The sequence below is a fragment of the Mercenaria mercenaria genome, chromosome 17 (genome assembly GCF_021730395.1).
Source record: "Mercenaria mercenaria strain notata chromosome 17, MADL_Memer_1, whole genome shotgun sequence".
In the NCBI taxonomy this organism is placed as follows: domain Eukaryota; kingdom Metazoa; phylum Mollusca; class Bivalvia; order Venerida; family Veneridae; genus Mercenaria; species Mercenaria mercenaria.
In genome coordinates, this window is record NC_069377.1 from 22,316,286 (window position 1) to 22,381,135 (window position 64,850).

General features: G+C 33.4%; 5 protein-coding genes across 5 annotated transcripts; 4 read left to right on the forward strand and 1 right to left on the reverse strand.

Moving 5' to 3' along the window:
* The first annotated feature begins 489 nt into the window (after nt 1-489).
* Nucleotides 490-11,598, forward strand: LOC123537335 (cartilage intermediate layer protein 1-like). The gene is made up of 11 exons (XM_045321018.2): nt 490-636; nt 867-960; nt 1,285-1,827; nt 4,006-4,167; nt 4,543-4,719; nt 4,901-5,215; nt 5,836-5,944; nt 7,041-7,186; nt 7,537-9,278; nt 9,741-9,982; nt 11,061-11,598. Exons 2-11 carry the CDS (start codon nt 867-869, stop codon nt 11,281-11,283), a joined length of 3,753 nt encoding a protein of 1,250 aa, XP_045176953.2. The 5' UTR covers nt 490-636; the 3' UTR covers nt 11,284-11,598.
* A 997-nt stretch (nt 11,599-12,595) lies between these two features.
* Nucleotides 12,596-18,465, reverse strand: LOC123537547 (oncoprotein-induced transcript 3 protein-like). Its single transcript, XM_053529246.1, has 5 exons — nt 18,436-18,465; nt 16,558-16,779; nt 14,597-14,758; nt 13,992-14,151; nt 12,596-13,011 (listed from the first exon to the last, which is right to left on the reverse strand). Exons 2-5 carry the CDS (start codon nt 16,715-16,717, stop codon nt 12,888-12,890), a joined length of 606 nt encoding a protein of 201 aa, XP_053385221.1. The 5' UTR covers nt 16,718-16,779; nt 18,436-18,465; the 3' UTR covers nt 12,596-12,887.
* Nucleotides 18,466-26,230: 7,765 nt separating this feature from the next.
* Nucleotides 26,231-33,976, forward strand: LOC123535572 (uncharacterized). The gene is made up of 6 exons (XM_045318265.2): nt 26,231-26,359; nt 27,992-28,106; nt 28,502-28,587; nt 28,970-29,072; nt 32,865-32,992; nt 33,844-33,976. The coding sequence occupies exons 2-6, from the start codon at nt 27,992-27,994 to the stop codon at nt 33,871-33,873; spliced, it is 462 nt and encodes a 153-aa protein (XP_045174200.1). The 5' UTR covers nt 26,231-26,359; the 3' UTR covers nt 33,874-33,976.
* A 6,182-nt stretch (nt 33,977-40,158) lies between these two features.
* LOC128550128 (uncharacterized) lies at nt 40,159-45,650 on the forward strand. Its single transcript, XM_053528454.1, has 5 exons — nt 40,159-40,460; nt 40,807-40,892; nt 41,276-41,378; nt 44,769-44,896; nt 45,518-45,650. Exons 1-5 carry the CDS (start codon nt 40,346-40,348, stop codon nt 45,554-45,556), a joined length of 471 nt encoding a protein of 156 aa, XP_053384429.1. The 5' UTR covers nt 40,159-40,345; the 3' UTR covers nt 45,557-45,650.
* Nucleotides 45,651-55,239: 9,589 nt separating this feature from the next.
* Nucleotides 55,240-60,619, forward strand: LOC123536933 (uncharacterized). Its single transcript, XM_045320446.2, has 6 exons — nt 55,240-55,383; nt 57,420-57,534; nt 58,191-58,276; nt 58,768-58,867; nt 59,450-59,577; nt 60,131-60,619. Exons 2-6 carry the CDS (start codon nt 57,420-57,422, stop codon nt 60,143-60,145), a joined length of 444 nt encoding a protein of 147 aa, XP_045176381.2. The 5' UTR covers nt 55,240-55,383; the 3' UTR covers nt 60,146-60,619.
* Nucleotides 60,620-64,850: the final 4,231 nt, after the last annotated feature.

Genomic DNA, 64,850 nt, shown 5'->3' on the forward strand with positions numbered 1-64,850 from the left:
GTTTAAAAAAAAAAAAAAAAAAAAAAAAAAAAAAAAAAGACAACCCTTTGGATTGAATCCACTTTACAAATGTCTATCACAGGAGTGGTGAATCAAATAATAGACAATTGTCATATACCAGAAATATTGCACATTTAAATATTACGTACATGTCTAATAATAAAACTGCTTAAAACCGAGACTCGATCACACCCAATCTGATATCATTTTCCTTGGTGGAGTTCTATGCTTCAAAGAGATCTTGTCTCTAGGGCTGTTATATTTTCTTGGTTGGCCTTAGGGATCATGGAATGAATTCAATGAATATGAACTACGTTGTTGGTGTTAGAGGGTGGTAGGGGCTCGAGAGATATTGACCATAGCAGTTATTGTCGTCATGAATAGACTGAATCAAACACAGTCTCTTTTATTTTTTTTGTTTGACTGCATTTTACGCTTCTAAACGATCTTCCTATTGATTTTAATATAGCAACATGGATCAAATATTAAACTGTCACACTCACCGATAACATGCGGCGCATAAATCTATGTTTTATAAATCTTATCAGATAAAATACACGGTTGGTAGCTGAAATAAACGTTTACCTTTTCTTAAAAGGTAGCTAAAGGATTGGGCTTTATTTGGAAAATGTCAAAGTAAGTGTCTAAAGAATTTCTTTCCGTGTGTATTTATCATTTCAGCTATTTTATAAGATTGCGGAATCATAAATACTAATTTAATATGAACTCGTCAGAAATAAACGAAGTAATCATATGTTAAGAAAGAAAACTTAAACATATTTAATCCAAACCGATAACCATATATTTAAAATCTAAAATTTCACGATCTGGTTTTGTCTAAAGTTTAACTACATACATATCTGCAGATGAAAATGAAATACAACACTATGCAGTTGGTGTTAGGTATATTGCTGGTCCTTGTGTGTGTCGCTGCAGAGGAAGCGGATCATAGGACTGAAAGTAAGTTAAAAAACTACTTGTAGCCTAGGGTAACATATGAAACTGCTATAAGCCTTAATTATGGTGTTGATCAGAAACGGGATAATATAGGCTCTCTGGTAGCTTCCGTTAGTGTGTGTATATACCATATACTGTACACGTCATTAATTACAAAATCGTTCCCACTTTGATTGTTTAGTTCCCTATTAATAAAACGATATATAGCACGCATTCTTCTTAAAACCACGTGTTAATATCGATGTCATACATACATGTACAAAATACAGGTTTGAGTGAGTTACGTTTGCTAACAACAACTACTTACTAATTTTCTTTATATTCTAGGTTGCAAGAATTCGCCAGTTGATGTAGTTTTGGTTCTTGATACATCTGATGCCGTGGATACAACATCATTGCAAATGGAAAAGACGTTTCTGAAAGAGATTGTGTCCAAGATATTTGGCCAAAATAATAGATTAGGACTAGTGACATTTGGTGCACAGGCCTTTTTTCAATTTCATTTGAGTACATACACATCTTTAAATGACATAAACATGGCAATAGATTACATGTGGCGCACAACTGGGCAATGTCAATTAGAACAAGCGATACAATATGCGATGGAAAATGGCTTTTCTGAAAGGGAAGGTGGTAGACAAAATGCTTCTAATTACCTTATTGTGGTAGCATTGTCAGGGACACTGAATAGCACCCAAGTTAAGAGGATTAGTGACAGGTTGCAAGAAAATATGGTTGAACTTGTTCTCCTCGATAGTCACTACAATTCCATACAAAACGAAGGGAGTATAAACATTCATAGACTCCCGTCTCCAGCCTCAGACACAGTAGGGAATGTCACAGAGACTACTGTCAACGTATTATGCAAAGGTATTAAAACAATGGCTCAATTCTTCGATATTGGTTCTTTAAACGTCGAGTGAAATGAATATGTTATTAATCAATACTTATAGCGAAAGTTATAAAACGTTATTTAGAAAGTCAAATAGGTACGCATAAAGTATTTTATTTCCTTTGTGTAAGTATCCTAAATCAATTTAATGATATCTTAAATTCTATTTATGATATCCATAAATTAGTTTTGTATATCTCTAAATGATTATAAGATATCATTTTATAGAATTAAGGATATCATAAATTAAATCTGTTTTAGATATCACTAAAACTATTTCATGCTATCATAAGATAGTCGTGGATATCTTAAATTTTGATTTTAGAATATTATTAAAAACATTATTGATTCATAAATAGTCTTTATGTTTAGATATATAAAACGGTTTTATGATACCATTAAATAAGTTAAAATCGTACAATGATACTAACAGGTATGAATTATTGAAATATTATAAATTGAATTTAGGATATAATGAAATGAAACATTTTGAGATATCTTTAAATGGTTTATTGATATCAGTAAATAATACTAACAGGTATGAATTATTGAAATATTATAAATTGAATTTAGGATATCATGAAATGAAACATTGTGTGATATCTTAAATGATTATAGCACATCATAAAAATTGAGTTAAGAAAAACTTATTCTCGTCTGGAGATATCCAATATCCTTTTTGTGAAATCCTTACATCATTTTATGATCTCTTTAAGGATGTACGAGCGAATTTTTTCTAACGTTAAGAATTTTTTCATACCCTGTGAGCTTGAAGAACATTAGTTTCTAAGACAAACAAGAGCAGAAAAAACATAGGTCACCGAACTCGTTTTAATTTTATAGGGTATTTTCTTCACCCACTGTTTACGCATTTCTGAAATTTTGTAAAATTGGAAAAAAGTTGGTACTTTATAAAACATATAATATCCTACTTAATCTTATAGGGATTTCAGGTCTTACAGGTTAATATGAATATATGGTGATGTCAGTATTATATAAGCATAAATGTCAGTAACAAATCTCTTTAATTTTTACATGTTGACATAATTACCGCACAAATTTTATTTTCAATGGAAAAAAGGTATTTAGATCTACAAAATAAATTCTGACGTTAAGATTTTCAAAATATTTTGCAGCATTAATGACGCACAAAAAATGCTTCAAAATGGAAAGACAAAAAAATGGGGTCACCGTGCATCTAAGAGATTTATTAAGAAAAAACTGTTAAAAAGTGGTGAATTTTGATATTTTTTGTTCTTTTTGTTTTAATTTACATTTTCTAGATAATATAAAGTGCTATCTTAAAAAACTTTTATTTTATTTACAGCTTAACATTATATGTATCAGTCAGAAAAATATCAAAACCAAATCTGATCTACTTTTCAAATTAATAGATATTTGAAATTACCTATCCCTACCCCATTGTAAATATTACGTCAATTTTAGGCAAATGCCAGCCAAAAATAAGGGTGAAATTTTTTTTTCGCTAAAAGCACAATATATTAGGTTAAATGGTACGTTATTAGCCATATTTTAATTATTTAGCATTAATTTTTGGCAAAACTTTAAATTTGTTAGAAAGCAATATTCGAAGAAACATTTCTCAAAATGGCGGATATCCTAAAAAAAAAAGAAAAACGCTAGTACATCCTTAAATCATTTTAGAATTTTACAATATTCATTTTATGATGTCTTCAATTGTAATTAGTTATATCATTAAATATACTATATTCTAAGACATTACAAAAATATTTAATGATATCACAAACTGAATTTAAAATATCACAAAATAGTGAATAAATGGTGTAACGGCACCCATACATATTAAAGCAAATTCCTTTTCAAGCTTTTAATGGTTTGAGTGCCGTGAACTCACTCTATTCTTTAACTTATTGGTGTCCTTCGGGATCATGGAAGCCATTACTGTGCATAATTAAGCATGTGCGAGGTGTGATTGGGATACGACATATTTCATTACATCTTTAGAACAGATTTAATCAAGCCGAATCAGCTTTTGCTTTGCTCAGTTACGTTCTATGATTCCAAAGAATGTTTTTATAGATTAATTGATGATGATGATGATGATTTTTTCCATTCGATAATATCTAAATCTTTCGCTGAATGCATATTAGATGAATCTGCTTGTACTTATACAGAAATGGGTGTATTAAAGCCTTGGAGCCCGTGGAGTGCCTGTGGAGTAACATGTGGTAGAGGAATACGACGAAGATTTAAAGAATGTATTAAACGTCGTCCAAACGATATATGTTTAGGGAAGAAAATGGAAAGCGAAAACTGTTTGATTCAGCAGTGTACAGGTAGTGTGATATTCATGTAATTTGAAAGTGTTTGATTTTTAATTATCCAATCATGAAGTGAAAAAATATGACAGTATATCAGGAAAAATGTTTGAAACTTATGATAACATACAAGACCTGGCTTTCAGCGCATGTTTAATTTATTATATGACCTTTTTATGATGTTTAAACTAATCTCGGTATTGATATGTTGGCGGTATGCGACTGTGTGACGTTTTTTTCATGTTCACACCTAACATGCTACGGCTAACATCGATTATGTTCATGTTTGGGTTATGTTTTATAAAAAAAACATGTCATATACGCGAAATAAGCATAACAAACTTCCAATTTTGAATAATCAGATTAATTTATGATTTATATTTTGAAATTCAGACCCTGTCAATGGAGGATGGACATACTGGCAGGAGTGGTCAAAATGTACAAAAACATGTGGAACGGGTGTTCAAAGCAGGCAAAGAGAATGCAAGGCACCAGCACCATCACATGGCGGAGGACTGTGCAAAGGATCAGGAGTGCAGTTGAAAAATTGCTCGCAATGGAATTGTCCAAGTAATGTTGCTCTTCCATATGTTCATGTTTTCTTCTAGGAAGTAAACGATGTAACCAGACTGTTTATTTATCCACTAATTTCCCGTGTTCATGATTTAGCCTTATCAGATAATATCTTACGAAACTATTTGATATTATTTCGTTAACGGATATTTTATCGAATTACACTGTCACATTTCAGATTGCTCATATGTCTGTAAAAACGGAACAACCTTGTCGTCCAGATGTGATATATGCGAATGTCCTAACACAATACTGTTTGGAACCATTGTAAGTGAGTCGAATGTTCCAATAGAAAAGATTGGCGTATATATTGAAACAAAACCTTATGAAATGCTTGGAAGCACAGACATTGATGGGACTTTTATGATACAACATGTGTGTTTAAGAAACACAACAATAATGCTACGTAAGGAGGGGTATGTCGACGTGTTCACCATGGCCAAATATGAAAACGAAACACACTGGAACATAACAACAAAGATGGAAAGAATAGGTAAACTATTATTTGTAACCAGAAAGGCATTATGTAAAGACAGAAATATTCTTTCCGTGATCAGTAGTATTCTTAATTCGTGTAAGGTCAGCAGGATTTCTCAAATTAATGAGTAAAATTCATTCATAATTTAGAAGACTGCGTGAAAAGCTACTAGTGAATGACGAGAGACTGTGTGAAAATATGAACAACCCTTTTGGCATTTTGAAATTTAGTTTAGATAATGTTTTTTTTTTAGTTTAGTAAAAGTATGGGACTTTTCAAAAGAGAACTTTCTTCAAAAGAAATAACCTGTTTTAAAAGCTGTATAACATAAAAATCGACTGAGTATGGATGCCATTGTTAAATAAAATAAATCCGGATCAATAGTGATAAAACTAAAAGATAATCTTTTTAATTAAGTCTTATATATTCCAAAGGAACTTCTTACAGATTTTGTTATGTATCACTTAATGTTTTCGCATGTTTTGCATGCTTAAAACTTGTTACCGCATTTTCACGTCAGCGTAACAAAAATGAGACAGATATGATGTTGTTTAACTTGTAAAATTGCATCGTCTGTTTTTATGTAATGTTTTGTGCTATTATATCTGCTTACAGACGATTATGTTTGTTTTCAGTCCCTCCAGTTATTATGAAGCAACCAGAAAACAAAGTCAGACTGTTGAGACAGGATGCTACTTTATGTTGTGTTGCAGCTGGTCGCCCGAAGCCTGATACAGTACAGTGGTAGGCATCAGTATGAGACTTTTCTAAAATAGGCCAATCTGCAGTTATTAAACTTAGTCTTCACTTTTATTTAGCATACTCAAAATTATTTTGGCTAAAGGACTGTTACTTTTCCATGTATAACCAATTACTCATCAGTCCAAGATTTTAATTTATGAAACTGCATGAAGCATCTTTGATTAAACATTCATCAAATGACAGATAGCATTAAAATACTTTTACAACCACAATTTTCGTCTTTGATGTTAAATTATGATGCATACTGCAGTGCGGATTAGAACGTAATCTCTTTTTGTTTTTTTTTGAAGAAACACGACCTTTTGTTATGTGTCTTATCATTTATACTTCGATTTAATGTTCCCGTTCTTTCCATTTATTTCGAGAAGCCTTGAAACATACCTCGAAAATCTAATATTAATACTGCCGTTTTATCGGCGAGTGGACAAATGTTGCATCGTCATAAACGTAGCATAATCGGCGTGGAGGCCATACACAGGCTTCCCGTATTTGTTATGTTTTTACTAAAGTTATGTGTTATAGACTTCCACTTAAGCCTATGCCACGGCGTAATAGGTGTCGCATATTTCGTTACCCGCCACGAATACACCCAAACAAATCATGTCTTCTTTTACTTTGTATGGTAGCATTGTGTTGTATGCTTTGACAGGATCTTCGTATATCTTTTAATGACTTAATTAACCACGATCCAGCTATTGTAGATTTAATCAACTATCCTAACAGTAATTGTGAAGTGCTGTATTGCGGCCGTAAACGGTTTCACCGTGTTTGGACTCAGTGTTGTTATATTTTCTGGACTTTTTGGATCATGGAGTCCATTTAATGTAAATGTTTAATAGAACACAATCTTATCCGGCGCTAGTGGGGGTAGGGGGGTATAGGGAGAGGGAGGAAGCATGAGGGATATTGAAAATTTCAGTAATTCTCATTCTCCGTCAAATCGAAACTTCTGTTATTTTGCATGGTTGTGTTCTATGCTTTCTTAAGTTCTTCTTCTAGATTACATTTACTTCTAATTTGTATAAATAGCGTGTAATATATGTACTTATTTATTTAAAATCTCTATACTCACTGACAGGTATAAAGATGGAGATGAACTCAACGAAACCAGCGAACGATTAAGACTTGTTAACATTAGTCATTCCGATGCAGGGATCTATAGCTGTAGTGTCGAAACTGAAGCAGGAATCATTAAATCGCACGAGGCCGCTGTCGATGTGTTTGGTAAGTTAGTAAGGTGTTGTGATTTTGAACTGCATTTCTTTTAGATAAAACGTGTATTCTCCTTACTACACAAAAAATTAGTTTTTTATGACAATATTGCACGATCATGCATCAATGTATATCTGATACATATCAAATTTATTGTTTTCTAACTGAAACAGTTAGTAATATAATCATTTTGTTAATATTTATTTTTCAATTTCATTAGCATATTTGATTTGATATTAAAATTCTGAGAGCAAGGATATCTGTGAATATAATTTAATCGGAAATATTTTCTGCGTCTTAAGGGTGTGGTATAGGTTTGTAGACATAGCTCTTGTAATGGTAGAATATCATTTGTCTTTAAGCATCTGCAGAAGAAAGTTGTTCTAGGCCATTATTCAATACACGAAAATTACCGAAGAACTGTTATGCAATTCAGCATGGTACCAATTCAACAATCATTGATGTTGGAAAATGTAGCAGGGACGGGTGTATTACCAAATCTTTCAAAGACAATGGTACATGTATCGATACAGAAAATGATTATTGTTGTAATGAAGGCCAAAGTGAAGAAGTTCAGATATACTGTCCCGGATTTTCCTATTCGTTAAAACGTATAACATCGTGTACATGTAAAAGGTGCTTATTGTCAACTATTGTCGAAGGCAGTGCATATGGTAAACATGAAAACGGATCGAAAACCCCTTTTGCATATGGATATTTATTTATAAATGGAAAGAAAGCTGCCGTGTCGAATGAAATGGGGTACTTTCAGTTTGAAGTATTTCGAAATGTTAAACACGCAGTTGTATATTTTGTTGACGAGGTATTCCAAAAATTTGTTCCAACAACGAAAGTGATAAATACACAACGTGATAGTCTTTCGTTCATCACCGTCGTTCTTCCGTTAAAACCACGACCAGTAGAATTCCAAGGCCACCTCGGAATAAGCGTAAATCTCGGCGGCTCAAACAACTTCCCACCAGCTGGTGGACTTACTATCCCAGAACACGCTCTTGTAACTGCAGATGGCCACGCTTTTACCGGTAAAGCGAAAGCAACCGTTCACTTTATGGATCCAAGGAAACTCACTGACCTTGAAGCATCAAACGGCAATTTTATCTATACTACAGACGACGGAACGACAGCACCGCTTGATACATTCGGTATGTTTCATACTAGTGTAGAGGACGACATTGGACGCTCACTGAAAATAAAAAAGAAACTGACCTTCACATTAGATGCATCAATATTCAACGTTTCATTAAAAGATGACGGCAGTCCAGATTTAGCATTGTGGAACTACGATATAAATAACGGCATATGGGTTGAAACATCAAAAATGAAGTTTTCCGATTCCAGTTTGGCAGCGGGTAGAAGAAAGCTTTTAGATCACGTTTTGGTAGGAGAATTTGAGGTTCAAGAAATAAAACAGATTGATTTGACTGAAGAAAAACCCGTCTGGGAAAGAGTAATTATAGGGTACACAAATTGTGACCACAGCGTTCCAATTTACGCTGAAAGAATTGTAACTCGTGAAAGTAAAACTAAACATAATGCGTGTTATCTAAGTGTTTCGGTGTATTCAGATCTTACGTACGGAGAGAAGTCTGATGCTGGGACAAATGTTGTAGCAATAACTCAAGAAATGCATGGCCCGAAGTTCAAAGGCATGGACAGTAAAACCACAGACAGAAACGGACATGTTTGTTTGAGTGTTTTCTGTGATTCGAAAGTGTATGTTTACGCGGAAAGTAAATTTGACGGAAGTAGATTATTTGCCAGCACCTCGCATGACCTTCCAGTTTGGTACGATAATTTCAACAATACCAAAAATGGTACAGAAGTAGAAATATTTTCGTATAATATTGAAGACGTTGTTGAGAATGGCAAATCTCGATACAGCCCATTTGTACTTTATGAAGATTTTTCGAAATGTAGTGCAGATTTCGATAAGAATTACAAATTTGAATTTGCTTATTATGCGATGCCGCATACACTAACAACATCAATCGCAAAGGACACTTTCGATGAAAAACTGTCCTGGTATCCTGTATCGCCCGAGAAGCCATATGCAAAGGCCTGTTTTATCAAGGTTGCAATAACAGTAAGTATTTGTTTACACTGGTATGCCTTCAGGAGAAAATCTAATTTCACTTTCACGTAAATACAACGTCATATATTATATATGCAAAAGGATAATTTAATTTCAGGGGCTAAAAAGCTCATAGTATCGAATTGAAACATCAAATACAATAATAACGGATTGCATATGTAGTAAATTTAGTTTTTCATCATACAGCGCGTTAATGTTTTTTATTTACAATCTAGTTAGTACTTAATATCCATATAAAAAATAAACACTTTAACTGATTGCTTAATCCAGCGGACACCTGGAGTATTACTCATTTTATTACCTGTCATGAGCAGGCTCAGTCAACCCGAGACTGCTATAGTTTTTTTAGTCGCATTCTATACTTTCAAAAGATCTTCTTTGTACACTAAAGCCATTGAATCTGTATTTGTCATCTTTGCAAGAGTGAAATCATACAAATGTTTGTCCTTTCAGACAGATGATAACAACGCCAGATTTATTGCAGAAAGCTATCAAGATGTATCACAGAAAAACAGTCTATATGGATCATACGATGTTGGACCTAGTTTTGACATTAACTCAGCTAACAGAAAACAAAGAGCTGCTTGCATAGAATTTCGTTGCGCCGGACGTTTTTCAGACAATGGCAAAATCAAATACAATTCAAAAACCATCGTGGAGGTGTATTTGATTTCATCTGAAAAATGCACTTTAAGGTATGATCACAAATATAACTAGCCTGAAAATTTATATAATCAAAGAATGACAATAATTTATAAGAAAATCCTTTTGAATCATATATAGCAGTCAATCAGACTCGTTTTACAGAGGCTGTTCAATGAATGCACATGTTATTAATTTAAGGGCATCCGAAAAGGTAAAAAGGTACAACTCTAATATTTCTGCAAGTATACTTGCTTGATAATACATTTTGTCATATATAAATCTTGCAGATCTTTTAACACGAGCTATAATTTCTTACGTATGCAACTCTCACTAATGGGTACAAAACTGTTTAAAATCATAAGAATATATCCTACAGTATGTTACAAGTCTAACCACGTCTGATATCTTTCCTTGCGTGCAAAATGTAGATATTTCATGAACTTTGTGCAGACTGTTTCTTTTAGAGAAGAAACATTCTTTTAGAATAGAAAGCGTACTAATTGTCAATCTCCACAACTTTTCTTTTCTAACGCAGGTTGTCCTGGTGGGTGCATTTTGTTCAGTCTGAATTTGGTCGATGTCTCAACTTCAAATTAAAACTATGATATTCATTGAACATACTAAAAACGTTATTTTGCGATTGACAAAGTTTGTGTCGCATGAACCTAAACGCTATTGAGTTTAAAACATGATAGGCGTTCCAAATAATTGCACAGTTAGGTATATAGTTTAAAAAAAAATCATGTATTACATTTGTATGGATATGATTAGGATGAACGTCAGCGTCTTATAGAATTGTTCTTTTAAAGCAATGTGCCGCACACCAGCTGTTTATTCTCAGCCGTTTTAGGGAACACTCTTGCGATTTCTCGTTGACTGCTTTGTAATGTAGTTGAAATGAAAGAAAGATTATGGTTTATATTTGCACAAAGGAAAATGTCTTGGCACATATATCGCCGATGTATGTCAGCAATTTGGAGGTATTTTTTGAATTAATCTGAACAGACCTGAATAATTACGCATAATTATATACTATCATTTATATGACACATAGAGCTAATATTCTTATTTTAAGACGTTAATATAATTATTTCTTATATATTAAAGATTTATATGCTTTTTTTCCAGAACTGGAACGATAGCTTCGAACATAACACTTGTTTACGGTAGAACAGGATTTAGGTTTGTTGCTGAACCAACTGTCAATTATGGTCCTAAATTTGGAATCTACGTAGGAAATGGAAAAGCGGATAAAATACGCAATTTTTGTGCCAGTGGAACTGATACCGGTGCTGTAGAGAAATTCATGAAACCCAGCAAAAATGCAGCGATTGAATATTCTTGCACATAACAGTTTATTGTATATATTGATGTTGCTTTGTTGCTTATTACTTTTCAAAAACAGATGAAAGAGAAAATATTTACAAAGTCTACGATTAATTATATTCTGCCGAAAAGAAATACTGTTGAGGATATGCATTTCCATTTGGCTCATTCAGAACTGCACACTATAAATCGAGTGGAATTAATCATCTTGTAACCGTTTTTCTGTTGTGATGTGAACTGAAGTATTCATTTGCACTTTACTAATCTAAACGTACATGTATTGCTTGTTCTCTTAATAATCGCCGTATGTTTCAGTTTTATTACTACGGCCATATATTTACCATTCGTTAGTGTTTCTTAATGTTTGTTACTATGGCTTCTGCAACGTCATTGAGTACATATGTTTACGTTTTATTCATAACCATAAGTGCGCATTTCTTACCTAAACCGCGCAGATTAGCAAATGGGTACTGGGCAAATTGAAAAAGTGGTAATTTATTTTCCTTCGTGCTTAGCTCACATTTCCTCAATTTTTCTTATCGCAGAGACACTCCATGCGTGAACGGTAGCATCCATTTTCACTACCGTCCATTGAACAGGCTTACTCAAACCGAACCTGCAACATTTTCGTTTTTGTAGTGTTGACCAACCTGTGGAATGTCCACTTTTAATTTTATATTTTCATCAATATTACAGAAAAATCTTGAATAATTTCCGTCATAACAAAACCATTATGACTGGCTGATATGGAAATGTATGTTAATCCTCGTTGACACGCGTACGCTAGAATGTGCGTATGCAACATAAATGTGTAATGTGAATTAAATTTAACGATACAAATGTGTACCACTACGACTTCAACAAGAATTATTTTTAATGTAACTTTCATCATCAATTAGAGTTTAATTGTATAACTGGGAATATTTTACCTTTTTTTTACATTTTGCCTAACATGTGCATACAGTCTTTTCGTCAAGATCGGAAGTTTAATCCTAGCTATTTCTGTAACCTTGAAGAAAGCTTGTTCATGCGTATGCAGTCCCTTCCGAAATAACTGTCTTAAAACATGTCTTGAAAAGATTTCTGCAGGAACAAGGGAAGTAATTTAAATCCTGATATGGACCAAACAGCGGTTTACAGAAAATAATCGGTTCGTTCAACTGACCGGCTGCATAATAAGAATTTAGTAGGAAGAAAGATAACGCAATTTTCTGACACAGGTCACTCAAGCAAGAACTATTTGTAAGCTTTGGTAAAAAATTGATAATGCGAAAGAAAATTTATTTCCTCTATTGACCTTTATCGTTTCACTTAACAGATAATATAACTGAACTTGTTCTATCTGTTTTGAGGTATTAAAGATATTTCTAAAAATGTATAGGTGTGTGATATACTTGAAATGATAATGTGAAAAATACAAAGCTTTGAAGATTTAAGTGAAGCGTTATATAGCATCTTATAGTGGAATGTTTAGATGAAAAGTACAGTATACGGGAGTTACATGTACATTTTCAACAAACATTTGATAGACAAGAAAATGTTCACACTTTTTTTTTTGATGAAACGAAGTCTGAAATTGGAAAATGTTGGAACTTGGAAAATTATTAACTCCTAGCCCAATTCATGTCATTAAATTCTTGTATTGTTCAACATGTTTCTGTTAAATCTTGTGCGTTTTATTTGTGGATCACGATCATATAGTGGTGGAAGATTCTTAATTTCATTCCCTTCTTCTGTTTGCAGTCTGTTCTTCCTAAAATATAGATACAAACATGCAATTATTTATTGAATTTAACAATTTTTACATTTTTGATCTCTCTTATTCTAACAACAAACGTTTTAGATGATTTTCGTAAGGTAATCTCTAAATGTGTCCATTATTTTCCAGCAAGCTAATTCAATGCGCGAGGAAAATGACCAATATTGACTGAAAAAAACGTATAATGTTCAAATTAGTCGAAACAAAGCCATATTATTAGCGCTCTTTGAAACAAAATATGATGAAAAACTGAAATGAAGTTGCCATATGACCTATAATGTGTAGGTGTGATGTAAACCCCTCCACCTCCACCCACAAAAACCGAAAATGTTCAGCATATTTATGATTTTCACTTTAAACTGTCATAAAACTGTCGATTCTTATGAAGCTTGACAAAGGCAATTATTGCAAGATCGCTTAATGTACTGACGACAGCTTTGACACACCTCAGTTATAAAATGGTATAACAGTAATGTATTGTAGATTATTGTATTCAAATCAGCTAACATTTAAAACACCAGATTGCGGCACTTCAGAAACTTTAAGGAAGGCCTTTCAGAAGTGAAAAATAAGAGTTTCACAGTATTATACAAAGATATAAATAAGAACAAATATATATAGATGTGTAAATGATTAACCATAAGAATACAAAAACAAAGTAAAACAAGTAGACAATGATAAAGGAACATACTGGGACACCGCCTTAGTGCGGTCAATGTATAGTGCAAAATGCACCGATGAAGAGTTTCATCTATTTAATTATGCACCAAACCTCCCTCATATCCCACACTATGCTCAAACGTTATAGTATCACAATAAATTTTCAACAGGTTACATTCAACGGCCGATTAATGCACGATACGTATAATTAGAAAAGCACGTGTAAGTATTATAAAAAAGGAAAAGAATGGTATCAAGTGCTGATAATTAAAGAAGGTTGACATCTTATTGGATATATAAGTTTACAGTATTACCTTTTCAAGCGGCCTCTAACGAACACAAGGAGTCCCATTAATAAAAGTAATAAACCAAGTGAAATTATGATAATCCAAACCAAGGCAGGGAAACTTTCAACATCGCCATCACAAATAGGATCTTTGTTTGATGACAAAGCCGGATCTTCCTTTGGTGCCTCTAAAATGAACACAAAAATGAGAAGAATTATGCACTTAATAATCAATAAGTCAAAATGGTGTATTTGTCTTTAAAAAAAGAGTTAATTGACGATGCGCATGTTTTTTAACGTAGCAGCTTACTGGATTAGCAGCTGAATGAATTACTTTGAAATTCTCTTTCTTTATAAAATAAAAACTGTCGGGCAAAAACCTTATTCGTTATATTATTTATGTAACGTACTTTATAAACAGAAATCAAAATTCATACAATGTAAACTATACAAGATGTCAGATCAGTATGATTGAGTTTGACACACATGTCCTCATAATTATGTATGCATTACAAACATTTCAATTCTATTTCCAAAGAAGACAAGATAGGCAATTTTACTTAACAATCGCGATTTTGAAAACAAAAACAACAAAACAATTAATGTTGTCTAAGTATATTGGGTTAAAGGTACCATAGCAATAATTTGCGCAGTCTGGAACTGGAATAATAAAATATATAACAAAATCTGTACAGTTTTTTGCTCTTATGGTCGTTTTAGCAGCACAACACGAATTCTTTTTGCGAATACACACACTTTTTAATGTTTCACCTTCATTTACATCTGGTAGACTATCTGTAATTAAAAAAAATGCAGTTATACCGTGTTCAGACTACGTTTTTAATTCTATATTAACTTGGGTTTATTTTTTAAACTCGTTTGCGTCCACACTATATGTGGTGTAAACCGTGAATTATGTAAAGGTCAAGTGGTTTCTGTAATGTAGCATTAAAACTACCTCGGGAGGTGGTTTTAATACTATATTAAAAAGTTATACTACATTATTTTACAAGTGTGAACGCAAATTTGAGTTATAACTGGTTTTACAATCCCAAATCCACAGATCTTACCTTTTGGCGGAAGGATACCATGTGTTTCTCTTTTGAAACAAACAATTGATGCTATGGCTGGCAAAAGTAATTGGAGTGTTGATGAAGCAAAAACATTAAATTGCAATATGGGGTCATGCTGATGCTCAAAATGGACTATAGATGGAATGAACAGAAATTCTTAGATGAATACAGAAGTTTAAACATTGATGACTCCTTCTTGTTTCTGATAGCCTCCTTCTTTCTAACCTTTTTTTGCTTATTGCAAAATATTTGTTAACTTCCAACATTGCATGTATATATTTAAACCACATTTCTTTGCATAGTGTGGACATAAACTAGATTATATTTTTATGAGTTTTAAATGTCAGATACCAATTATAGCCAATTAGTGCCTGACAAAAATAAAACCTATCTGCTAGTGTGAACACGGTATTAGAAGCATTATTCAATAGGGGGAAATTATGTACTAACTTCGTTTCCTCAAGTGTCAGCATTATTCTTAAACACTGATATATATTCTGTCAAAACCTTGGTGTTTTGGTCAATCTGTAGTTTCTTTGCAAACTATTCAAAAATAAATTTTGAGAAGAAAATGTATAAAAGGGAAACTCCAGAACTTTCATTCTACATTCACTTTACGTTATAAATATCTCACACAAAGTGCACTCTTTATAATATACTTTTTATACTTCTGTAACACTCTATTTGTAGCAAAGCAAATGCCAAACTGTTAAAATACATGTTTAGAAACAAATACAAATGTGCCTCAAATCTAAGATGAACTCTGCGTGGCCACATGTGAAGTTATCTAAATGGTCAGCTAATAAAGATGTAACCATAGGCTGGAATACCTTATCATTTATAGATCTTATATAATCTAATGGTTAGTTTGGACACAGGTTAAATTAGGGTTGCTTGATTATTAATAATTCATCAGCAATGTTCTTGAATGGAACTATTTTGTGTAGGGCATGAACATCTTTTTCATGTTATTAGGAATAAAATACAGATTCTATGTTTGCTAAAACGTACACATAACTTTAGTAGCGGGTAAACCCGCCCCCTCAAAATCACTTGCTAACTACATATAATGCTAGTTTCAAGTTAAAAACAGTCTATTTTGTCACAACTTAGACCTATTGACTTCTCATTAACACGTAATCTCCATTGTGCGTTCTTTGCTTGTAAAGGATCTTCTTGTATATTTATTAACTAACACAAAAGTAAGAGACATTTGCCGGCCGTAAACATCCTCCCCAACATAGGCTCAATGTTGTTGTATTTTCTGATCGTTTATAACTGAATTCCGTTCAATATATCTGTATATCAGGGTTCCGCTTCAGCCATTTTAAGTAGCGTTAGCACAACAGTATAAATATTTTTATCCTTATCACTTCTCATGACGGAATACTCTCTAAAATGGCCAATTATTTCGAATTATTATGGAGGTATAATAATCAGATAATATAGTTGTATGAACGAAGTGAATGTGATTAAAATGTGAACTATTTACAAATAATGAACGGAAAAGCATTTATTTACCATTAAGCCAAATTTGTGAATAGCTTCCACACTGGAAGTCTTCTGGACAAGCGTTGGTCAGATATCCCTCGTCAGTCCCAGTATACCTGTACCATCTGAACGGTGCAAGGGTCTGGCAAGTTACATTATTACGATCACTTGCTGTGTAAGCCACTGTCATTGATGTATCATTTACAGATATGTAGTTGTTGCAAGGATCTATATTTAGAACTTCGTATATTTCTGAAGATAAAACAAATCTAGAGTTAACTTCATGGCTTTGTTCTAAAATGGTAAATTCAGAACGTTTTGGAAACATATATCGATTTATTCAGACAAAGAATCCAGTATGTGTGACTGGTGACAAATGACATAAAAAAATCCGTTTTAGTAAAGGTGAAGGCAAAACATTCAATGGTACATAGATCTATTATCATGGTCTATCTGAAGCCCATGAATATATAATTCAGAAATAGGCTCGTTCGATGTTTTCACCAAATTTCAAAAATAATTGAATTTGTATTCTAAAGCAATGTTTGCTATGTAAATTCGGATCGTATTATAGTTTTATTTATTTGCAAAATGCAAAATATACGGCAATTTCCAGATTACTAGTATACATCGTATAGACTTACTTTCTTTTTCATTATGATTACAGTTTTTTTTTTTTATATTTGATTGTTAATTGTCCATATTAAATATGTGTTGGTATCACATTCTGTACGAAAATAGGACCTGTTTTACAGCTGTAAAACGTCGGTAAAAGAACTGTATTTTGAAATTACAGCCGTGAAAGACCTGTAAATGAAAAAATACCAGAGATACAGTTGCAATTTATAGGCAGGTTTCATAAATACAGCTGTAAAAAAATACAGTTTAAAGTTACAGCTATAAAATATTCATGTCTCAAAATTACAGCTGTAACATTTTTTGGAGAGAAACATGAGTATTGTCAGCCATTTTAATGCATTTTGGCGGGAAATAACTGAAATTCACAGAGACACCATATCATCTATAATACTGGAATTTTAGCTATTATGGAGTAAGCACATGCATTAACAATTTATACTTTATTTGAAATGAATCAGTTTAAAAGAAATAATTTCAAGATTGTCATATGTTTTCATGACAGAGAAAATTTTATAAACAAGATATGATGCATAGTTTCTACTTTGTATCCTACGCTTTAATGTTGCAATACTATACTATACTATACTATAAACATATTTCATATTGGTCTTTACTTACTCATTTATTTTTCTATTTGTGTAGTAATTGCTTTTTAGAGAATTACATTTCATCCTTAAACTTTTTGTACCTCAGCTTTCGTTCCTTAAAATAATGTTCTCTTTTTCAACACCTGTAATATTTCTACAGTTGTAACTTTTCGGCATATTTACAGCTGTAAGAATTTTTACAGCTGTATCTCATTTGCATAATTCGACCTGTTTTACAGTCGTTTTACAGCTGTAAATTGAAATCTACAGCTGTAAAATCAATGTTGTTATATAAAATCTACAGGTGTAAATTTGAAATAATCATGACTGTAATTCTGAACAAAAATACAGGACTTTTACATCTGTAAAATTTCGTACAAGATGTGTTCAAGTATGTATTCGTTATTAGGCATATTTTTAAAGTATCTGATGTAGTAATTTGTCACAGGATGAAGTTATATGTTAATTTTCAAATATGAAAACATAAATAGGAAACAAAATATTTTAAATAAGTGTCATTGTAAATGCAAAATGAAAGGCAACAGTAAAATATATAACATCAAAAATCATGTTATACCAAGAGTCGGGTTAACAATAGTTGAACCGTCTAGATGCTATCAATCGCGAGGATTACGTTTGTATTATCATCATATATAATTTTGTTGAAAATAAATGTACTTACGAGAATATATGAACAGTAATATAACATGTATTTCTTCTGTTAGACAAAACACAACCTGGACCAAATTTGTAGAACTATTTGGGACGCATAACACAGCGCTGACAGTCGTAAACAGTGGGGCTCCCTGCGGGGGAATTTTTAAAAAGTAAAACGATTTTATAAAAGAAACCACTGAATAAGCATGAAATAAACAGAAAATTTGTTTGTTTCGGTGAAAGATCGAAATTTATTTCATCTCGTGAACATCACATGTTAATATTTTCACTCGTGGCTTCGCCACTCGTGAAAATATTCATGTGATGTTCACTCGATGAAATAAATTTTCGATCTTACACCGAAACAAACAAATATCCTCTATATATTTCGCTGCTATATTTCAATAATTACAGACACACTTCTAAGAAAACATTGTACTCTCTACATGATATCATCAACAATTTGTTTACTGGTTGTAGTAAATATATCACCAACAACGCTACTAAATAGATTGTTGCATTTAATAAACTGATCACAGTAACCATTATCTGTACTAAATGTTTCCTACAGATGTTTGTAAATTCTCAGTTGTTGTATATTTTGTCCAATTTCTTGTCACATAGAGATTTCTGGATCCAAACAACTGCGCCAATGTTTCGAATTAATTCTTACATGTTTACATGTTTTTTATTTGCTTTTCGAAGTCAGCACCAGTCTGTAAGCTTAAATATAAGCAATTAATATTTCAAATATAAGAATGACAGGGTATCATTTTCTTGAGAAAATATCATTAAAAATCGATCTAGATGGTACAATAACTGTTTACTTTATATTGTTAACATGGTAAAAAAATGTATCGTACACTTTGCGAACAAAGTTGCTTGACAACGTTCTTACTAATATTGATGAATAAGAAGATTATTCTCCCTTTATTTTGGAAGTTTCTCTTTAGACACATTATCTTTAATGCAGCAAAGATCTATACAAAATTGCGCATTAGCATGCTTAGAGAAATACGACCCTTTACGCTGCGGGTCAGATCTAATATGGATAGACGCGCACGACAGGAACTTATGTTATAAGAAATAGAAGATTATGATACATAACATTAAATTAACACGTTTAATGGTAAAAGATAAAAGTATAACCGACTACTGGATACATATTTTTAAAGGAGATAATGTATAAATGAAACATTTTTCAGTGGTGCATACATGTTTGGTTTAGAGAGGGCACAGACTTTCTAGCGAGTTCGGGGGACATCTTACCCTCAGAAAAATCGTGTGCGACTTTCACAGAATTTCATATTTTTTGTTTGTAAATTAAAAAAGAAAACATTAAAAGTAAAGCATTTGAATTCAGTTGCGGCCATAACCCCCCTCTTCAGCAGGTACACATACTACTGATACAAAATGCATCATGCTTTGCGAGCGAAACGAATCGAAAGAAAATTTCATTTGTAGAATGACGGATGTCTTAACATCAGGCTATAAAATGTGTGCCTGCTAGATGCGCCAGTAGCGACCCCTCAGGATCCGCCCTTGTTAATTATCAAACTAAACCTATTAGTATGTGTTTTTTTCCTACTTATCCATATTAAGAAGTCCAGGGTCCGTATCCATAAAGCTCCTAAGGGAAAATTTTCCCTCAGGGACTAACTAAGGGAAAAGTTCCAAAGCATTTTGTTGACAATCGTCTATATAGTTGGAATGTCTAAAATATTGTCTTATAGTGTCTGGCATAGTAATGAAGATTATCAATAAATCGTATAAAGTTTACACTTTTCTTTTGTGCTATGTTGTTTAGGAAATTTTACGCTTTTTTAAGGATTTTTCTAAGTTTTCTCCTTAGGAGCTTTATGAATACGGGCCCAGAACTGTACAAAATGTTCAGGACAAAAACTTTGAAATAACTCTCCCATTTAGTATCATAAGTTTGATTCAAACATGTGTGTAGTCAATTAAGTCTCCGTCTCAGTTCTTTTAAAACTTTCTTAAAATTTGGATGGTCAAATATCTCAAAGTATATAAATTTTATTCCGCCTTTCATGATAAATAGATAAGTTTACAACTTTGAGAAATTTCATTTAAAACGATTGTTTCTTTTTGCGAAAACAGTTTTCACATTGCCTCGAATTGAGGACACTTTATTAAGGTACATTGTCTTTCAACCAAGTCCAGCAAGAAAACAAGGTCAAGACCCTTTATTTCTTTGATTGGCTAAATTTTCTAAATGCAATATACCATTACTAAAGACATTTTGCCATACTGGCTGTAGAAACTATCACAGAATGGGTTCTCTAAAGTATCTATACTTTGACTAAATCTATATTTTGAAGACCTGCCCTTTGATTATGCCGTAAGTATCATGATCATTTAATAGAACAACAATCTATCATTTTAGGCACTGGAATTTGCAAAGCAGTTTCTACTCTACTTCATTTTCTTCTAGATAAATCATTATGAGCAATACAATACGTTCCGACTTCTTAACGTCGTCTTTCAACAGTATGTAGGCGCATCGCACACTGGCGTTATATTCCAATTATGGTCTGAGATAGTAATTCAACATCGACTTAAAATATAAAAGGCATAAAATTCACCCTCCTCTCAGAAAACTCGTTCGCGTATTTCACAGAATATCATTTCTTTTGTGAATTAAAAAAACAAAAACAAACAAACATTTAAGATATAAAATTTGGATTCAGCTGTGGTCATATCCCTCCTCTTCAGCAGCTATGAATACTACTTTTTCAAAATGTATCATGCTTTGCAAACCGAAAGAAAATTTTATTTGTAGAATGATGGATGTCTAAACATCAGGCTATAAATATGTATGTCTGCCAGATGCACCAGTAGCGACCCCTCAGGATCCGTCCTTGTTAATTATCAAACTAAACATAATTATTATGTGTTTTTTCTACTTATCCAAATTAAGAAGTCCAGAACTGTAAAAATGTTCAGGACAAAACTTTGAAATAACTCTCCCATTTAGTATCATAAGTATGATTCAAACATGTGTGTAGTCAATTAAGCCTCTGTCTCAGTTTATTTAGAACTTACTTAATATTTGGATGGTCAAATATCTCAAAATATATAAAATTTATTCCGCCTTTCGTAGTAAATAGGTAAGTTTACAACTTTGAGAAGTTTCATTTAAAAGGGGTTGTTTCTATTTGCGAAAATATTTTACACATTGCCTCGAACTCTGAACACTTTATTAAGGTAAATTGTTTTTCAACAAGTCCAGCAAGAAAACAAGGTCAAGACTCTTTATTTCTTTGATTGGCTAAATTTTCTAAAATGCAATATACCGTTATTAAAGTGGTGTAATAAGTCTTTGAAAAAGGTTAATAAGTTATATAAATGGTACATGCACTAAAATGTCAAACATCGGTAAACAGTTTATTAATAATTGATCATTTACTAATTTATAATAATCCACCCAAATAGTTTCAGGTTCTGTTTCGATTAAGTTTACAAAATAACAGCAGGTGTTTATGTAACTCCTTTTTAACTTCAAATGAGCCGCACCATCAGAAAACCAATATAGAGCATTTGCGACCAGCATGGAACTAGACCAGCCTGTGCATCCGCGCAGTCTGGTCAGGATCCATTTTGTTCGCTTTCAAAGCCTGTTACAATTAGAAAAGGATCCTGACCAGACTGCGCGGATGCGCAGGCTGGTCTGGATCCATGCTGGTCGCAAATGCACTATGTTTGTTTTCTCATGGTGCGGCCCAAATTTGTAACGGTTCTAATATCTTGAAAGAATTTCTCTTATTCGTCTCCAAGCGTTTAAAATGTTTTTGTCATTAAGTCTACCCTGTTTACTGGCCCTGGTATTGCAAAATATAGTCGAAAGACATTTTGCCATACTGGCTGTAGTAACTATCAACAAATGTGTTCTCTAAAATATCTATACTTTGACTAAAGTCTATATTTTGTAGACCTGGGGCCGTATTCATAAAGCATCTTCAGTATAAGTATAAGAAATTGATTATTTACTTAAGTATTACTTAGGTTAGAAATTTATTTTACTTAAGTATATTTGTTATTCATAAAACAACTTAATAAGTAATTCTTGTTTTTTATTGTGGACGAAAACATTAAAAAAAAACAACATTAATTTCAGACAGATACAACATGCACAATTATGTTTAAAGTGCTTTTATCTGAAAACAACACCACTTTAATCGTACTCACCACGCTATTTTATTTTCTGACTTAAGTCATTTCTTACGTATCTTAAGTTTTAGCTGTTTTATGACTAGAACTTAAGTTTTTACTTAGACTTAAGTTGAAATCACCACAAACTTAAGTAAAATCTTAAACTTAAGTCAAAACTTATACTTAAGATGCTTTATGAATACGGCCCCTGCACTTTTTTCCATTCACTATTCTTTTTGTTGTTAAAGGCTTGGCGCCTTCGACAGAATGTTTCAGATCTGAAATCGTACATGACCAGAAGCAACATGTACATTTGTTCCGTCCATTTTTATCTAAAAGTATATTACGATACATCTACAAAGCCCATTTTTGTCAGAATAAAAGAGTATCAAATTAATTCCTTTAAAGCCACTTTACATACCACGACTTGTGACATAGTTGGTATGGTAGTACTGGAATGGAAAAATGACCAATCCTCCATGTACTCTACGACACACGAAAGATGGATTGCAAAAAATTTAGAATTAACGTCCATGCCGTAAACAATAAAAAAAAAACTGACAGAGCATGTTCATTTGACGGAAACCCTAAGCAACCGCGCCCAAAATCGCACAGGTTCAAACTGAAAGTACACCTTAACATTCCAAACTGGGGAGTCCGACACGTTGTGCCTGAGCAAGACATTATTTTTACATTCTACGTGAACATTTGTGCGAAATCATAGTAGGTACAAAGCAGAATTTTGAAAGAAACGGTCCGGTACTCGAATAATTTTTTTCAATCCTGATCGTCAATTTTTTTCAAACAATATCAATCAGGTTACGACAAATTAGCAAATAAAAGTTTTCATTAACAATAGTGTAACTTGTCTGGAGCTCGAGTATATATTCTATAGTTTTAATTACAAGAAGGGTTATACAATCAACACAGGCAAAATAAACAGACATATACATGAACATCTCTCGGATTTTCTGTCGGCCGTCTTGTTTGGCCGTGACGGCGCACACTCATGACAGAGGTATTTATGTATTGTATTCTTGTACAACATTTTGATGTCATATCAACTTTAAACATTGACGGTATTGCAAATAAGAAGAAACAAAATAATGGTTAAAATAATAAAGACAATATGATAATATGTATGACGCTATACTTGTCTAAATATTGAATTGATGCCGGGAACAAAGTGAAGTTGAATTCTGTGTCGAATAGTAGATTTTAAAAGATGATGATTAGTTGAGTCATTAGTGAAAACAATCTATTATTTTACTGGCCATTGAATATCGGAAATTCTGTACGAAATAATTACGTTTTAGAGATTTTGGCTCGGCCATGTCAAACGTTTTCATTTATGAAATAAACCAGCGTGCTTATGAGATTTCAAATTCACTAATATATTCCTTGATTTTCTCAGTTTAAAAATCTACAAGATACGCGTAATTTATCCCGTTTAAGTACGGCATCACAGCTTTCAAGTGATCTCAATTGGAATTGCAGACATTTAGTATATTTCGAAAGTTGATCATGGAACTATTGTATCTGCATATAAAATGAAAAGTTTTGTTTCAACAGTTTTTAGCTCAACCAATAATTTATTACAACTGGGCTATACAACTGTTCCTGTTCTATTTGTTACCAGTTACTTGTAGCAGAGCGACATTGGGCTTTAAACAGCATTTGATTTTATCATACTTTTATCACATTTACATAATTATAATTCCTGATTTGATTGAATTCAAACTTTACCAAGAATATTTAATGACATTTTTACTACAGCAAATCATAAACGGGAGAAAAACAAACATAAACAATAAATTACAGAAGTGAAATGCTCCCCCATCCTGGTTTAGAATTGCTGCTTAGATGTTACGTGAAATCATCTCTCTGTAATCTAATGGCCTAAAAACCTTTATTACCGGCTCGGAGAAACGCATAGTGGTCAGAACAAATAGAGCCTGTTACCTTCGTATTTTCGACTCGGAGTTCCATCAGTTAATTGAAGGAATTGAAAACGCCTGGTAGAACTTACAGAAATTTTCAAAAGATCTGGTTCTCTAATATTACATGCTGAACGCCATTTCTTGAATGTTCAAAAGAAAACTCATTTTCTTTCCGTTCTTACGTTAATTGATAACAAATAAAATGTGTTTAAATATCTATTGTCGGCAAATGTAGTTACAAAACATTAAACGTTGTGCTAAATCTAGATCAAATAAAATTTGATACGACTGTCAAATAAAAGCAAAATTATATGAAGTTTTAACTACCATAAGCAGTATTGAACTTAATTTACTTGCACGATATGGGTCAAAGTGTATACATCTGTCGCATAAATATTAAGATCTAATTCATTATGTTAATGTGCTTTCTGAGAGGTGTTCCGTGCGTTTTGTCAAGACATTTTTGCACTTTTTTTGCATTTGTCGCATGTCCGTCTGTCTGTCCGCTCGCCTGTCGCCCTACCATCTTTAGCTTGTCCACTCTTCATTCCAGCCAGATTTCAATGAGTGCTCACAGGAGTGGATAGTATTAAGCCTAGTTGTGCATATCCTCGGCACAATTTTTCGGATTAATTATCGTGGAGTTATGGTCCCTAACACTTGTGCTTTTTTAATAAAATGTGCCCGAACTACTTCACCTACGCTATTTGTGGCACTTAAATGAAACTTCGTGCTAAATAACTGCACCAAGCTTAGTTGCATTGAACTGCGTTTTCATTGAATACAATTTCTGTTTCTTGTGTACTTAGTATCTTATACTTGTAAGGCTGAATACTTTTGAAATTAAAATAAATTAATTCTACCAAACTGATATAAAATGGTATATTAAGAATTATTACATACTCATTTAAAAACTCCGTTCAGTTTCAATGGAACCCGAAACGTCAATATTTTTCGATATTAACGTTCAAAATTCATATCGGGTGTGTGACGTCATTTGTGACGTCAGTTTTATATATGCCGTCGCGTTTAAAAGTTCTTTTAACAACGATATTTACAATTTTACTCAGGCTTAATAACAAATTTGAATAATTTGTATAATAATTTTAAGGGTTGATGCGTATGTAATAAAAAGATTATTAGATATGCACTCGTTCTATCGCGGAATAATATTGCGCTCCTAAAGTCGCGCAATATTTCCACTGTATATTTCTCGATAAAAATCTAATAACCTTAGCCAGATTGTTTTAAAGTAGTAATACCTATTTGAATGGTTCACTTGTTTTGTGAAATTCAACTTTTTGTTAAACTGTAAACAACATAATTATCACAAAATAAGCAAATTAAATAAATAATTACTACCTATTACAACTAAAGGCATTGTTCAAAACACGGGATTGAACAAAGACAGGGTTTTGTGTTAGCCTTGTTATGAATTGCATCTTAGAAGTAATAGCAATTTACTGCTTCGACCAACGTCGTCGAAAAGTTTAGTAAGTAGATGAATCAGATTAATTGCTACAACAGTTTCTGCATTTTCAATTTATTATAATGAAACATCAACATGTCTCGATAAAACAAGGTTATGATATATGAGAATCTTACAAAACTCTCATTGTGTTTATTACGAGAGTTCTGCTAAGTGGACACAAAAGGCCTGCGAGCAGTTAATAATCAACGCATACATTTTGCATCTATTTAAAAAGCTTATTAATAATAAACCCGTCTCATGAATATTAAGCAGAATATTGAGAACGTTCGAACGAGAGACCTAAGAATTTCTTTTGTGTTTTCACTTTGACTTTGAAGTTGGATATTATACAACTGGCTTAGTAAAAAGTATGTGCATTTATTTTCGACAGTACTGTCATTATCTATTTTTCAAGTGAAAATATTACATTGAAATACTTTATCTGCTGATTTTACAATGAAAATAATTGTATTTAAATATATTTTTCACTGGTAGAGAAATACACTTAAACGCAAGAAATATTTATCATAATTAAGTACTTGGGAAATTCTGTCTTTTCACTATAATAGTATTTAGTTTGCTAATTTTACAACAAGACATAAAGTTACATTTTCTATATTGTCATATCATTTCGATAGCACAGCATCTTATCTCGATCGATCGACATATTATCCCGCGCGTACGACATTTTATCTCGAGCGCCCAATGTTTTATTTCGCCCAATATTTTATTTCGCTCGCATGGCATCTTATTTCGATAGCATGACATCTATTCTTGAACGCATGACATCTTGTATGATCATATGGCATCCGGTTTCAAGTGCACGACGTAATTATGTCATGTATGTCGAGCGCTAGAGATGAGTTAAATTGTGTGTCCTACACATATAACAATATGAACGCCTTTTCAAAGACAGTGTAAATTAGAACTAGAGCTTTCATTATAGGTGATTCATACACCCTATCAGAAGCCTGCTAAATAATGTTCATTGTATCCTCGTGTGTCTCTTCTAGTGTCATTTCATGCACTGGTGGGCACTTTAATAAAACAAGCGACTTTCCGCAAGCCATCTGGATTGCTTCATCAATACCACAAGCGAGGTTTCGAAACCAAAGCGATGAGAGGCAAGTGACCTGAAGTCAATGACCTTAACTACTGGGCCGTGGAGACCCCCTCCCCTGTCAAATACACTGGACCGTTTGAAGTGTTGGGAAAACTTTCGCTTGTACTATAAACAGTCCAACGGATTTTCAATGTTGTATATTGTTAAAGAAATAAATTACTGACACAACGATTCGTCAACTAAAGGCGGCTGTGTGGACAACACTCATTCTAACTCGCATTACAAAGAACACTGTCCATAGCCAACTTGGGGTGAAAAGCAAGCTTGTTTTCATATGACTACTACATTATATACGTATATACGGTCTGACCTCTGGTATGGTCATAAGTTTCATGGGAATTCGTGTGCAACAGAAGCGTATTTCTTCGTATTACATCAAAATTTACTCAGTGGAGTCAAAGTAATTGTAATTCATTCAACACAGAGTTATAGTTATTCTGCTTTTATTGTCACCATACGCGGTGTACATTTAATTAAACTTTGAATCATTGGAGTTAAATTAATTGCCTTAAATACATGTATTTAAAACTGAACAACGAGTAACAAGAAGACAATTTATCATTATTCATTTGGAATATGTATTGAAAAACAACACCATAGCATTTGCTTAAATAGGCAGAGAAAATACTGAACATGTCAAATTCATTCAACAGCAATACATGCTCCTGAAACTGTGATTAAATCACGTAAGGCTAAATTGGTTGCATATTAACAATAAAGGTACATTTCAAAATTTAAGAAACGCTATCCTGTCTACCCTGAGGTTTATATGTAATGGTATCTGTACCAAAGTGTAACTTACAAACATGACATGTGCTTTCAGCTAGAATGGTCATTGAAGTGTTAAAAAGTCTTGCTTCTCTTATTCTTCTTACAGATGTCCCGATCAGTGAGTTTCGCGTTGCTGGTCCTAGCCGGCATTATACCTTCCATCTCTGCATGCACGTGCTTATTCCACAATCCTCAGCAAATATTCTGCAAGGACGATTTTGGTACGAATACGTTTGTTTTTTAACAGTTAGTGGGGAATAAATATTCAAAGAGATTTTAACTTGAATATAATTTTCGTTTTTTTTATAATTACTTTCTAATGTTAATGAAACGGAAGTTTCACATGACTTCTCGTACACAGTGCTGTAATACTTTTTGGTCCATTTGGATCGAGATGTTAATACACTGTTATTTTGTAAAATAGTTCCGCTTAATTTAAGCCGGCTGTACATTTTATTACCTTAAATGAACAGAAAAACAAACTCAACTAAGTCTGCCCTTAGTTTGTTTCCAAAGGATCTTATAATGGATTTTATACAAAATTTTATTGTATCAAATATTATCTTACAACGAATATATCAAATGTAGATAATATATATACAGTTTGCGTTTGTAGCTGGTGCGTTTAGGATTGAGGACAACGGAACAGTTATAGACGGTATCAGAGTGTATGAAGTGGACATGCTAGCTATGTATAGAACTGTAAAATATATTACTATACTTTATCAAAAGCAACTTATGGTGAATGTGGTATCCTAGGAGACAACTTATAGCCTAATTGTCCAAACGATCTTCTTATCTGTACTCTTGAACGTACTTGCCGTTGTCCACCACGCTAAAAATCGCACCATTTTGTTAGAATTTTAGTTCTTTTAAACAGAGAAAATATCATAACATTTACTATCAATAGTTTGGTTGTTGCAAATATTTTTCCTTTGAGGTCCGTCGTTTGACCCGAGGGGATACCGCTGTAGCTTTCCTTTGTACAAGTGTTTGTATTTACCTTATATTATTGTACATATAGCGTAAGAGAATTTGCTCACGTTATTGTACAGTGCTATTCATATAAGAGTTTATTTTACAGGTTCCAATTAAAAATCTGGATACAGAGAAGTTATATGCCCCCACTGAAATTGGGGCTGGGTGTGGAGTTATTTTGAACCCAGATGCATACTATGTTGTCTCAGGTAAACTTTTTTAAAACATCTAAATAGCATCATCTTTTTACAATTGTTTAGCGATATAAACGACGAAGTCTGCACGAAGCAGTAAACACAATATCTAACTGACTAGAATATCACGCCGTAGTCACGTTACATGACACCCACCTAGTCACATACTGACACTGGGCAGACATGTCCGGAAGCTGCTAGTACCATATTTTACATCTATGGTATGACACGGCCATGGAGCAAACTTAGCGTCCTTCCTATAACACTTCTACGCATAGTAAATTTTAAAACACCTTAAAACAACTAACCATTGTACGTGTTAAACGTGTTAGGCCTAACACACGCCCCTGAACAAAGTTCACGGTCTCCACACAGTCAAAAAACAAAGTCAGTTTAGTGAATTGTTTGTCCTTTCTACAATGTGTTAAATATTGAGGGATTTAAAAATTACTTTGAACGAATGATCAGTGAAATATACTACTTGTACCGACGATTTAAGTTCCAAGTCACAGTCAAACTTTGGATCGTAATCAGACAGGTCATTTGTCTTGTACTAGTAATTCTTTTAGTATAGTTATAAAATAGCACCTGCTCATTCTAAAAGATCAAACATCTTTTCTCTGGTCTGTTATTGTGTTATGTATGAAGTATTTCACAAACGATCTGTGTAAGATTATGACATGCCGTTACCAAGATAAGGTTCCAAGGGCAATGTAGAAATAAAAAATCCTTATATATTTCAGATAGGTTTGTTCGCGCGATCAAATTATTTTTGATTGTGTGTATATTTGACATAGGTTTGCGGAAGAACGTGGTTGTATCCTTTGCAATGGGCAGTGAACTCTTACATTTACATTTTCAACCGGAACCTTCGAAGAGAAACTGATTAATTGCAATTAAATACATTCAGTAAAGCTCATATAGCGAATCGTTTGAGACGGCGGCGGAAATTTGTTTGTAACGAGAGAAGTTTGTGAAACATGTACGCCCCCATGATGTGTTGTCCCATTATTAGTCCCGCTTTCACAATGACATTGACCTGTGACCTAAGAATTCTCAAAAAAGAGGTGTCATTAACTTCATAAATCCAATCATGCTATCATGTTTGAAGATACTAGTGGTTCTCAAGTTATTAAGCAGAAAACGGTTTCCAAAGTTCATGCACCTCTGACATTGACATTTGAACTGCTGACAAAAAAGAAAAGGCATAATCTACTTTATAAGCCCAAATATGCTTCAAAGTTTGAAAATCCTGTGTCAAGTGATTCTCAAGCTATGGGCGGGAAACCTTTTACAGGTTCAGTTCCCTATGACCTTGACCTTTGAACTGCTGATTAAAAAACAAAACAATAAAGGGCATCTTCTTTATAAGCCCAATCATGCAGCCAAGTTTGAGGTTCTATGTCGTGTGACTTTCAAAGTTATTGAGCAGAACCTGTTTTCAAGCTTTAAGCCCCTCTAACCTTGACCTTTGACCGACTAACCCCAAAAACAATACAATTCATTTACTTGATAAATCAAATCATATTGTCAAGTTTAAAGGTCCTAGGTTGAGTAGTTGTCAAGTTATTTGATGGAAATCGTTTTCAAGGTTTGGGTCCCAGTGACCTTGACCTTTGACATGTTGCCCCTAAAATCAATGGAGGTCATCAACTTTAAAAGCCCTATCATGCTATCAAGCTTGAAGGTCCTGTGTCAAGATGTTTTCAAGTTATTTGACAGAAACCTTTTTCAAGGTCGGGGCCCCTGTGTCCCTGACCTTTGACCCCCAAAACAATACGGGTTATCTACTTTTTAAGTCAAATCATTCTACCAAGTTTGAACGCAATTGATTAAGTGGTTCTTAAGTTTTGGGGCGGAAGCCGTTTTTAAGGTTCGGGCGTCTGTGACCTTGACCTTTGACCTACTTACCACAAAAGTTATAGGGTTTATTTATTTTATATGTCCAATTATTCTATCAAGTTTGAAGATCCTGGATCAAGTGGTTCTCATTTTATTTGGCGGAAACCGATTTCAAGGTTCGGGCCCCTATGAACTCAACCTTTGGCCTACTGACCCCAAAAATAGAGAGGTCATCTACTCTATCAGCCTTATCAAAAAATGGTCCTTGGTCATATAGTTCTTAAGTTATTGGGCGAAACCATTCACTCTGCGGACGGACCGACCGACCCGACCGACAGGTACAAAGCAATATATCCCAGTTTCTATTGAGGGGGCATAATAACTGAAGTTTAAAGTATCCTTATGACTAACAGTTTGTTAAACATTTGAAAGTTATCGGTCTGATTGGTATATGTCGTTTACTCACACTGAAAATTAATTTGGATAAAACTTTTTGTATTTAATCTCAAACAGTTATGCTTAATTGGAACATCTATTTGATTATTTGTGATACTATGAAGATCATAATTCAAATTCTAATAATTTTATTTACAAATCTCTGGACTTCAACGATGAAGTTTCAATTTTTCAGTTTGTTATATTATCTTATTGTTAAAAGGTTATCTTTAAGTGTCTGAGACAATTTATTATATGTTACTCTCTGATAGGTGTGTTATTGCATATGTAATGATCTACGTCTGAGACATGTTATCATTACATTTGTCTATGTAACTCTCTGATAGGCCTGTTATTGCATATGCAATGATCTACGTCTGAGGCAATTTATTATACGTTACGCTCTGATAGGTCTGTTATTGCATATGCAATGATCTACTTCTGAGACAGTTTATTCTACGTTATTCTCTGATAGGTCTGTTATTGTATATGCAATGCTATACGTCTGAAAAAAATTTCTGTACGTTAATCTCTGATAGGTCTGTTATTGCATATGCAATGCTCTACGTCTGAGATATGTTATCATTACATTTGTCTATGTTACTCTCTGATAGGTCTGTTATTGCATATGCAATAATCTACGTCTGAGACAATTTTCTATGCGTTACTCTCTGATAGGTCTGTTATTGCATATGTAATGCTCTACGTCTGAGACATGTTATTATTACATTTGTCTATGTAACTCTCTGATAGGTCTGTTATTGTATATGCAATGATCTACGTCTGAGACAATTTATTATACGTCACTCTCTGATAGGTCTGTTATTGCATATGCAATGCACTATGTCTGAGACATGTTATCATTACATTTGTCTATGTAACTCTCTGATAGGTCTGTTATTGTATATGCACTGCTATACGTCTGAGGCAATTTATTATACGTTACTCTCTTATAGTTTTGTTATTGCATATTTAATGTTCTATGTCTGAGAAATAAAGCACCTGGGGTCTTTCCCTCACTTAATTCATCAGAAATAAACAAAAAATGTGTTACTCCTTGTAAGGAAGATTTCGCTAAAAGAGTTACTATAGTGATTCTTGTAATCAACAAAAAATAAAGAATAGCAAAATTCATATTTGAAATATATGTGCCTTATATCCGAGCCTTTTCTATCTTCGAGTTCAAGTATTCGAATATTTAAAACGTGGTTTTTCCTATTGAGTTTTTATATTTTACTTTATATCCAAAAGTACAATGTATCGTATATATAAATTAAGAAATAATTTATAGCAAAAGAGTGTTTTAACACTATTTATGCACGATGGGCGGTTATACGTCGGGCGTAATAATTATTTGTACGACGTATTACCGCCCGAGTGTATAAATAGTGTTAAAACAACAAAAACTTTGACGTCACAGCACGTTAACGTGACGTCTTTCTAGTGTAAGCGTGTTTTAACAGAGACAAGCATATTAGAATAATAAATACTCACCTTAAGATTTGTTTATACCTCTTCGGAATGTTTCAGGATATTACTATCAAAAACCTGGTCAGCTCACCCAAATGGGAACCAGCACATGTTCGCTTACGACGTATTTTCCTAATAATCCAGTGCCTACTTATCTCCCTCCTGATTGTGACACAACAGAGGTAGAGGTAATAAATGTGATTATTACATACTTAAGCTTGCTCAAAAAAAGGAAAAATCTGATTTGGTAAAGCTTTTTGTAATGAATACGTATCGCAACGTATTTCCTGCCAAAATAGAAACCGAATATAAGATCTTTCATGCCTGTCTGTGTAAGGACAATGTTTTCCCAACAAGAGGGACAGTGGAGAATGTCGGTACTGCTGTTCCAATGGTTTGTCAGAAATGCTTACTCATTTTGCTTTCTCCTCTTACTTTTAATGCGTTACAAGATTTTCAAACATATTGTGAATTATTTCGTGTTGGAACTATGTAGCTATATGTAGGATTGTGACGTCATAATACGACGTCACAATGCGCACGTATAGCTTAGAAACGATAAGATGATCTACCACGTAGACAAATGTATCTTGCCCTGCTAGGTAGGGGAAATCATGATATAACATTCAAATTAATTCAGGTAAATTTGAAGTTCGTAGCTGAAAGGACAATCATGGGAGTTATTTTTGTATGTTTGTTACTGACACCATGTGCACCTATCTACATTTTTATTGTACTTAACTATGCAGGCTTTTGTTTTTACACGTACAATGAATTTATCCGTTTAAGTACTGATATCCTTATTACTTCATACTATATAAAATGATGTGCAATAATATTATTGTTAGCTTCTGCTACTGTGTCATCGATTTCCTGACAGAGCCTAAGTTTTACTTGTAAAAAAATTGTAAAATACAAACACAATATTATCGAGAAAGAAAAAATATAAAAGCCGATTTCATATACAAAATGTTCAATAATCATTTACAAAAAATACTGGCCGAATTTATTTAGATTATTTTCTTCTTATTTGTTTCAGATCAAGTCGGATAGGCTAGTTATATCCTAAGTAAAATGATTTTTCCAGAGATGTGTAATGCGGAAAAGACCGACTACAACTTGCATTTAATTATAATGCTTTGTGGGAAATATTAAAGTAAAATATGTTCGAACTAGCTGTGTTTGGCGATCAAATTGTTCTATTATATTCAAAAATTAAACATTGCAACTGCACCTGCATGTGATAATGTCTTGCCCCAAGGAATACTATATCATGCATGTAAAGGGTTGAACAAACAATAAATAGTAAGAACTGTAGACCCCCTGTAGGCATTGAGCACAGTAAAATCAGCCTGAACCACACAACGCAAAGTAGGTCAATACTGAAAAGAAACTGTAGCGGAAACACAACATACGGGAAGCTTATGGACTCTCATAACCACCAACAAGCACTTTTTAATTTCTGTATGAGAGATACAACAAACTGGGATATAATAAAAAGGGGAGGGAAATGGTAAGTAAATGGGAGGGAGTACAAAAAGGGTGAGGAGTCCAGGGAACTAACATCATCAACATTCAAAACAATATACCTAACATATGAAAGGAAACGGACAGAAAAAAAAGTTGAAAATAGGGGCGCCTCACAGCGTTCCATGACATGTATGAAAGTATATAACGCGTTTTGGCATACAAACTCCACACTAACCCTACTTCAAATTAGCTACATAAGAAAGTGTGAATTAAGTAACTCCGAACCCCCAGAGATAAGATAAGAGTCAATCCGAGGTAACCGTATCAGTACACCAATGTACTCAGTAGTATATCAGAAGTGAGATTACCAAGAATATAACTTTTACGGGCATGACTAGGCAAATTGCAAGAAAAAAAGCCAATAACTCCGTCCGTTTTAAATTTAGCCGGAAAGCATCACGGAGTCTCGCACTTGAGTAGTCATGGCATAATCAAATAGAAAAGTGTAGTGTCTGAGCGTAGAGCGGCCATACATAAAACATGCATTGTGCTTTACGATTTCTGCATTGTATCCTCTGCTAATATATTTTCTAACAGTGGTAACATTTATTTAATTTAAATAAGCATTATGTGTAAGTTTTTGGTAGTTTATAAACAGTAAACCAATACGAAGTATGTAAGACCAAGTCAAAAAAGTGTTTTAAAGTGAGTGTGATAGCGGTTACCTTTTTTGCAAGATAAAGCTTTTGATAATTGAAATCCTCTAACTTTCCACAAGCTCTTGCAGAACGAATATGTGATAAATAGTCACCGCATGATGTTGCTCTATCAAATAAAACTTCACACATCTTGAAACTGAATCAATAAAAGTTGTAGACACAAATGTCATATTAAAAAATAGACATAGTACACAATATAATATAATTATATTTAACGCCAGGATCTAAGCATGCGTTCTTGAAGCTGGCGACATACAAACTTTTTTCCTTTTTGTTCCATGTATTTAACTATTCCTTTTCATGTGTTGTTTTAGAAATAAAGCAGTCTGATGGCGAATTTGGTCATTACACCAATAGAGAGTGATGACTCAGTGCCAAATTTCCAAACTCTCTACTATATCAATATACTCGTGTATTTTTATACTAGTTCTGGTCCCATGGGATCATAGAATTGTGTATCAGAGTTCCGCTTAAGCCAGTGTTATGGACTCTCATAAACATTCTCAAACTGTGTCTACAATATTTTGCTTGGTTGCGTTCAATGCTTTCATAGAAACTTATTCTAATTTTGATTATACTAATGCTGCATTTTAATGGCGTTACTTAACATATCCTTAAGCATGGTTCATTTGTAGAAAAGCTATAACATGTAAGAAGAAATGTTAATTTCATTTTAGCATTTTGACATGTACACGAAACATATATTTTAGTCTCATTTATTTTCAACAATTTCGCAATGTTTTTAGTTCAACGGAAATCACCTATAGTGATACTTAGAGAAATTTAAACTTGAATGATACGACCCCTGTTTTATCTAATTTCTGTGACACATACAAACTTAAAGTGAATGAAAATAAAACAAAAATTGTTGTTTTTAAAAATGGTGGTGCACTTGATAAAAATGAAAAATGGATGTATAAAAACAAAGTTCTCGAGGTTGTAAATGCTTTTAGTTATGTTGGCTTAACTTTTACAAGACAGCTTTCTATGAGCAATATGGTGCATGACTTATGTATTAAAGGGAAGAGAGTTCTTGTATCAATTTTAAAGTCTTTATATGATTGCGGCCATTTAAAGAAAACAGTATTTTTTAAACTGTTTGACACTAAAATATGCCCTCAGTTACTTTATGGAGCCGAAATTTGGGGTATAAATAAATTTGAAGAACTTGAGCGTGTCCAGTATTATGCCTGCAAACGTTTTAAGTGTTATAGGCAAAATTCATCTAATGCTGTGGTACTTGGTGATTGTGGCAGATACCCTTTGCATATAGAATCATGTAAACGATGTATAAAATATTGGTTAAAAATTTTAAAAATGCCAAACAGTAGATTAGTTAAGATGTGTTATCTAATGATGTATAATGATGATATAAGTGGCTACGAAAACTGGGTATCTGCCGTAAGAGATAATCTGCAAAAACATGGTTTTGGATATGTTTGGGAAAACCAATCAGTCGATTCAGAAAAAAACACTTTTTATTAACATTTATAAATAGATTAAAAGATATTTACCTACAAGAATGGCGTGCATCAGTTAGTTCAAATAAAAAATTGTCGTTTTATATGATGTTCAAAGAAGATTTCTCATATGAAAAGTATTTAGATATATTAGACATCAAAAATTTAGGTTTATGTACACAAATTTTAGAATAGGTTCTCACGATCTTGAGATTGAAACTTGTCGACATAGAAAAATAGAAATAGAAAATAGATTGTGTAGAAAATGTGATAAGAATATTATAGAAGATGAGTTCCATTTTTTACTTTGTTGTGAATTTTACTTGGAATTAAGAATCAAAAAAATTACTGTACTTTTGACTGCTTGTCTTACTACAATTAAAGACCACGTACAGAAGTATTGCTCCAAGGTATATGAGAACTCTGGTGTTAATCTGTTTTTGGTTCATCAAGAACTCTGGAGATGTTATCAAAAAGCTAAGAAACAAACACTTCAAATGTTCGAAGATACGTACTTAATATGATTTTTCTACTCTTTATACCAATTTACCACATAATCTTATTAAAGACAAACTTGTAGCTTACATTGAGAAAACATTTGCAAGAGAAAACGTTAAATATCTGGATTGCAATGAAACTAGAGCATTCTTTTCTAACAGTGCATTTAAGAGATACAACCTATGGAGTTGTGATCAGGTATTTGATGCTCTACAGTTTCTACTAGATAATATATTTATCAAATTTGGCAATAAAACTTACAGACACGTAATTGGTATCCCGATGGGAACCAACTGCGCCCCCTCATTGCTGATTTATTCTTATACTGTTATGAACGAGATTTCATGCTTAGTTTTTCCATTTAGACACAATTTGAAATTATTGAAGCTTTCAATGGAGCCTCAAGGTATCTTGATGATATTTAAATATGGACAACCAACATTTTTCAGAAATGGTTAAATATATTTACCCTAAAGAGTTACAGCTTAACAAGGCTAATACTTCAGATTTCGAAGCGTCATTTCTGGATTTAAATTTAAGAATTGTGAATAAAAATTTAGAAACGAAAATATATGATAAAAGGGACGTTTTTAATTTTGAAATTGTCAACTTTCCCCATCTTCGAGCAACATCATACGGTGTCTATATTTCACAGCTTATTCGTTTTGCAAGAGCTTGCTCAAAGATTGATGATTTTAATGACAAAAATCTTCACATCACCAAGAAATTATTACAACAGCCAGAGGGTTATCGTTATCATAAGCTACGGAAAGCTTTTAGTAAATTTTACTACAGATCGTCGGAACTGTTAGAAAAATACAATACGATTCTTAAAACACTTTTAATACTTGGACTTACACACCCGGAATACTATAGAGATGTAGTTTATAAAATTCGGAAAATTAAACATACCCCTTATTTTAATCAAATATTTGTAAAAATACATAAGCTGGGACTCTCCTACTATCTCAGTGGATTACCAAACACAGCTTTTCAATGCTCAGCCTATATTTGGTATTTCCTATAGAATTGCACTACCTTTAAAGTAAAATTCCTATGCGCTGACCCTATTACTCGACACTTGGTTAAAATTCTGCATCTTAATCAATATATCAAAGCGTATGCAGCCTTTGATTTTATCAATCTTTAACACAATTACGAGTAATTCTTAATTTACTTTAATTCAAACGTTGCCAATAATATTTAAGGGAACTGTTTCAACAGCATAATAAGCAAATCTTAAACGGGAGAAATATAAGCATAAACAATTAATTATAGATGTTAAGTGCTCCCCCGCACGCACCCCACCCCCACCCTCACACACACACGTGCGCGCCAGATAGGAAATGCTGCCTCGATGTCGGAATGACCTAAAACTTTTAATTACTGTCTCGGAGAGAAGCTGATAGTGGCCATAACATGTAGGACCTGTTACCTGCATATTTTCGACTCAGAGTTCTGTCGAAGGAATTCCTCTAATATTATAAAACTACAAACGCCTTTAAGTTCTTAGCTTGAGCAGATCGGGCAAAGTTTAAGGAATTGTTTTAAAAGATCTGGTTACATACTACTACATGCTGTATTTCGTTACCTGATTATTCAAATGAAAACGCGGTCTCTTTCCATTCATAAGTTAATTCATAACAAATGAAACGTGGTAAAATATTTATGGCCGGTAAATCAAATACACTTTTACAATAAAGATTAGATACGACTGTAACAAAACAGTAATGTATGAAGTTTAACTACCAGAAGGAGTATTGAACTTAATTTACTTGCACGATATGGGTCAAAGTGTATCATTTTGTCGCATGAATCTCAAAATCTAATTCAATATGTAAATTTGCTTTCTGAGGGATGTTTCGTGCGTTGTCTCAATACATATTTGCTCCTTTTTTCCTTTGTCGCCTGCCCGCGCCTGTCGACCGTCAAGCCTTAGCTTGTCCACTCTTCATCTCCTAATTTAAATTCTAACCACATTTCAAAGAAAGTTCATAGGAATGGATAATATTAAGCCTAGTTGTGCATATCCTCCGCACATTTTTACGGATTGATTATCCAGATACATTACATTTTAGTTATCCCCAGATTCACTGCTACAAATGCACGTTCAATTTATTGTAATGAAACATCAACCTGTCAGAGTTAAACAAGGTTTTGATAATTATATGGGAATCTACGCAAAATTCTCTTTGTGTTTATTACGATTTTTGTGCTAAGTGGACACAAAACGCCTGCGTAGTGGTTAATTATGAACGCATAGAATTTGCATCCAATTAAAAAAAACTTAAAAGACCGTTCAACAGAATGAGAACTTTAAAAGTAGAGACTTAATCATTTGTTTTGAGTTTTCACTTTGGCTTTGAAGTTGGATATTGGACAATTAGCTGAAGAAATATAAGTGCATTAAGTGTCGACAGTTTTAGCATCATCTATTTTCCCGTGGATTATTGAAAAAATACATTGAAATATTTTATCTGCTGATTTTACAATAAAAATAATACATTGTATTTATACGTGTTTTACACTGATAGAGAAATACAATTAAACGCAGAAAATATTAAGCATAAGTAATGGGAAATTCTTTCTTTTCACAATTATAATAATAGTATTTAATTGTTTATTTTACAACATGTAAAGACATATGGTTGTATTTTCTATATTATTATATTATTTCGATAGCTTGGCTTCTTATCTCGATCGCTAGACATATTATCTCGAGTGCCCAATACTTTATTTTGATCGCACATCTTATTTCGAGCACTCTAACTCGCATTACAACGCACACTGTCCATGACCAACTTCGGGAGAAATGCAAGCTTGTTTTCATAAGTCTACTACATAATATACGTATACGGTCTGACCTTTGGAATAATCTGGTTTTGGGGTCATAAGTTTCATGGGAAGGAGTATGCATTAGCAGCGTATTCCTTCAAATTACGTCAAATTTTACTCAGTGGGGTCAAAGTAATTGTATTTCATTCAACAAAAAATTAAAGTTATTCTGCTTTTATTGTCAACATACGCGGTGTACATTAAATTCAGTTTTGAATCATTGGAGTTAAATTAATTGCCTTAAATGTTGAAAACTTAACAACGAGTTACAAGGAGACAATTTATCGTTATTCATTTGGAATATCTATTGGAAAAAATAAACAACACCATAACATTTGCTTAAATAGGCGGAGAAAATACTGAACATGTCATATTCATTTAACAGCAATACATGCTCCTAAAACTGTGATTAAATCACGTTAGGCTCTGAGGTCAATATTTAATGGTATCTGTACCAAAGCGTAACTTACAAACATGACATGTACTTTTAGCTAGAACGGTCATTTGAACTGTCAGGGAAAGTAATTTGTAAGTATTGTTTCTCTTGTTCTTTTTACAGATGTCCCGATCAGTGTGTTTCGCGTTGCTGGTCCTAGCCGGCATTATACCTTCCGACTCTGCATGCTCGTGCTTATTCCAAACAATTCAGCAAATATTCTGCAAGGCCGATTTTGGTACGAATACGTTTGTTTTTGAACAGTTAGTCGGGAGTAAATATTCACAGAGTTTTTATCTTTAATTTTCACTTTTTTAATAATTATATTCTTATATGTTAAGGAAATGACAGCTGTTATACTTTCTGGACCATTTGGATCGAGATGTTAATACACTGTTATTTTGTAAAATAGTTCCGCTTAAGCCGGCTGCACATTTAACAGAAACAACAAACTCAACTAAGCCTGCCATATTTTTGCTTCCAAAGGGTCTTATCATGGATTTTATATATAATATTATTGTTTTAAACATTATCTTACAAATACAATATACAATGTAGATAACATATACAGTATGTGTTTTTAGCTGGCGCGTTTAGGATCGAGGACAACGGACCAGTTATAGACGGTACCAGAGTGTATGAAGTGGAGATGCTTGCCATGTATAGAACTGTAAGATATTTTACTATTAATACTTTATCAGCAGCAACTTAATGGTAAATGTGGTATCCTGGGATAGCCTAGTTGTCCAAACGATCTTCTTATCTGTACTTTTGAACGTACTTGACGTTGTTTACCACGCAAAAAGAATCGCACTATTTTGTTAGAATTTAAGTCTTTTTAAACAGAGAAAATATCATAATATTTATTATCAATAGTTTGGTTGTTACAAATATTTTTCCTTTGCGGTCCGTCGTTTTACCCGAGGGGATACCGCTGTAGCTTTCCTTTGTACAAGTGTTTGTATTAACGTTATATAATTATTGTACATATAGCGTAAGAGAATTCGCTCACGTTATTGTACAGTGCTGTTCATATTAAAGTTTATTTTACAGGTTTCAGTAAAACATCTGGATACAGAGAAGTTATATGCCCCCACTGCTATTGGGGGTGGGTGTGGAGTTATTTTCAGACCAGATGCATACTATATTGTCTCCGGTAAACATTTTCAAACATCTAAATAGAGTGTATGTGTTTTGCTTTAGCATCTTTTTGCAACAGTTGTTTAGCATGAAGCAGTGAACACAATCTGACTTAAGTCCTTGATCTTCTAAACAAAGATCTGAGAATGACCAATTCACATTCATCTTTCTGTATATTTGGAGTTCCGAAATTGCTATTTTTATTTTCGCAAGACTATTTTTATTTGAATCAATCAGACGACTCGTTTCAACAAGCATTAGGCTGAACCATCAAAATAGCGCCGAATTTCAAAGGGTGAGAAAAATGTGTAGTAAGTCCGGGGCTCAAACCCGCGCTTACAGGGCGAGTGCCCTACCGACTGACATATGATTTCTCTCAAAAAATGACGGTGTAGTCGCGTTGTGGTTGTCATAAGAATTGTAAATATGAAAAACCCAGAATATTTATAGATTATTTAAACTTCTTCTTTCACATATAAAATGTTGTAAGTAAGGCTCTGATTGGCTAGCGGAAGGGTAGTCAGAACGAGGCTATCAATAGTACGTCCTAAGATCCTAAGCGTAGCGTAACTTGAGATGTATTTTAGTCAGATTGCAGTGAACACAATATCTAACTTTATAGTGCTGCCTCGCTTGAATATCATGCCTTAGTCACGTGACATGACACCCACCTAGTCACATACTGAGACTAGGCAGACAAGTCCTAGAATTATCCTCCTGAGCGCCAAGCAATGAAACTACTAGTACAATGTTTACGTCTATTGTTTGACACGTCCAGGGAGCGAACCCACGACCTCACGCACTCGAAGCGTCCTTCCTGTAACACTTTTACGCATAGTAGATTTTAAGAAATACCTTAGTACAGATGACCAATGTACGATTTCAACGAGTTGGGATTTACATATGCGTCTGAAGAAGGCTCAAGGTCTACACACGGTCAAAAAATAAAGCCAATTTACTCAATGTTGTGTCCTTTCTACCGTTTGTTATGCATTGAGGGATTTGAAAATAACTTTGAACGAATGAATAGTGAAATGTACTACTCGTACGAATGATTGAACTTCAAAAATCATAGTTAAACTAAGTATCGTAATCACACACGTCATTTGTCTTGTGATTCTTTTAGTATAGTTGTAATATATTATTTGTCCATTCTTAAAAATCAAACATCTTTTCTTTAGTCTGAAATTGCATCACTAAGTATGTGTAAAGGATTTCACAAACGGTCGGTTTAAAACTATGACATGCCGTTACCAATATAAGATACCAAGGTCAATGTAGACGAAATATAAGTCTAACTTTAAGTATTGACTTTATTCAATTAAATAATACATTCACTCTGCTGGATTGTTAATTTAAATTTAAAGATAAATCCTCACTCAAATATTTCAGTTAGGTTTGTTCGCGTGATCAAAGGACATTTGATTGTGAGGTCATTTGATACAGGTTTGCTAAAGAAGGTGGTTGTACCGATTGCAGAGGGCAGTTAACCGGAACCATCGAGAAAAGCTGATAAATTGCAACAAAATACATTCAATAAAAGTCATAAAACGAAATATTTGAGACGGCGACGGAAATTTGTAGTAACTGAAGTATAACTAACAGTTTGTTAAACATTGAAGAGTTATCGGACTTATTTGTACATTTCTTTCTCTCATGTTAGAAAATTTTTTGGATACAATGTAATACTTTTCGTATTTGCTGTGAAAAGTATTTGCTTAATTTGTACATTTATATGATTATTTGTAATGTTTTGAAGTGTCTAATTCAAATTATAATTATTTTGTTGACACATCGTTACGTTATATACGTTACTCTCTGATAGTTTTGTGGTTACATATGCGTCTGAGGCAATTTATTGTACGTTACTTTTTGATAGTTTTGTGGTTACAAATGGAATGCTCTACGTCAGGGAAAATATTTATACGTTGCTCCCTGATAGTTTTATGATTACATATGCAATGCTCTACGTCTGAGGCAATGTATTATACGTTACTCTTTGATAGTTTTGTGGTTACATATGCAGTACTCTACGTGTCTTTGACCATGATCTACGTCGGAGATTATGTGTATAGCCAGGGTTCTGCGTGGCCAATATGTTAAGGTTGCTGACTTCTGAGAGTTTTGTGGTTACATATGCAATGCTCTACGTCTGAGACAATTTCTTGTACGTTACCCTCCGTGTCAGACACTTTATTATACGTTACTCTCTGATATGTTTGTGATTACATATGCAATGCTCTATGTCTGGGGCAATTTATTATAGTATTACGTTAATCTCTGATAGTTTTGTGATTACACATGCAATGCTCTTTGTCTCAGACAAGTTATTACACGTTACTCTCTGATAGTTTTTTGATTAAATATGCAGTGCACTACGTGTCAGACAATTTATTATACGTTACTCTTTGATCATGATCTACGTCGGATATAATGTGTATATCCAGGGTTCTCCATGGCCGATATGTTAAGTTTGCTGACGACGAATCCCTTGCATATGCAATGCTCTATGTCTCAGACAATATCATATTTATTATACTTTTTTCTTTGATTGTTTTGAGACTATATGTGTAATGCCCTGCGTCTGAGGCAATTTATAATACGTTACTCTCTGATAGTTTTGTGATTACATATGCAATGCTCTACGTCTGAGGCAATGTATTATATGTTACTCTCTTATAGTTTTGCGATTACATATGCAATACTCTACGTGTCAGACAATTTATTCTACGTTACACTCTGAGAGTTTTGTGGTTACATATGCAATGCTCCACCTCTGAGGCAATTTATCATACGTTACTCTCTGGTAGTTTTTTGATTGCATATGCAAATCTCTACGTGTCAGACAATTTATTATACGTTACTCTTTGACCATGATCTATGTCGGAGATTATGTGTATATTCAGGGTTCTCCGTGGCCGATATGTTAAGGTTGCTGCGTTCGAAACACTTGCCGTTTACCGATGTGGATGTAAGCCCCGCTGGGGGCATTGATTGCTTTATAGGAGGAAGCCATTCAGCTGGCTAGCGGAAGTTCAGTGGTTCTAATTAGGCGCCCACTTGTGATAAAAAAATCTTGAAAGGTGCCATATGACCTGTTATTGTGTCTGTAGTCAACAATGATAAACAAAACAATGTGTTAATCCTTGTAACAATGTTTTCACAACAACAGTTTACTACAAAGTTTTAATTTATTATAAAATCAAAAACATCAATTTTCGGATTTGAAAAATATGTGCCTTATATCCGAACCCTTTCTATCCTCGAGTTATATCGAATATTTAGAACGTGGCTTTTCCTATTGAGTCTTTGTGTTTTACTTCATGTCCAATAATACATTATAACGTATATAACAATAATAAATACTCAGCTTAAGATTTGTTTTCAATTGTTCGAAATGTTTCAGGATATTACTATCAAAACCCTGGTCAGCTCACACAAATGAGAACCAGCAGATGTTCTCTTAAGATATTTTGGCCTCATCACCCGGTGCCTATTTATGTTCCTCCTGATTGTGACACAACAGAGTTAGAGGTAATAAACGTAATTATTACATACTTTAGCTAGATCAAAAAATATATACCCATACTCCCATACTATGTAGATCTGTGACGCCATAACACGATGTCACAATGCACACGTAAAGCTAAGGAATAAGATTATCTACTCTGCAGACAAATGTATCTTCCCTTGCTAGGTAGACGAAATAATGATAAAACATTCAAATCAATGCAGGTTATTTTGAAGTTCGTAGCTGAAGGTTACTGTCTTAAAAGACAATAGGAATTTTTTGTATGTTTGTTTCTCACTCAGCCTATCTATATTATTCTTTTGTTTCTACATATACTTTGAAGTTTTCCGTTTAAGTACTTGTAACATAATTACTGCATACTGTAACGAAAGGTTACCGGAGAGACCTTAGTTACATTGAGAGCAAAATGAAATGATGTACAATAATATTATTGTTAGCATCTACTACTGTGTCATCGATTTCCTGATATAACCTATAACTGATTTGTAAAATTTTTGTAAAATACAAAGACAAAATCACCGAGAAAGACAAAACATATAGGCCGACTTTATACAAGAATATAAAATTCAATATAATTTACAAGAAAACTGACAGATTTTGTTTATTTTTTGCATCTGTTTCAGATCAAGTCGGACCGGCCGATTGTATTCCAAGTAAAATGATTTTACTAGAGATTGACACAGCTATTGATGAGAGCAAAGCGGAAAAGACTGAGTAGGGCAAAAATTAAACAACTTGCATTTAATTATAATTTATGGCAAATAAAGTAAATTATGTTATATTTACTACTGTTGGGCGACCTTTGTGGTTTCCACTTGTTCTATTATATTCCGTATTGAAACATTACATATGCACGTGTACGGGTTAAGGTCTTGACACAAGGAATACTGCACCATACATATAAAGCGTTTAACAAAAGTAAAAGGTAAGATTAGATTCAATGGAGGCATTGAGCACAGCTACACAGCTACCAATCACCGAATAGAAACTGTAATGGAAACACATAGAAGATGGGAATCAACAAGTACATTTTGATTGTATTTATGAAAAATATAAAACAATTTGAAATGGGATAAAAAAAGATAAGAAAATGGGTAAGTAAAAGGCGCGGGTACATAAAAGGTGGGAAGTGGAGGGAAGTAACACAATCAACATTCAAAACAATATGCATAACATATACAAGAGGGCCATGATGGCCCTATATCGCTCACCTGAGTTTAATTGCTTGCTTTAACAAATCCCTTTGCTAAAGCTTCTAAAACAAAACAGAAAACTAGGTGAGGAGGTCATGGTAAAGATTCTTCAAGATAAATACTGCAATCTGTTAAAATATCATACAAATCTCTTTGCTGTAGCTTCAAAAACAAGAAAGTAAGTCAGTAGGTCAGGGCTAAGAACATTAAAGATGAGTATTGAAATCTTTATCGAAAGTTACTGACGTGGTCCAAGTTTCTATGCTGTATATATAACGTAAATTGGTCTACATAAAGTATCGTAAAAGTTTGAAGATGATCAACATAAAAAAATGAAGAATTTTAATACCCGTTTATATTTATATAAAGCTAAGAACATTAAAGATGAGTATTGAAATCTTTATCGAAAGTTACTGACGTGGTCCAAGTTTCTATGCTGTTATGATCCGTGTGCAAAACTGTACATGTCATTCAAACTTCAAGGCTGTGTGATAAAAAACAAGAAAGTAGGTCAGTAGGTCAAGGTCACAGTTAAGTAAACCTTTATTACTTTGGGTAATCAGGTATTCATAATTGAACAATCTAGGAAAAAATATCAGATAATTCTTTAAGTATTTTTTCCTATATAACTCATATACAAGTGACCCCCGGGGCGGGGCCTCTTTTCATCCCAGGGACATAATTTGAAAATCTTTTTAGAGAACCACTAGGCAATGCTACATACTAAATATCAAAGGCTTAAGCCTTGAACTTTCAGACAAATTTTTTAAAAATCTTTTTCCTATATAAGTCTATGTAAAACTTGGGGCCGGGCCACTTTTCACCCAAGGGGCATATCTTGAACAATTTTGGTAGAGGACAATAAGGCAATGCAACATACCAAATATCAAAAGCCTAGGCCTTGCAGTTTTAGGGAAAAAGATTTTTTTAAAGTTTTTTTTCCAATTTAAGTCTGTGTAAAACTTGGTACTCCCATAGCGAGGCCTCTTTTCACCCCAGGGACATAATTTGAACAAAATTAGTAGATGACCACAAGGCAATGCTACATACCAAATATCAAAGGCTTAGGTCTTGTGGTTTTGGTCAAGAAGATTTTCAAAGTTTTCCCAATATAAGTCTATGTAAACCATGTGACCCCCAGGGCGGGGTCATATTTGACCCTAGGGGATTATTTGAATAATCTTGGTAGACGACCTCTAGCTGATGCTACATGCCAAATATAAAAGCCCTATGACCTGTGGTTTTGAACAAGAAGATTTTTAAAGTTTTTCCTTTCGGTTGCCATGGCAACCAGAGTTCTAAATAGAATTGAAATCTTTGAACAATTTTTTAATGAAGACCATCCAAGAAACATCTCTGTAAAGTTTCATCAAAATTGGCCTGGTGGTTTAGGAGGAAATATTGTTTAAAGGAAAGAATGGACGGACGGACGGACGGACGCTGGACGGTAAGCCATCACATTAGCTCACATTGAGCCTTTGACTCAGGTGAGCTAAAAAAGAAACAGACAGAAAAAAAGCTGAAAAAGGGGCACCACCTCACAACGTTCAGTGACCTGTATAAAGGTGTATAATGCGGTTTTGGCATTATATACAAACCTCACACTTATTCTACTTCCAACTAGTCAGACAAAAATGTGTAAGATCTAACATAAGCGGCGGCAAAGTATTAGACTCTTGAGTAACCATGACACAATCAAAAGGAAAGCGTAGCGACTGAGCATAGAGGGGTCATTCACAAAACATGATTACGATTTCTGCACTGTATCATCTTCTAATAAACTTTCAAACAGAGATTACAGTTATTTAATTAAAATAAGCATTATGTGTACCCTTTTTAGTTTATAAACTATTTCCCCATGGTATAGGAAGCGTGTAAGGCAAAGTGTAAGAAGTGTTTTAAGGTCTGTGTAACATATCTTTAAATGTTCGGACATGTTTGGACGATCTTGTGTAAAAGTTAGTGAAAGATTTCCGTAGAGTGTGATAGTTATTACCTTTTTGTAAGATAAAGATTATGATAAATAAAATCCTGCAAGTTTTCGCAAGCTATTGCAAAACGAATACGTTGTGATATATAGACACCTTTTGTTGTTGCTCTAGCAAATAAAACTTCGCACAGTCAAACCTTGAATCTTGAAACTGTATCAATAAATGTTGTAGACGCATATCAAAAATAGACAAAGTACGCAATATATATTTAAGGCCATTAAACGCAGGTTCTAAGCATGCGTTCTTGTAGCTGGCGATGTACAAATTAAAGTTGTTTCTTTTAATTCTATGTTTTTAAGCGCTCGGCAGATATGGGCGGATGGGGTTCGGTTCCCTCAACCCTTCCGACCCATATCAACCTCGACCTGATAACACTGATATCAAAAGACAGTAGCCTGTTATTCTCATTCTAAATGTTATTTTGTTGATACATGACTAAGCGTTGCGCGCACCGGAAGTGACATTGAACAATTTGATTGTTTGAATGCATATTAATATTTCTTGGGAAACAAGATCTCGTAAGATGGTGTTAAATTATCTTTATAGCTCGAGAACGTAGTTATTGTCAGAGCTGATTTCGAATATTAATAACATGTATTTATATTTGCGATATCCATGCAAAATATACACACATGGGTATGAAATGTGTTAAATAATAATGTTTGAGTAATTATAACATGCATAATTTAGTATAATTTTGTATTATTAAGTCTTATAAAGACAAATACTATAAATAAATATTGTTAAAAACTATCTATACTCCAATACCGTAACTGAACCTGAAAATTCCAAAGTTTCTAAAACTATATAATTCACAGAGCTCATTAAAAGTGTCTCTCACATCCTTTTAAATATGCATCAAGCTGCCATAAAAAGATTCTATAGCATTTCTCAACAGTATACAATAAATATGTTGTTTTGGTATACATGCAGTTAAAAGTCACATGACTGAAGAATTTATTCATTTGTTCGTGTGAGGAATATAGCATAATTTCGGACTGCGCTTCGACCGTGATGACGCGTTGGTGTGGCGACATGTTATTCGGTATTTATAAGTGTGCTTCTTCACTGTTGGAAAAGCTTCATGCATTTTTATGCACATGTAAACTTTACTGAGCATATGGTCATGTTTTATCAGCTCTCGTATATCTATCCAAAGTATACATGTATCTTAACACCACTGCTGCGTTGTTGGAACACAGCTTTTTTATATTTGTTTCTGATCTTTAATTGTTTTATACGGAGTTCAAAAATGTCTACAAAAGTTTCTGTAATTTAGGAAAGCTGTCCTTAGAATCGAACTCGTAGGTCACTCAGCTGCTAATGCAGACAAGCATGCAAAATAGAGTGAGATACCTCCAAATCATGATATAAGTTTCAAACAAACGATTTTTCTAATAAAAGTAGTAACAGAATCGCCTTTACATGTACATGTAATGGGCATATAAGTGATTTATATTAAGGTATTTGACACCTAATAGTAATGTTAAATAAATGGCATTTGCTTGGTATATTCTTAAAATTGACCGTGTTTCCCATTGTGCTGCATGTTTTAAACAACTTTAACCGTGTCGGTTTTTTTTTATTATAAATTTTGTATAATTTAGGGTATTTCCCAAAGCTCAAGTAGAGACAAATTTCAAAGCGATGGCCACTGTCTAAAACGTTTGCAGAGAATTTATTACACCAAAACAAAAAACTATTGGTTAATATCATTTTTTCTAGGGTGCCTCAAGTAAACGGATTTAATGAGATTCTCCAACATTGAAAAAATAAGGTCTATTCCTGTGGTTCTGTTTTAAATTTTGCTCACTTCATTCAAAAATAACATCGGGGCAGAAGTAAAACCTACCTACATTTCTTCCACAATATGTGATCTAAAGAGTAAAGGCAAAATAGAGAACTTTTACCGCGTGTAACTCAGTATTTTTAAAGATGTTTAATTCTGTCCCCATCGGTTTAGGAGGTAAATTCACTTTGAACAGCAAGAAATCGCTTATTAAATGAAAAAATTTCCACTTTTGTACAATGAATCAATAAAAAGTCTTCAAAAAAAGTAAAAACTTACTAGAAAAAAGAAAAATAAGGGGGGAAATTTGGTCACATAGGGGCTTGAACCTACGCTACACTGAACAATTTCAGTCTAAGTAGGTTTGTGGTAGGAATCTTCAAAAGGAGGAACTCTATTACGGGTTTAATACCTTATGTTCGCTACAACTTTTCAACTTAAACGCCGTTTCAGTTTTCTTTTGATTAAAGTTGTCTAGTTGTACTATAAAATTCACTGTGTCAGAAAATACTTAACATCTAAGATCATTATGAGCGAATATAACGGTTTTGGGTAATAATTCTTTTTATCCAATGTTAAGAAATTATTTTCAAAGAACCAACTTGAAGACAATTTTTTCAGTTCGACCATTTGATCGTCACAGAAAAATGATAAACTATATTCTATAACTGTTTGCAGGCATGACCAATGTATTTGTATTTATTGTGGCTGTCATGAAATGGTGATAATTCTAACACGATCCCATCTATTTCTTAATACACAAGGGTTCCAAAAGGTGGGAAATATATACCCTAAATTCTAGATCAGAGAAGGAGGAAGTAAATCTAAAAGCATTTTTTGTTGGTGTGGGAGGGGGTGTAAGTAGCGACGGAAGGGGGAGTGTGGTTCTGCGGCAGAGATGATGGAATACTAAGGCATAAGCAACTGAAAGTGACTTTATTATTATTATTTTATTGGGATGGGGGCGTTAAAGATTAAACTCAACACCTTGAATAGTAATAAAGTTATGCTCCGTACAAGAAATATAACATCCAAATTTGACCTTCGAACTACCGACCTGTATTATATGCTTTGCAAATGGTGTTATCACTATCTACAAATATGCAAAATTTAAAGTTAATACTGTGAATGGTTATGGAGCTATGCTCCGGACAAAAATATGACGAACAGAGGAAAGACGCACGTGCCATCAAATAAAACGTCCGTTTTTCCAAAACGAGCGTATAATAAAAAGGACTGGAACTGTGTGTTATTTTACAAGAAAATCAGTTTGTACATGACAATATTTACGCTGCGTCATAGCGTCAAACGCCATGACTGAGCGCTGAAAAAAAAAACATACTAAAAAGGGAAATATTTGGTGGATGTTGTTAAAGATGTAAATAATAACCTTGATATCGTTTTAGAATTGAAATAATGTATCTCAAACAATGATTTTGTCTTGAATAAAACCAATGTTAGTCGTTAAAGAGCGTTTTATAGCGCTCGGGCTGCTCACATCTGACTCCAAGCCATGATTTTATTCAAAACAAAATATATGTCTGGGATACATCATTTCTTAGACAAGATTCTATGGACTATTATTTTCCTTCCACTACTTGAATTGAATCTTTGTTAAATTTTTTTTCACAGTTTATAATCTTGTCAGCTAAACCACATCACGTGTGATGTCGTGTATTAAAATGTCAAACTCTCTAAATTTTCAAGGAAATGAACTTATGTTATATTAATGTAAGTATTGATTTGGATGTTTCCGCTAACCGGATACTTCATTTATGCAGAACAAGTAAGAAAGGGTCGTAATATTTACCATGTGTCAGAAATATGAGCCGCGCCATGAGAAAACCAACATAGTGGTTTTGCGACCAGCATGGATCTAGACCAGCCTGCGCATCCGCGCAGTCTGGTCAGGATCAATGCTGTCCGCTAACAGTTTGGCGCAGGCTGGTCTGGATCCATGCTGGTCGCAAACCCACTATGTTGGTTTTCTCATGGCACGGCTCATTTCATGATCAGCATCCGAGTGTCTCCGAATTCGGCAATCGAGAAATTGTTCTGAATTTCTAGTTTCGTTTTTACTTGATATCTTACTGTAGTCCCAATAGATTGTGTTTTAATGAAATTTTACTAAACTGTTAAGCAGACTTCGAAGGGCGTCAGTGGCGCAGTGGTTAGCAGGTTGGACTACAACTCCAGCGGTCCGGGTTTGATTCCCGGTCGCGGCTGATATCCCGACAAGTGTTCAGTGCTGGGTGATTTACTAAAATTGGTACTGTTTCCGGCAGTATTGGCCTAGACTGAATGCTGGGGAGGTAAATATAACACCTGCCGTAGGCTCGGCTAGAAATAAGTTGTTCCATCCGTTCCAGGTGGAGACTTTCGTTGACTACCCACGTTAAACAAGAAATTTTACTTTACTTTACCTTTACCTTTCTATGTCTGAAGAATCGGGACTCTACCTTCTAGGTCATGGTTAGAGACAAGGACATTAACCCGTATCATTGATTACTCTAATTTTGCGTCGGTATCATTGAGGGGGAGTGCATGTGTGTTTCGCAAACCCATTTCTTGTCTCGAAGTTTGATATTATTCTGTCTCTTACATATTGAGGGTAATGAAAACAGATATACTTGTATTTCATTTAAAATTTAGCATCATTTTATAATTTTGATAGGCCTTCTTTCACACTCGGTTAAGGAGTTAGGTTACCTTGTTACCAGGGTTAATTCAAATTTTTTGAACCTCAGCAATTTTTTGTATTTCGTGTAATTTAATATTTTAATTGCTACAATCTCAATTTCGTTTATCTCTGGTTCTTCAAGTACATTTTATCCAGGTTTGAAGAACATAACCCTCCAAGAGTATTTTATATACTTATTAGAAAGAAGAAGGAAAATACGTATATTTAACAGTTTTCTGTGTATTTTGGTTTCACTGTTATCCGTAGAAGTCTGCATAATTAATAATTTTACTAGTATGCGCGTTAGCTTTCTAATATAAGCTTAAAATGTATATGTCACGGGGCTCGTGTTTCCATGATAACGCATTTTCTCTATTTTTAAACAATTATGTGTAAAATAGGTTTTTTTCGACGGCTTCAGATAACGACCAACATGGAATATTTGGGTAATATTATTAGCAAAATACCAAGCACTTTACATGGTACCATGTTTTCCTTAAAGTTTAAAGTAACCATGGCAACAAAGATGTTTAAAATAGCTTATATCTTGCTTTTTATCGTAATTTCTTATAAAAAATATTAAATAAGATTATATTTCTCGTTAATGTAGCTTTAAAACATTTTATTTTTAACGTAAGTAATACTTTCGTGTTATTTGCATTTATTTAAACAAATTTCACAGCTTAAAATACTTACAGCAGTACCCCTCGTCTGACATTGTTTTTGGAAAATCGTTCTGCATGTTCCTTATATTATTATGGATATTGTTGAAATGCAAATAAAAAGCCGAAGCTGTGTTCCTTAAATAGCCCAGTGTCAACGCTTTTGAATTTTACATTTAGATATATAGGTCACGGGCTTCGATTCCATCGTAACATCAATTTAATTCAAGAAGCCACAATTTTCTACTGAAATTTAACAATTTTCGAGTTTAGTTTTAATATATAAGTAACAAATTATCAACGAAAACTGAAAAATAGGTATTACAAATCAAACTGCCCAATTTTTATTTAAAAATGGCCATATTAAGTAACATTTCACCCAGCTATATTCCCAATAACATTCGTTACCATCATCCATTTTCTTACATTCCGCTTAATATTTCAATATAACTACACACAAGAAAGTATTCAGAGCGAAAGACTCATAAAAATATTTTAACAACGGCTGTTTTAAAATAGTTCAAATAAAGAAAATTCACAGAATTACGTACTTTCAAAATAAAAGCTATCAGTTTTGCGCGGTTACGGACACGTAACGTCATGACGTCAATGACGTCATTTTAAAACAACATTTTGAAGCATTTCTGCGGCAATCTTTTCATTATTTCTGCATTATTAAACTGTTAAACCTCAGATCGAAGACAGGTTCATGATTTGTTTTCTGAAGAATGAATATAAAAACACATTTAGTTTGTCATAGACGTCGTCGTAAATCGTCATATTAGCTTCCGGTTGGGCATGCGCACATACAAATATTAAGGTAACCTACCTCCTTAAAATAATAGAATAGTTTGAAATGTTAGCAACACAATTGTTATGAACATAATGAAAATAATGATGCTCTTTGTAAAATAGGAGGTATATGTTGTACAGAACAACATGTATAATTCCAAACACAATAACCTTTGTAGAGAATTACAAATTCAAATCTACTTGAGGAAAAGTAACCGAAAACCTTACATAAACCTTAAATACCGTTTAAAAAACTTATTTCTCCGTCTCATTTGTACATATTTATCACGTAATTGTTATGTCAATATTATTTATAGTCCAAATCAAATTTAAAAGAATTAAATGAAAAGAAAAATGATTTTAGCACCGGCTGTATCAGAGCAGCGAAAGGCCAAGTAAATCAGATGGTTCGAACCCCGCAGGGATCACAAGGATTTTTTCTCTATAGATAGCAAAAGTATCAAAGGGCCATAACTGCGGTAAAAATAATCACAGAGCACAGTCTTTCCTTTATGGTCATTTGCACATAAAGCTTGTTTATCTGTGAAAATTTGAAACAAATCAAGCTAACAGAGTGGGAGGAGTTGCACACACAAGATTTTCCTCAATTTTCTATTAAGCACAACTATCAAAGGGACATAATTGTAGTAAAATATTCACAGAAAAAACAATTCTTTCTTTATGGTCATCTCGCTTGCTCATTTTTGAAAGTTTATAGTAAATCAGGCTAACAGTATGAGAGGAGTTGTGCACACAACATTTCGGGATGTACGGGCGGATGAACGGTTGTGCGGACGTACGGAGTATGTATTTTTTTTTTTTTGCTGTTTTCAGTGTAGAGTCACTGTGATCTTGACCTTTGACTTACTGACCGACCAATGGACCCGCAGACAGACCGACTGACCATGAGTAAATCAATATGCCCTTCCTTCTTCAAAGTCGAGTGTAGGAAATTCGCATTAAAGTGAAACGGGAAATATAATGAATTATACATAATCCTATTTTTAAAGTAATAACAGTGTCGTAAAATAATCAAATTTAATATCCTTATATACTTAGATTAATTGCAACATTTGCATCAATATATTCTAATGATACATCAGCGTGTCTAAATTTAGGAGGGAGGAGCATGATATATTAGACATTTATAGAGATGTATTTAAGTTTATTTTTGAGATTTCTGCTCCGTATACTCTAAATGACATCATAATGTGTATTATAAAGTTAACCAGAAAGGCATAAATCTTGCATCTATTTAAAGAACCTAATTTATTACCCCGTCTCTCGAGCATTCAACAGACAGTTAATAATTTTCGCCGTAGATACTTGAATTATTCAGTTAGACATTGAATCTGGATAACAGACAACTGTGAAAATAGATAGTAAGTGCACAGTTTTCTTCAACATGTATATAATAGAAGTCATCACCTGTTTGTTTTCATCCGTTGTTTTCAGTGGGATATTTTAACAAATATATCTTGTTAAATTTAATTTCACATTTAAATACCAAATATATTTTTCAATTCCGTTTTACTACATAATTTTTCTGTTAGATCTACATGTATATACTTCTGTATCAAGGCCTTTTGTTATATTTTGCAAATGATTTTAGATCACTCAAACTGTAATTGAAAGCATCTTTATTGATTTTATTTCATGTTGTGGAAACATAAAATATTAATATAGACGGAAGCAAAATATTATACAGCTATAGAAAAAAGTTCTTCCAACACAACAAATATGAACATTTTTGGTTTGACTAAGCCTGTTTATGGACAGAAATGGAAATGTATTTTATCGTACACGACCTGAGCTGAACTTAATATCTGTTAATGTTACAAATACAAAAAAGAAATTTAGAGACATCTGCATATGTGTTCATACGGCGGTGTATATGGAAGTATATCCACCAGAAGACGGCTGTATTGACCGAGGCAATAGCCGAGGGCATTGCTACCGTCTTCTGGTGAATACCTCATCATACCTTATGCTATCGAATGAGTTAACAATTATTCTATCTGATAAAAGTAGCATTTCTGAGACCAAATTGTAGGAACCAACATTTGTGTATTTATTTGTTTGTCAAAATAAGAAAAATGCGGTAAAATTTAACGTCATATTCTAAAGCGTAACTTAAAAACATGCCGTGTGTTTTCAGCAAGAACGGCAATTTAACATTCAAGGAAAGTAAGTGTCTAAGTCTTGGTTACTTTTTTATACCGATTTATATTATAATGTTTTTAATCAAGCAATTTGATACTGGCCTTGTTATTTGTCCAGGGGTTGTTGAATTGGCCCGAGGGGCCAATACGACTGCCCGAAGACAAATAACTAGGCCAATATCAAATCTCTTGATTAATGATAATTTTATTATTCAACGTTTGAACATTGGCGGTAACACCATAAAAACTTTTTGAGTTACCTTACGTCATTTAAACATGGTGAAGATCAAACTTTGTGTGTTTGAGTATTGTCCTTTCAGCCTGTAAAACAGAATTGGTTGTAAAGTAGATATCTGTGAATAATTTTGAGAGATACATGCCTTGATATAATCAGCAATTACTGGAACTTACCATATTTATTTTGTCTAGTGAGTATCTTACCATCTGAGCTGTGATAGAAACTGCTTTATACGCCATTTCCTTGTAGGCTGCAGGCAACGAGATACAAAATTGTACACATATGTGTTGAGATCAAGATAATACAACCGACTAATCAGGCAATCACATATGATACATCCCATCCCCGTGCCTCGTTTTATTTGTATTATAAGTTATCCGAAATTGTTGCAGTTTACAACTGACACTAGTGACAGTGGCATTCGAGTTCGCAGTATTATTTATCCACTGAATCGCTATTATTATTATTGCACAAATAATCCACAATTTGTAAATGTCTGTTTGAGATAAGTCTCATCCTTTCAATTTATCCGAGTTTTGCATATTTTGACATCATACGTCCGCTCAATCTTACTTCTAGTTATTACATGAACATATTAGATAATATCTTTGTAAAAAATGGTTTTAACTATAGTAATGCATAATTTTAAGCATTTCAATACGGCGTCATTTAAAATTCTAACGGAAGAGACTTCTCCGTATTGGCCCTCTCTTTTGAACCAATCAGAATGCTTGAATTCCATACTGGCCCTGCTTTTCTCATATTGACTCAGTTATGCTCTGTATTAGCTCTTCTTGTTTCATATGATGTGCGCAATTGATCTAATACAGTGTGTAATATTGTAAAGTTGAATAATAGTAGGAGAAGAAAGTTTTACTAAATATATTAATCACCGTCAACACCTCATCCTGATGAAATCGACACGAGGGTATGAGAGAAGAGAAGCAAGTTTCCCTTTTAATGCTGAACGACAAGCAAGGGAGCTACTGGTACCACTTTTCACGTCTTTCTTTTACAGATGTCCCAGTCAGTGGGTTTTGCGTTACTGGTCTTAGCCGGCATTACATGTTCCGTCTCTGCCTGCTCGTGCGTACCTAGGACTGATGAGCAAAAGTACTGCCAGGATAATTTTGGTACGAGTGAATTTGTTCTTAAAACATTACTACTTTAGGTATTATTCATCTTCAATCAAGTTCATGTTTTCGTTTTTATATTAGCTATTTTGTAGTATTTCAATGTACATGAAGTTTCGAAAGACATAAAAAGACATTCTGTAGTTTAAACGTTTTGTCTCTAATATATCGCGTATTTGTTTTCGCTCTTGTTTGACACCATTTTTAACTTTACACTGATTACAGAAACTCATTTAAAGTTATACAAGGCCCAAAGTTCATAATTGAAAATATGAAGAACTACTATATGTATACGGCTTATGTTAACATAAAATTTATAACATTATGTGTTTTAACAGTACTATGCATTACACACTACGCGGGTTATGTGTAACGTAACACAGAATAAATGTGCACTCCTAATTAAAAAGTTTTTTAACAAATCAGTGTTATTGCATGACATTTGATTATGAATATAGCTCTGAATACTTAGTTATATTTCATTTCGCCAAGTTAAATATGTTGACTTTGATATTGATTGTCAATATTTGAGAATATGAACTATATTCAAAAAAAGAATATTTTCGCAAAAGCGAGCATATTCAAAGATTCAAATTGTTCGCTTTTTGCAATCATCTTCATACTTGTAACCTGAATTTATATCTTATGATTCGTAGCAATTGTGTTTAAGACCAAGGACAATGTAACAGTTGAAGGCGATATCAGAGTTTATCAGGTGGATTTCCTCGCCATATATAGAACTGTAAGACACATATTACTATTCTTTAGTGTAACTATGAACATTGTTCTATTACATTATCATGATAATTGCTATGACTTTCGGGTACAAATTGTATAGCTTAAAGTTTTTCACTGTATCCATTCCCACTTTAGAGTCGCAGCATTTTTACAAAACTTTTACTGGAAGTAACAATTCTAGCGTCAAGCTGAGAAAATATAATTTAAATTGCGTTTTCCAACAAATCATAGCAATAAATTACCTTATATTGGTTGTAACATATTTCTGTCTGTATTTTCCTCTGAAATGTATCCTTAAATGAACTTAAATCATATGAGTTGGTTACCATATTTTTGAGATCCATTGTTTGAACCGAATAGTACGGCTGTAGCTTTCCGGTGAACAAGTGTCTTGTGCCACCAGTTTTTTTTTGTTACACAGATTACCCAGCGTGTAAGAGCATTTACTTACCCACGTATTGTACAATGTTAACATTGCTAGTGTTTATCTTACAGGTGCCAGTTAAAAACTTAGATACAAGTAAGATATATACCGCTGTTGAAAGCGCCACGTGTGGAGTTACGTTTATCGCAGATTCATACTATGCTATCACAGGTAAACATTTTAGGAATAGACTACACAAGATTTAATGTGTGCAATGAGCTGAACGTTTGTTTAGAGCTTAGTCAATTTATGTGTCCCTTTAAGATTTACAGTTGTAGCCATTAATGAACATAAAAATTATGGTGTTCACGAGTGAAATATATTTCGATCCTATATGGGAAACAAAGAAACTTTCTTTTCATTTTATGATTTTTACTGGTTTTATAACTAAATTATACACACTGTACGCACGTCACGTGCATATTGCACCACCATGGTGTCGTCAAGTTAAGATATCTGTGCTGAAAAATTATCATATAGTTTACATTTTATTACGACGGAGCGTAAATCCTTTTGTTCGTGTAGGTAGTATATGCCTCAACATTTATTAAAGTATATTTTGCACGTAGTTTCTGATAATCTATAACTCATATTCTCTTATCATTTTCATACTAATGGAAAAAAACCGGATAATTTTATTTCACTGCTTAGAAACGGTAACAAATTTAATTTTATGTCACTTATACTGCAGTATTTGATTTTTGTTTGCAATTACGTATTACAAATGGCTAAAAGTAAAGTTGAATGTTTCAGGGTATTACAATGTAACATCTGGCCAGCCTACACGAATACAAGCCAATCTCTGTTCGCTAAATATGTATTTTCCTTTTGACCCAAGGCGTATAATCGAGCCTCCTGAGTGTGAAACACCAGATCCCGAGGTAAAAATTCAATTTGTTACATGACCCCTTTTATAAAACGCTAGACCATAGTTTTTGCTTTTAACCAGTGTTTAGTTCAAAGGTGAATTTTGCTGGGCCTTAGATTAAATCCGGTAGAAAAAACCTTATGACCTTTCCTGCCTTTAAACAGGTTTTAAGCATGAATTACATGTTATAATTGAGCAGTTCATACGAATTACTGTTTTATTGTTTGTTATACATTTTTTTGTTTGGCTCAACCTACATTTCAACACATGTTCTGGTTATATGTGCAATTTTTTTCCTTCTTTGAAAACTATTAGTGTATACTATCAACCGTGCACTTCTCGCGTGTTCGTAATTAAAAGTATTGCAAAGTAAGATCTACATGCAGCTAAATTACTAGCTTTTATCAGAATTGCGTCGCCTATTGTACTTGCAAACATGTTATGAAGTTGAAAGACTAAAACCTAACAGCCGAATTTACAAAAATATTACTACACACAGGTATGCATTGATGCTGCATATAGAACTGGCTGATCATATTATGATATTCTTTCCATTTCTGTTTCAGAAAGAATATGCTTAAGCTGAATCGTAGATGGGCAGCGTTGAATGACGAATGCGGATCTGTTGAATGACGACTTCTGGTACAACACGCACTTAACAATTTGCATTTGATGAAAATGATTTTGTAGCAGATGATATAAGCGATGTGTTATGAACAATCTGGCAAATATATATATATATATATATATATATATATATATATATATATATATATATATATATATATATATATATATATATATATATAATACTTAACAATACGCAAGGGAAAACTAGACACATAATGCGATATATACTTAACAACACATATACGAAAAAAAAACACGATAAATATCGCAAAGCAAGCGAAATATACTTAACAACACCAGTTGAAATACTAAGCAAAGTACATAATATTTTATACGTTTCTTAATTCCAATGAAACGCAAATTCTTATAATGTGTTCATCTAGATTCTGATATTCATGCTTTGGCATTTCTGTTGATTAAACTGTTCATTAAACCTACAAAACACTCCTTTGTCAATGTGATGAAGAAGTCCCATAAAATAGCGGCATTTCAGCAGAAGTGAGTTACGCCAGCTTAGCTGCGGATGGTAAAAAATGGAGACACTAATGGACATTTGTGCATGCCAAGCATGTAAAAATTCTATATTCAGAGTTCCTGACGGTTTTGGAATGCATTGCTGTTCCATCTACAAAAGGACCTTATTTCTGCGTCAGAATAGCCTCTTTGAGCACAGTCAGTGGCTTTTCCTTTTCTGAAACTTAAGGAATTTGCTTTTCTTGCCATCAAGCGCTGCTTTCAAACATCTTTCGCGGGTCTGTTAGGCCTACACCTTGATGCACAATCATTTCCTAACCTTCATTACGGTTATGTTAGAAGTGTACAGGGTCATCAGATCAAAATAAACTGTATTATAGTTGTGCCAAACACTTGCACAACGCTGTAAGTCATTCAGTGCATTGCGTATACTGATCCTAGACTATGGAATATTCCGGTACTCTGGCTACTTTTGTCTATAAAAAACAACATTTTTGACATTACCTTTCAAACCCATCGAATCATATACATGTATCAAAATTTAACTTTTAAAATTTATACTTTCTGGTGTTCTGTATATAATTCAACTTTAACATGTTTCTGAATCAAATTTTCATAGTTTTAATTAATTTGTTCTTCGCACCATATATTTCTATAACAAATTATAACGTTTGAATTGTACCCATGCTCAACAATTAGAAATGATTTAGCAAAAACAAATGAGTGCACACAATTACATTTTTGTCCAGATATTTGAAAGTTATTGCCATTTTTCGAATATAACTGCTGTCCAAGGGGTTCAAAGAAAATGTTTCGGCTAAAGAAATGAAATTGTTTAAATTTATGGTGTGAAAGTATCAAAGTGTCGAACAGTATATTTTAACACTTTTAGTTATTCATTATATAGGTTTTATAAAGCCAAGTTGACCTATTTATATAGAGGATATTACATGAGTGTCTTTTCATATTGAATTTATTAAACAAGTTGAATAAAATAATAAAATACGAGGCTCTGCCGAGCATTTTATCAATTGTATTTATCGAGTTTAATAAATTCAATGTAATATTCTTTTTTATCACATGTAAGCTTTTCCTGTCGAAACATCAGAAATTCATTTTTCTTTAACTATTATAAACAAGTCAATTTGACCAACGTTTCCTATACTTTTAATGACGCCGGCGTCAAAGCTTTATTATACTAGTGTATTATCATTTTGATTTAATGGCTTTAATTCACTCCCGCGACGTCAAACATGCGATAAATACAATAATATTTCAAAATCAAATGCACACACTACCATCTTATGTGGGCAATACCTTCATAGCGAGGATAATTATATGAACTTTGTCTAGAAACCAGCAAGTTTTTACAAGTCAGTATTTACTCAAGATTAGATACTGATAACTCACCTGCGTCTGAAAACAATCTTCAAGCGAATAAGGACATTGAGATAGCTCTGCGCAAACGCAACATGTTTGACTTATCGAAGTTTCAAGTGGAGTAGATATAATTAACCGGTATATTTCATTTATTACGACGATAAAAGCTACGTTTTCTCGAAATTGATTACAGAAATACAGAGAAGTTGTATTTTACATTGTAATCAAGACCATATATATTCGAACTATCTGGAATTTGTGTTAGACAAAAATTCGTTTCACTGGAGCTGGTTTCTTTTGCTGCTTTCTTGGCTGACAAGTTACCTTTGATATACTTGTTGGAAAGACAAGCGTAAATAGTATCTGTTTCCTGATTAAATCTCACGATTATAGTAAATCGAACAAAAATATTTTTTCGGCCAGTACTTTTCCAGACGGGAGAACAGCACTTTTCATGACCCCTTTTGAATCCCCCGTAAAGACAGTAGTAGACAGGCAGTATTGGTAATTTTGATAGTAGGAGCTGAAGGGTATTTTGTGTGTTTCGTTTGTGTTGAATGATTAATAAGAAACTACTGAACAAAAAACATCTAATTTTACCCGAATACTGGTTCATTGCCAGTACTGGAAAAAAGATAATTTATACAAATATAGCGTTGTCAGAAATGGTTTTTCATAGAAACCATATAAATTCAGTAACGATTGACCAAGTTATCCATTGTTGAATTATACACACTCAGTAGCTATAATTTAAGGAGGTAGGTTACCTCAATATTTGTATATGCGCATGTCCAACCGAAAGCTAACGTGACGATTTACGACGACGTTTACGGCAAAGTAAATGTGTTTGTAAATCCACTCTTCTTGAAAAAAATCATGAACCTGCCTTCAATCTAATGCTTAATGGTTTAATAATGCAGAAGTAATGAATATATCTCCGCAGTAACGCTTCAAAACATTGTTGCCTTAAAATGACGTCACTGACGTCATGACGTTACGTGTCAGTTACCGCGCAAAAATTAAGAGCTTTTATTTTGAAAGTACGTTTTTCTATGCATTTGATTTATTTGAACTTTTTTTAAACAGCCATTATTTGCTGAAATATTTTTATGAGTCTTTCGCACTGAATAATGATCAATATTTTGCTTCTTTTAAGCAGTTAATATATTGAAATGTTATGCGGAATGTAAGAAAATGGATGATGGTAACTGATGTTATTGGGAATATAATTGGGGTAAAAGGTTACTTTTTACGGCCGTTTTCAAATAAAATTTGGGCAGCTTGATTTGCAATACCTATTTTCCAGTTTCCGTTGATAATTTGTTACATATATTCTAAAACTAAGTTGTAAAATTGTTCAGATTCAGTTGAAAATTGTGGTTTCTTGAATTAAATTGATGTTACCATGGAAACGAAGCCCGTGACCTATATATCTAAATGTAAAATTCAAAAGCGTTGACACTGTCCATTTAAGGAACACAGCTTCGGCTTTTATTTGCATTTCAACAATATCCATGAGAATGAAAGCAGCATGCAGAACGATTTTTCCATAAAAATGTCAGACAAGGGGTAATGCTGTAAGTATTTTAAGCTGTGAAATTTGTTTAAATCAATACAAATAACACGAAAATATTACTTACGTTAGAAATAAGATGTTTTGAAGCTACATTTACAAGAATAAAATATTTATTTAATATTTTTTTATAAGAAATTACGATAAAAAGAAAGACATAAGCTAATTTAAACACCTCTGTTGTCATGATTACTTTAAACTTTAAGAGAAATAGGGTACCATGTAAAGTGTTTGGTATTTTGCTAATTATATTACCCAAGTATTCCATATTGGTCATTAACAGAATGGCACTGTAGCCATCGAAAACCCCGTTTTCATACATAATTGTTTAAAAATGAGTGAAAAATGCGTTACCATGGAAACACGTGCCCCGCCACATATACATTTTAAGCTTATATTAGAAAGCTAACCCGCATACTGAAAATTATCAGATATGCAGACTTCTACGGATAACAATGAAACCAAAAAGCACTGAAAAGTGTTAAATATCCGTATTTCCCTTCTTTCAATATAAAATACCTTTAGAGAGTCATGTATTTCAAACCTGGATAAGAAATGTACTTGAAGGGACAGGGATAAACGGAATTGAGATTGTAGCAATTAAAACATTAAATAACACGAAATACAAAAAAAAAATGCTGTTCAACTAATTTGAATTTACCCTGGCAACAAGGTAACCTACCTCCTTAATGCTATAAAGAAAAGTGAAAACAGAATAGATATAAGAGAAATCAGGGCTTACAATTATGTTTCGTGTGGCAATAAGTCGTTCTAAAGGCCAATCATTTTAATTTGTAGGACGTCCCAACATTTCATTTCAGTTTTATAAACCACAGTATCAGATGTTGATTGGACCTTTTCAAAACATTGAAAACAACAGCGCTATAAATTCTTCATGTGAGGAAGCCATCCAGCTGGATTACGGAAGGTCGGTGGTTCTACCCAGGTGCCCGCTCGTGATGAAATAATACACAAAGGGGCACCTGGGGTCTTCCTCTACCATTAAAAGCTGAAAAATAGCAAAAAGTGGAAACTTCACAGGTCGCTCAACACGACAAAAACGAAAATGTTGCAGGCTCGGTTTGATTGAGCCTGTTCATGGCCACGCCCTCTAGCCCCGGGTTGAGCAGAACTCACCATTTACACATGCTAAAAGTACAAAAAGCAATTTAGAGATATCCGCAGATGTATTCAAACGGCGGTGAACATGGAACCTTCAATGATACACG

Coding starts and splice junctions, on each gene's coding strand:
- LOC123536933 (XM_045320446.2), top strand. CDS start 57,420: ATGTCCCAGTCAGTGGGTTTTGCGTTACTGGTCTTAGCCGGCATTACA. Junction 57,535..58,190: donor GTACTGCCAGGATAATTTTG/GTACGAGTGAAT, acceptor TATGATTCGTAG/CAATTGTGTTTAAGACCAAG. Junction 58,277..58,767: donor TCCTCGCCATATATAGAACT/GTAAGACACATA, acceptor TTTATCTTACAG/GTGCCAGTTAAAAACTTAGA.
- LOC123535572 (XM_045318265.2), top strand. CDS start 27,992: ATGTCCCGATCAGTGAGTTTCGCGTTGCTGGTCCTAGCCGGCATTATA. Junction 28,107..28,501: donor ATTCTGCAAGGACGATTTTG/GTACGAATACGT, acceptor TTGCGTTTGTAG/CTGGTGCGTTTAGGATTGAG. Junction 29,073..32,864: donor TGCATACTATGTTGTCTCAG/GTAAACTTTTTT, acceptor GGAATGTTTCAG/GATATTACTATCAAAAACCT.
- LOC128550128 (XM_053528454.1), top strand. CDS start 40,346: ATGTCCCGATCAGTGTGTTTCGCGTTGCTGGTCCTAGCCGGCATTATA. Junction 40,461..40,806: donor ATTCTGCAAGGCCGATTTTG/GTACGAATACGT, acceptor ATGTGTTTTTAG/CTGGCGCGTTTAGGATCGAG. Junction 40,893..41,275: donor TGCTTGCCATGTATAGAACT/GTAAGATATTTT, acceptor TTTATTTTACAG/GTTTCAGTAAAACATCTGGA.
- LOC123537335 (XM_045321018.2), top strand. CDS start 867: ATGAAAATGAAATACAACACTATGCAGTTGGTGTTAGGTATATTGCTG. Junction 5,945..7,040: donor AAGCCTGATACAGTACAGTG/GTAGGCATCAGT, acceptor ACTCACTGACAG/GTATAAAGATGGAGATGAAC. Junction 9,279..9,740: donor TTATCAAGGTTGCAATAACA/GTAAGTATTTGT, acceptor TTGTCCTTTCAG/ACAGATGATAACAACGCCAG.
- LOC123537547 (XM_053529246.1), bottom strand. CDS start 16,717: ATGACAGTGGCTTACACAGCAAGTGATCGTAATAATGTAACTTGCCAG. Junction 14,759..16,557: donor TTCACAAATTTGGCTTAATG/GTAAATAAATGC, acceptor TTTTAATTACAG/ATAGTCTACCAGATGTAAAT. Junction 13,012..13,991: donor GTTAGAGGCCGCTTGAAAAG/GTAATACTGTAA, acceptor TCTATATTTTAG/GAAGAACAGACTGCAAACAG.